Source organism: Bidens hawaiensis, unplaced genomic scaffold (genome assembly GCF_021521415.1).
Source record: "Bidens hawaiensis isolate Kalapana, Puna unplaced genomic scaffold, B.hawaiensis_p1.1 tig00003752_1, whole genome shotgun sequence".
NCBI classification, from domain to species: domain Eukaryota; kingdom Viridiplantae; phylum Streptophyta; class Magnoliopsida; order Asterales; family Asteraceae; genus Bidens; species Bidens hawaiensis.
The window spans coordinates 1,164,508-1,236,596 of record NW_027491215.1 but is presented as its reverse complement, the minus strand read 5'-3'; the positions used below and the strand labels follow the sequence as shown (position 1 = coordinate 1,236,596).

The 72,089-nt window shown below is 35.5% G+C and overlaps 2 protein-coding genes and 1 non-coding gene across 3 annotated transcripts; 1 reads left to right on the top strand and 2 right to left on the bottom strand.

Annotated features, from left to right (window-relative positions):
- Positions 1-35,810: 35,810 nt before the first annotated feature.
- Positions 35,811-35,917, bottom strand: LOC143624291 (small nucleolar RNA R71). Its single transcript, XR_013152084.1, has one exon. It is a non-coding gene; the product is annotated as a small nucleolar RNA R71 (small nucleolar RNA).
- A 1,260-nt stretch (positions 35,918-37,177) lies between these two features.
- On the top strand, positions 37,178-40,293 carry LOC143624262 (uncharacterized). The gene is made up of 2 exons (XM_077094975.1): positions 37,178-37,903; positions 39,931-40,293. Exons 1-2 carry the CDS (start codon positions 37,178-37,180, stop codon positions 40,291-40,293), a joined length of 1,089 nt encoding a protein of 362 aa, XP_076951090.1.
- A 22,978-nt stretch (positions 40,294-63,271) lies between these two features.
- LOC143624274 (uncharacterized) lies at positions 63,272-64,444 on the bottom strand. Its single transcript, XM_077094984.1, has 3 exons — positions 64,124-64,444; positions 63,607-63,755; positions 63,272-63,518 (listed from the first exon to the last, which is right to left on the bottom strand). Exons 1-3 carry the CDS (start codon positions 64,422-64,424, stop codon positions 63,396-63,398), a joined length of 573 nt encoding a protein of 190 aa, XP_076951099.1. The 5' UTR covers positions 64,425-64,444; the 3' UTR covers positions 63,272-63,395.
- Positions 64,445-72,089: the final 7,645 nt, after the last annotated feature.

Genomic DNA, 72,089 nt, shown 5'->3' with positions numbered 1-72,089 from the left:
GAAAGCTGAAGGGATCTTCATTCACCAAAATAAGTATGTGCAGGACATCTTGAACAAGTTCAACTGTCATGAGTACAAAAATGCCTCAACTCCAATAGACACCAAGGAAAAGATGATTGCAGATGAAAAGGGGGGCCTGTAGATGAACATGAATATAGAGCCAAAATTGGATCTCTGATGTATCTGACTGCTACAAGACCAGATATCATGTTTGATGTATGTGTGTGTGTGTGCAAGATTCCAGTCAAGTCCAAAAGTCTCCCACATGAATGTTGTTAAAAGAATATTCGGATATTTGAAGGGAAGACCAGATTTGGGAATTTGGTATCTAAAGAATCAATCATTTGATCTAATTGCCTACACAGACAGTGATTATGATGGCTGCAACATGAGTAGAAAGTCAACCTCTAGAGGATGTCAATTCTTGGGAGAAAGGCTAGTGTCATGGCAATGCAAGAAGCAAACAACTGTCTCAATCTCTACTGCAGAAGCTGAATATGTTGCTGCATCTGCCTGCTGTGCACAAGTTCTATGGATTCAGAACCAGATGCTGGACTATGGTTTGAATTTTCTGAACAACCCTATTCTTATTGACAATACTGCTGCATATTTTACTGTTAAAAATCTAGTTAAACACTCAAAGACTAAGCATATTGAAATCAGACATCACTTCATTAGAGATTATAATGAAAAAGGTTTAATTGAAATGAAGAGAGTTGACACAAGTGACAACTTGGCTGACCTATTCACCAAGCCACTTGACAAAACCAGATTCAACTTTCTTTTGAAAGCTCTGGGTATGATCAACTCAGATGAAGTCTGATTGAGGATATGTGCTTAGTGTGTGTCTCAGTATGCTAATTGATTATTTTTTTATTGAGATAACATACTTTGAATGTTGAATGAATATGTTGGATGAATATGCCTGAGTATGATACTGAATATGTTGACTGTTATGTACTTTGACTGATTATGTGTGCAAAGAATGACATAAGTAATTTGATTAATATGTTTGCATGTTTATCAGTTAATGTGTATTTGTGATGTTAAGATAAGTAGTCTTGTTATGAATTATCTGCCAAAATGCTTATCTGACATAACTGCTTAATTGGTTGAATATGTACTTTATCTGATCTTCTGATGTTATTAAGATAGGATAGACATTGAATGTTAGTACTGTCTGCTTGTCTTGATGATGTTATGTTTGATTAAGTTTTGATTATGTGCTGCAACTGTTTATGTCATTATATGTTTTATGACAAAATTAAGTGATAAAATGAATTTTCTAATGAATTTTGCATAAATACTCTATTTTGATTCAAAACATGAGCATGTTGTTAATGGTGTAGAGATATGATAAGATTATTCAGTTCAAGCCTTAAAGAAGCTTAAAAGAAGGATTTTTCAATAAAAGTCTCAGGTAGTTATCTTTGCTGAAAATTATGTCATTGCCTAGTTGGAAGGACGTACACCTGTGTATGTTTGGTCCTGCAATCTGAAAAGATTAAAAGGATAGCCATTAACCAGAAAACTGAAAGCATTTGGGGTAATTATAACTGGTTTTCTATTCCTTCACTTAAAACTATGTCAATTGCTCTGACTTTGAAAGGACATATACTCACAATGTATGTTTGGTCCTGTTAACCACCTGTGGTCAAACAGAATAGCCATTTACCTGACAATTAAGAGACATTGGGGTGATTGAATATTAAACTGAATATTTTGGGAAATGATAGTACATTGACTACTTAGCCAATCATATGGATTTATTAGGCTAAAAGGACTCTTAGTATAGTCATTGACATGTATGGTTGCTTTCTCATGATATGTAAAATCTAAGGTGATATAAACATAAAGAAAATGCTAAGATTTATGTGGAGTTACATTGCTGTCTATGCATGTTCCTAGATAAATCTTTTCAAATGATAGGCAGAAAAGTGATTATCCAGTCATACACAAGCCTGTTGGTCTTTGGTTACCCAAAATGAAACATATTTTAAAAGGAATGACAAAGAACTGATGTGATCTACTTTAATTTCAAATATTTAGTCAATCAACAGTTGATATATGTTCACAAATTTTTATTAGGGAAATACAAACATGAGGGTTAATTACAGAACTACAAGGGTGGAGGCAATCATATAAGTCCTTTAAACATCCTGAATGAAAGGCCTGTAAGTCCGACTTGCGTGGCATGTAAGTCCAATGTTCAACCTCACATATGTTTGTAGATTTGAAAAGAAATATCTTATAAATTTTCAAAAATATGTTCTGTCATTAAAAGTTTTTAACCAAAATCAAGGGGTCAAAGTCAAATTGAGTTGATCTGGAGAAAGCCAAATAAGCCTTGAGGATAGATAAGGAACATCAGAAAACAATATGTGTTATCCATTAAATTTTCTGCAACTTAATTGAAACTTAATCATATCACCAAAGAAATGAAAATCATGTTAAGTCTAGACCTGCTGTTGACCTGTCTTTGAAGTCATAATAATGCTGAGAATGAAGTATTGAGAAAGCTACTTAGTCAATATGATCTCATTCCTGAGATCTTTTCAGTTTACAAAAGAAATTATTTTGAATTGAAACATAACTGAAATTTGATCTCTAAATGCACCATTTGCTCTTAAACTATGATCTGAAATGAAACACAAACATATAAATGTCTCTGATAAGTGGTTTAAGTCAAACAGTGTTGCATTTTGCCTTTAACGGGTTGAATATGTAAGTTCGGGTAAGGTTTGATGTTTTCAAATCTTTCCGGGCACAAAAACAGTTGAATATGGTTGAATATGTATTTTCGGGTAAGGTTTAATGTTTTGTAACTTTTCCGATTACACTTAGATACTTTTATCTAAGTTTACAATTTTCGGGCATGCTTTGAAGTTTTTGATACTTTTCGAGTAGAGTTACCATTTTAGTCACTTTCCGGGCAAGCCTGATTGCTTATGATTGAATACGTATTTTTGGGTAAGGTTTGATGCTTTATAACCTTTCCGGGCACACTTAGGTACTTTTATCTAAGTTTGTCTTTTTCGGGTATGATTTGATAATTTGAATTTTCTCGGGTAGAATATCCTGTTTAGTTTAGTTCCCAAGCATACCTGATGTGTGAATATGTTAATCCTAGGAAGCTTAGTGCTAACATAGGATTGTCGGGCAAGCTCTTAGGTGTTTTAGACTATAGTACACTTAGGTGTTTTATATTTAATTTCATTTCGGGCATGCTATGTATTACTTGTGATTATGATTGCTTTGAAATTACAAGTGTTTTCGAGCAGAATTTGTCTTCCGGGCACACTTTATATTCCGGGTACACTATTGTTCCCTCAATATACTTGGTAATTTCAAAATTTGACTTTCCGAGTACACTGTCTGCTAGATATTATTTCGGGTACACTTTGTATTCTAGGAAGATTATTCGGGTATACTTTGTATAAGAGGGTTTTTCGGGCATACTAACATTATGAAGATTACTCGGGCACACTATGTTTTCAAGTATGCTTGATTGAATATGCTTTTATTATGATTGATTGAATATGATTCTAATTTTTGATATGGTTTATACTAGATTAAGATTTTAATTTAAATTTGAGAAATTTATATGGGCATCTTAATTGATTCCTAGCAAGAATGTTTATTTGATATTTTATACTTGATTAATTGTCTTATGATTAAGTTCTCAAGAAATCTGGTATTTCGGGTAAGCTTTCTTCATAGTTTCTTGACTTTAAATTACATAGCTTAATCAAACAAGGTTTGTGACTAAAAGGGATCGGGTAAACCTTATAAAATTAAAAGAAAATGTTGTCAAGAAAGGTTTAATATTATTCGGGTAAGCTTTGTATAAGTGGAAATATACCGAGTAGACTTTGCAAAGGATTACTTTTCCGAGCAAAGTTTGCTAAGCCTAAAATGATAAAGAGTTATATGTTTTAAAATTATTTTTAATAAATATCAAGTGGATAATGTTACTGTTTGACAGCTAATAACTCTCAAAACGACAAAAAGTATTTAAACCCCACTTTCAAAAGGTATATAAGAGGGAGTTAGGCAAAATTTTCAACATTATATTTCCCTCTCTCTCTTTCCACTGCAACTGCTTACTCGTAAAGAAACCCAAACCGACCTATCGCATTCATTCTTAATCCAAACCCTAATTTGAATCAACCCTCTAATTCCAACTCGGTAAGCATTAATAATGTGTTTTCCGACCACGATTAGACTACATTGGACTTTGATTATGTATTTGATTACTAATATTTTGTTTATGTGTTTAGGTTATAAACTTGTCGAAGAACAGGTTCTTGATGATTTTTCTCTCTTTCTTCTTCATTTTTATACCTTGAAATTACTTAAAGTACTGAACTTTATGACTAATTTCACTTTGAATGTGTTTGATTGTGTTGTTAAGACATGGAAGAAGAAGAACAACCCAAGTACTTCTTTGAAAAGAAGCATAACATGTGTGCACTATTAAAAGTCACACCTGACAACGAGCCGGAGGCGAGAATGATTACATGGATGGCTCGATCGAATATCAGCTTTGCTTTCACTGAATGTCCTGTCATCTACAGAAATCATTCACTGGATTTCTGGAGATCTGCAGAACTTGTTGAAGATATCAATGGAAAGATAATTGAAGCAACTATTGCAAGACAATAAATACACATAACTGAAAGGATGATAAGAAGATGCTTGTGGTTGAATGATGGTGACCATAATCCAATAAACTTCAATACGGCACACCTGATGAAAATATTTGAAGAAACGATGGGTTATCAGGGAACAGTCCATGATGGACAATTTCAAAAGGGAATGTTCCCTATGTTGTATAGATTTCTCATTCACCATGTGATACGGGGATTTGCTCCACGAAAAGGTTCATGGACTCTGATGAGTCGTGATCTAGCAAATGCCACTGTGGGGATTATATATGATTTGTCATTCAATTTCTCAAAAATGATTTTTGATGGATTGGTATCAAACTTGAAGAAGGCTGAGGTAGATAGATTTCTGCAGTACCCAAGGTTCCTACAGATAATCTTCAACCGTGAATTGCAAAATCTACCCACTATTGGCATTACACACATACTGCAGAATCCTGACACTTTCAAAAGAATCAGAAATCCGGGTGTGGCAAATAGATTTGACTCAAACATTCTGTTTTAGATCTTGTCATGGTTGTTGGACCATGACATGAATGTGATGCCAGTGCCTGAGTTGAGCTCAGAGGAGGAAGGAGGGATAGATAATGATGAGGATGATGATAATGGTTCTGATGATGGAGATGATAATGTTGATGATGGAGATGGAGGAGGAGTAGGAGTAGCTATGAATGTTGATGCACCTGATCAGAGGGAGCAACTTGAAGATCAAGAACAACCTATTCCAACACCACCACAATCACCACCAAACATTGACCAACCCATTATACCATCACCACCACAAACTCCACCACATCAAACCACTCAATCCCCACTACAAACCCTAACCATAAGCCAACCTGAAACATCAACACATGTATCACCAACAACACAAAGACCACCAACATCTAGCCCAATTCACTCAGATCCATTCATCCCAAGCCCACCTCATACACAATCATCACCATTATCTACATTTCAAACACACACCACAAATCCAGAACAGCCTGACTATGAGCACTTTTCTACATCACCACCTACAACACCACCCACTGACACTGACCTGTTGACCCTGTTAAAAGAGAATGCTGAACTGAAGAAAAGGAATCAGGAGGTAACAGAAGAGAATTTGATGTTGATAGAGAAGTTGGTACAAGCAAAATTGAAAATTCAAGCCCTGGAGCAGGAGGTTGAGAAGACCTCAGCTGCCCCAAAACAGGGGGAGAATGTTAGTATACCAACTATCTCTGGTGTAGATGTTGAAACTGAAACTGTAACAGTTGTAGAGACTGCAAACAGTTTGAAGTTGATTATGATTGATTATGATGATGGAGAGGAGAGTAGTGAGGAGAGGAGGATTGAGGATGAGGAGTATGAAGGTGATAGATCAGATGTGGAAGAACAAGACTATGATTATAATGATGAAATTGCATATGTGGAAAGGCATGAAGAAAATGTTGAGACAGAGGATAGGATTGAAAAGACAAATGTTGAGGAGAATGTAGTTGTTACTGATATAGCTACTGATGTCTTAATGAACACTCAAACTGGAGTAGAGACTGAAGTAATGAAAGAAGGGAATATTGCTACTGAGGAGCCTATCACTCAAATTGAACAAACAGAAAGCTCCAAGAGGGTAGAGTATGACCTGAATTAGATGCACTTGAGAAGGAGATTTATGACTATAGACAATCTGATGATGAGGAGGAAGTAGTGCCTAAAAGGATGGATAAAGGCAAAGAAAAAGTCACAGAAGAAGAGCCTGTTAAGGCCTATCCAGAAAAGGATGTGTTGTTTACAGAAGATGCTGAAGCTGTTGTTGCTGCTTTAAGGGAACAAGAAAATATTTTAAGAGAAACAAGGGACAGAGAGATACTGGCCCAAACCATGGATCCTGTAGAGTTGGCAGAGCAGGAAAACTTGATCAACCAAGCCAAGTTTGCAAAAGAAATTATTGAAGAAGTGGCTGATCAAGAGGTGATTGAAGCCTTGATTAAGTTAAAAGAGCAAGAGGAAGCTGACAATTCCTTTGCTATGGTGGTTAGCATGTTTCAAACTCAAAGTCAACAAGAAACAAAGTCAAATGAGACTGCTGAACCAGAAAATCTGAATACTGATATGATGATTGAAGAGGAAATTGGTGAGTCCATTGCCTCAATGGCTGCAAAGAAATGGGCTCAACAGATTAAAGATGACATTAGACAAAATCCTAATGAATGGGAGTATGTGGATGATCCCATGTATGGAAAGAAGTACTCAAGAAAAAGGGATAGACCAGAAGAATTTATGCCAGCTGAAGGTACTAAGTCTGCAAACAAAGGAAGATGGGATGACAAGAACAAGTATTTTGTTGAGACTCCTGATGATGAGGCAAGTCCAATCAGATCAATACCTTTGCAAACCCTAAGACCTGAAGAATTTATGCAAGGTGTTCCAAATGTTCCTAATGTGCCCAATAGAACTTAACCAAATACAGAGCATCCACCCTCTGATGAACCCAAGCTTGATGCTGTAAATGACTTAAGTGAAGAGGAGGATGAATCTGAGGATTCAGATGATGATGATAATCCTGATGATGATCAAGGAAAGAGTGCCAAGACTGCAAATGTTGAGACTCCACAAGTAGTAATGACTGATGATAAGAGAGTAAACATTGAGCAGAGTTTGTTGAATGCTAAAAAGAACAATCCTTTGATTAAGAAGCTAAGGGCACTTTGTGTGAACTTTGAAAGTGTGGCTCATATGAATTAAAGTGAGTTGAATCAGAGACTTGAAGAAGAGAATAAAAAGATCAAAAGAATCCTGCAACAAAAGAATAGAGATGCTCAGACACACAGAGAATATCTTAGAAGGCATGGATATTCTGAAAAAGATTTGACCCATTTCAATCATGATAAACTACAAGATCTGTATAACAGTGAAAGAGAAAAAGTGATTGAAAAATGTGTAAGAGAAAATGAGAAACTTGAAAAGATTGAAGAATTGAATAAAAAGTATGGAGGAATGTGTGGTTATTTGCTGGAAAAAGGTTTGAAGCCTGAAATGGTTGAGAACCTATCCAGAGAATCAGTGTTGGATCAGTACAATAAACTGAAAAGAAAGGAAAAATTGAAGAGGGTCCAAACTGTGAACTCTACTAAGCAAACTGAAACTTCTGTTGAGCCTCCAATAAAGAGAAGAAAGATAATGACTCTGAGGGAGAAACAGAAGATTCAGAGTGAAAAGGAAATGACAAAGGAAGTACCTGTTGATGAAACCCCAACTCCTCAAGAAGATAAGCATGATCCTGAAGATGAACTAATTGTCCCTTGGGAGAATGAAGAAATGATAAATATTCTAAGGGGGATAATGATAAACCAAAGGGGAATGGATGAAGCCTCTTTTGATGCATTAGAAAAGGAAGATTTGAGAAATCTTTTCTACATTCAGAAGGCTGATTGGGAGAAAGCTCTAAGGGAAGGAGAAAACCCTAGAAGCTTTGTTGATGGAAAATTTGTACCTGCTGGTCTGTCAAACAGACCTGGTATGGCAAAAATGTTGCTCAATCTTAAAGAACAAGCTGGACAAGATGTAGTTGAACTAGCTAACCTTCCACCTAAGATGGTAGAGGCAATCTACATCAAAACCTTCAATATGGGGCCAAGAAAACCCATGAAGTCTATTCCATTTAGGCCTCCAATCTCAAGAAGACATCCACAAGGTGGAAGAGGTGAAGGTGGAAGAGGTGAATCAAGTAGGTCTGCACTACAAAGAACATCAAGACCACAATCAGATGTGAATCTTCCTAGAGAACTCTACTATGATTCTGTATCTGAATGCTTGAGAGTGATTATGGAAAGCAGAAAGCTAAGAGAGATAGTTGTGAGAAGTGACTTTTATGATTATACTCAAGAACAACTAGAAAGAATGGCCACACTTGACCTGTATAGAGACAGAACAAGATGGCAGGTAGGCAAATGAATGATCTCTCAAAGTTTTTGAAGAAAGAAGCTGAGCAGGGATTCCGGTTCTTAAAAGAAAAGAGAAGTTGGAGAATGATTCAACTTCACAGATCGAAAAGGTCAGAGAAGTTGATAAAAATGGACCAAGCTGAACTGTACTACCAAATGAATGTCAGAGACAGGAATCCAGTGTCAAACCTGAATGCATGCTTAAGCCTTAGAAGAAGAATGACAAGCCCCAACTACACAGTACAAAGAAATGGCATCATTACTGAAGTTGAATACAAAGAAAATGCTGACCATTACTTGCTGAAAAACTCTGATGGAAAAGTACTGGGGATAATCAAGAAGGATGAAGACTTGAATTGCTTGCATAATGAAGATCTAATGGAAATAAGGGACTTAGTCATACCTGAAGGTCATACTCATTACAGAGCCCTTGATATCTTTAAAATGAGATCTGCATCAGTGATAACAAACAGAAGACAAGCTGCCTACAATGAAAGAAGAAGACAAGATTCATAGAGTAGGATTTGATTTGTAATGTCGTTTGACAGCTTTTGAATATGTAACTGTTTATGTAATTTGATTATGTAACTTTGACTTTAATTTGATGTGTATTTTAATCCTGTGTAATTAACTATAGATGTGTTTTGGGTCAGCTGAGGTGTTCCAATCTAGCGGGAGATTGTTGAGTCAAGAAATTGACCTAAGGGGGAGATTGTTAAGTCAAAGACTTTTTCTATGGAACATATGGAAGATTGGAATCTTCTCAACCTCCTCAAAATTTGCTAAGTATGGATTCAGGTACACCTTAGACTTTCGAGCAAGCTTTTACTTAGCCGGGTACGATATTTTGTCTATCGGGCAGGGTTATCTTCTTTAAGTCTTCTTTAGTGGAAATCCAGGCAGGGTTTGCAAATTAGTGTATTACCGGGCAAGGTTCACTAGTTTATGCAAGTCCGGGCATGGTGCACTGTATCAAGCAGGTTTGTTCTTCATATCCAAGTAAAGTTCACTTCCGAGTAAGCTTTAGGCTAACCAAGCTCATGAAGCCAAGTAATTGGAAGACCGGGCAAGGTATTCATTAATAAGTATGGTCCAGGTAGGCTTGATCATTTAATGATATATCTCAAGTATGATCGGGCAAGGTTCAACTCAAGCAAGGAACGGTGCTACCAAGCACACTTTGCTAATAAGCTATTTTCTAGCAAAGGGTTGAAGGGACCATTGAAGAACAAGGTTGCTCGTAAGGGTTTGTCGGGCAAAGTCTGACAAAGTCAAGAAGATTGAAGTCTACCCGGTGAGTATTTTACTAGGTAAAATACTCTTCAAGTAAAGTCTACCCGGAAACTAATCTCGGGCACACTTCTATGTTACCAAGTTATGAAGGATGGCAGAGCATACTCGGAAAGACAAGATTGATGCAAAGCCTACTCGGAAGACTTGTTTTACACTTAGGATTATTTCTGAATATGTAACTTGAATATCTCTTATCATTTAGGGTTTCTAGAAGGAATGACAGCTGTCATAAGGTGGCAGGCCTATAAATAGAATGTTTTAGGGCACGCCGCCTAAGGCAGACAGACACATTAATTAAGAAAGAATATTGTGTGTGACGGCTGTCTTAGTATAGTATGGATAAAACCTTCCTTCAAGATACCCTAAATCGATTATCCACTTTGTATGATTTATATTATATAAATAGAAATCTTTTGAGTAAATCTTGTTTGTGTTGGTTACCTTTGAATACTGATTAAGCAACCATATGTTTGTTATTAATTCTGCCTTTAACAAACGGTAATCTTTCTAAATATAGCAACACGTCATCAACTCCCTTGTCGACACGTCTATTTGTGTGAGTTATGGCATGATTTGAGTAAGATCCAGCTTAAATCGGGGACCTGACAATTAATAACCAAACTTCAAATTTTGCTCGAATTGAAGTCCCTGAAGAAGAGAATGCTGTTGAGGGACAAGTAAAGGAACTTCAATTTGCTTTCATGGTCTTCACTTCTTCCAACTCATCTGAGGTAAGTTATCCATTATGTTCTCAAGCTTTGTTAATAAAGTAGATATTTACAAATCCTATAATAGTAACCTGCTTAGAGAAATGGAAGGAATAAAATCTGAAAATTTTACTCTCAAGAAGAATGAGAAAGCTTTCAGAGATAATATTTAGGTACAGAAAAAGGATTTTTCTAAACTTCAGTCTGATTTTAGCATAATATGTTGTCACCACCTTGATGCCAAACAGAAAATTGTTGAGCTAACTGTTGAACTGGAAGCCTCTAAGTTAGAGATTGTAAATTTAATTAATAAATTTGAAAGAACTGAACTAGACTATAAAAAATTCAAAGGCTCTAGTACTGTTGTTAGCTCCATGATCGAGAATCAACTATGGTGGAAAGAAAACGCTGGTGAGGAGATAGGGTACAATGTTATACCCCCTCCATACAACGAGAATTACACTAGTCTTCCTCTTACCAATGAGCAGGAAGAAAGGGTAAAAACCATGAAATATGGTAATAACTATGAGAATGTAAAAAATGCTCCTGGTTCAGTAAAAGCTACTGATTCAACCTCAAGGGTGAATGATACTAATGCGTTTACTTCACGTGCAGATGAAGTAATTGTCGAGGATTGGATTGATGATAATGATTATTTGTCTGTTTTGAATAATAAAGACTAATTCTAATATTTCTTTAAATTTACCTGCTTTGAATTCTGTTACTTCAAATGTTTGTGTGAGCTCTGTTTTTAAGAGCAAAGACAATTGTGTGGTTGATTCCTTTAAAACATTGAAATCTGGTAATGTGTCTTTGAATAAATTTGATAATAATAAGAATTCTCATAAATATATATCACCTAAGTTTGTTAAAGAAGGAAGTTCAAGTGATCAAAATTGTGATAAACGAAGCAATAAGTCAAGTGGTAAACACCAAGTAAGGCAAACTAGCTCACACAACAGGTCCAGACAAGGAGTTGACCACAATGAATTTCACATAAAACGTCAAACATGTTTTAATTTTGCACTCCCGGTTATATTGCTAGAAATTGTCCACACCATCCATATGTCCCATATTATGGATACTATCAGAGGTATATGCCTCAAAATACCTATCAAAGAGAATCAAGGTATTATAAGGCAAATCCCTCTGACGGTGACTGGAAGAGAAACAAAGTTGGTGGGTTTAGTCCTCATCAGACCGAGTCTAACACATTTTGGAAAAGTGATAGAAACTGTGCTTCGGTCTCAAGAACCAACTTGGTTTATGGAACGAAACAAGTTAGGAATACAAAATCAACTATGTCTCCCACTCGCAAACCAGCGACTAAGCCACCCATTCATATAAAATACAGTAATTCTTCTAAAACTATATATGAACGGTGGCCTAAATCTCCGATGATCAAGCCATCAAATTCTATATTAGATAACCAAGAACACATATCATGGTAACCCGTGACAAGTTTAGATGAATTAGGTTCACCCAGAGTTACTATGGACTAGGTACCAAAAACTAACTGATCTCGCATATAATGCAGGAACAGCTATAGAGGAATATCATCAGACCTTGGTACGTTGATAGTGGTTTTTCCAGACACATGACAAGAGATATCTCCCAACTACACGACATTCAAATCTTCAACGGTGGGTATGTTTCCTTTGCGGGAGGAGTAAAAGGGAAGATTACGCAGAAGGTTACTGTAAGTAATGGTGTTTAATTTTGAAAATGTTAATTTTGTTCCTGAGTTGAAACACAGTCTGCTGAGTGTCTTGTAGATTGTGATAAAGGATTTTCAACGCATTTTACAAACAAAGAGTGTTTGATCTTAAAACCTGGTATCATCATACCAGATGATTGTGTTCGTTTGATCATCGAGAAAAGATAATGCTTATGTGATCGAAATGAACAAAAATGTTCCTGATGAAATAACTTGTCTGTTTTCAAAAGTGTCAGAACACAATGCCATGTTTTGGCATCGTCATCTTGGTCATGCGAACATTAAAAATCTAAGCCGTCTTACTAAAAATGACTTGGTGCGTGTTTACCTGTCAAAGATTTTTTTACTATTGAAAAATGTGTGGCTTGTGCCTTGGGTAAAAAAATCGTAAATCTCACAAGCCAAAACTGGTTAACACCATTTCATCATTTTTCAATTACTGCATATGGATATGTTAGGTCATGTTCATGTTTTGAGTCTTTCTCGTAGCTCTTATTGTCTTGTTATTACTGATGACTACTCACGTTTCACTTGAGTTTTTTTCTTGTCGAATAAGAGTGAAGCGGCAGAATTGATTAAACGCTTTGTGGTGCTTATGGAGAATCAGCTCAACTTGAAGCTGAAGGGTATTCGCTGTGAAAATGGCACAAAATTCAAGAATTCAACACTGAATTACTTTTGTGCCGAAAAGGGGGTGTTTCGACAGTATAGTTCAGCTCGGGCATCGCAACAAAATGGTGTTGCTGAAAGGAGGAACAAAACTCTTATTGAGGCGGCAAGAACTATGTTGTGTGATTCAAAGCTGTTTTTGTTCTTCTGGGCTGAGGCTGTTAACACGGTTTGCTATATTCAAAATCGAGTGGTGATCAACAAGGCACAGATGAAGAGTCCCAATGAGATTGTCTATGGTCACAAGCCTACAGTTGTGCATTTTCGGGCTTTTGGTTGTCCATGTACTCTGCTGAATCTTGAATCGACTCCAAAGTTTGGAGCCAAGGTTGATGATTGTTACTTTGTTGGAAATGATGGTCGTACCGCCTACAGAGTCTTCAACAAGTCAACTAAGCATATGATGTGCGTTGGCTAGAAGAAAATGAGACTAATGCTCGCGTCGGTCCTAACTGGTTATTCGATTATAATTAAATTTTTAAGCCTTTTAATGTATTTCCAGTTGTCGATAGAGAAATTTCGGATGCCGATGTCTCAAATTTTGTTGATGAGGAAGAAGATTTATCTGCTAACACTCACATTTCTCCGATGTTGGGTATACCACTCAACCGTTGTCAGACAATCAACAAGAGGAAGTTACCGAAATTGTGTCTCCATCTTCAACAGCACCATCTGTCGATGTTTCATCAGTTGAGGGGGGAGAGTCCGATTCGTCAAATCTTCAAAAGCACTCTATTCCCAGATGTCATACCTAATGAATACATTGGCAGTACCTCGTACTCACACAGTACGGCGACATCTGGATGGAAGAACCCTCTTACTAAAATCCTTGAAGATCCATCAAACTTACCTTCCACTATTTCGGTTCCGGGGCATTCAATTCCGACGAGATTTAAATGATACCATCCAATTGAAAATGTTATAGGTCCTCCGAAAACAAGCGTGTTCACCAGAAGTCAGACCAGACACATCAATAGCTGTTTGTTTTCCTATTTCATCTCTCATATAGAACCTAAGTCAGTGGAAATGGCACTGTAGGAACCAAGCTGGATGGATGCTATGCATGAGGAATTAAATCAGTTTGATAAGCTCAAAGTTTGGAGACTGGACGAGCTACCAGTTGGAAAGAAAGCGTTAGATACAAGATGGGTTTTCCGCAACAAGCAAGATGACATGGGGGTTATTGTTCGAAACAAAGCATGGCTTTTCGTTTGTGATTTTTGTCAGGTTGAAGAATTAGACTACACTAAAGTGTAAGATCCCGTGGCTCGACTTAAGACCATTCGGATTTTTTTGGCATATGCCTCCTACATGGGATTCACAGTTTATCAGATGGATGTGAAGATAGCGTTGTTGTATGGATAAGTCAAGGTGGAGATTTTCGTGGATCAGCCACCTGGGTTTGCTGACTTAAAGAATCCAACTCATTTTCACAAGTTAGATAAAACATTGTATGGTCTTTATCAAGCACCTCGAGCGTGGTATGCAACTTTGACGGCTCATCTTCTGGGACATGGTTACAAGAGAGGAACCATTGATCAGACTCTGTTCCTTAAAACTGTGGGGAAAGATTTGATCCTGGTTCAGATATATGTGGATGACATCATCTTCGGGTCTACCAGTACTGCACTGTGTTTTGAATTTGAAGAAGTCATGAAAAAAAGATTTGAAATGAGTTCATTGGGGGATATGACAACGTTTCTGGGATTATAGGTTCATCAGAGTTCGACGGGAATCTTGTTGCATCAAGGAAAGTACATTGAAGACATGCTTGCAAAGTTCGAATTTCAAGATTCTAAAAGCGCAGCAACTCCCATGGCGAAAATACCTCTTCTTTCTTCTGGTCATGAAGATAATCCCATAGATCAAACACACTATCGGTCAATGATCGGATCCCTGATGTATCTCACCGTCTGTCGCCCTGACATCATGTTTGTTGTCTATCAATGCGCACATTTCCAGGCTAATCCTAAACACTCTCATTTAATTGTTGTTAAACGTATTTTTTGATATCTGAAAGGGCAACCGAAGCTAGGTCTTTGGTATCCCAAGAACTCAGATTTTGACTTATATGCCTTTGCTGATAGCAATTATGATGGAGATGATATTGACAGGAAACCTACATCTGCTGGTTGTCAATTCTTGGGTGATCGACTCATTTCATGGCAGTGCAAGAAACAACAAACAGTGCCAACGTCCACTACCGAGGTTGAATATGTTGTTGCGTCAGCTTGCTGCTCACAGGTTATCTGGATGCAGCATCAATTGCTGGATTATGGTTTGGAATTTCTTAACACCACAATTTTTTGTGATAATGATGTTGCTATTTCTATTGTTAAAAATCATGTTCAGTATTCAAAAACCAAGCACATTGACATTAAAATTCATATTATTCATGATTGTTACGACCGTAAATTGATTCATCTTGAGCAAGTTCACACTGATAATAATGTGTGGACATATTTATAAAATCGATCGGAACAACCAGATTTAATGTGCTTGTGGGGATTCTTAAAATGCTTCGTTTCGATGGTTGAGTCTTTTTGAGGTTAAATTTGTACATATATTTTTTCATAAAATTTTTGTTGTACAAATTTTGGGGGAGAAAATTAAAAAATTCAAAAGGAGTGTGTGTGTGTGTTTTATTAAAAAAATATCTCTCTTTGTACACTCTCGCTTAAAATTATGTCGGTTGCTCAAGTTTGAAGGACATATACTTGTATATGTTTGGTCATGTCATCTACTTGTAGACATACAGATAACCATTCACCTAAATACTGAAAGAAACTGGGGCGATTGTGGTGTGCTTTTTATTTTAATTCTTTCGCTTAAAATTATATCGGTCACTCTAAGCTTTAGGGACATGTATTTCTATATATGTTCGGTCCTGTTATCCACTTGTGGACATACGAGATAGTCATTTACCTAAAAACAAAGAGTGACTGGGGCGACTGAGTTCTAAATTGTCTTATGTAATTCAGTGAGAAGTGATATGATTATTCAGTTAAGAGTTTTTTTACAAGCTTTAAATATTTTCAAATGAAAATTGATCCAACCTTTGGAAAATGATAGTAAACTTGATTATGTGTGCCTAACGTGTGAAGGTACTAGGCTTAAAAGACTTTAGAACAGTCATTGACTTGCATGGTAGCTTTCCATGATACGTAAAAGTTGAAGTGATATGAACTAAATATGTTAAACTTACTGTGGAGAGTCATTTTGAAGAAATGTGCATGTCTCCATATATATCTCTTTAAACGATAGACTGAAAAGTAATTATCCAGTCATGCACGAGTCCGTCAGTGTCTCTCAAAAAATATCATGTCTTTGTTCTTGTTAAAAAAAAAAAAAATGCAGTTTGAGTAGTACATATAATATTGAGTTACTAAATTCTGTTTTTCAAAAGCTTAAAGGGTCAAAATAGAACTACAAGGGTGGGTCATTCAAAAAAGTCCTAAACACTCTAAATGTAAGGCATGTAAGTCTGGATGGCTTGTAAGTCCAACTTTCAACCTTAAAGCTTAAAATTTTTGGTTATCTATAAAAATCTTTTGATCAAGCACTAGGGGGTTGGAGTCAAATTGGGGTGATCTGGGAAAAAAATACACTCTGAAAAGAGATAGGAGGCACCACAGATCCATGAGTGATGTACATCTAAGATTTATGCCTAATTGAACCTAATTCGTATCAGTGATGCAATGAAAATCATGCTAAGTTCATTATACCTGCTATCAACCTGTCTCTTTATGTCATAATAATGCTGAACATGAATCATTGTGAAAGCATCTTAATCAATATGATTTCATGTCCAGATATTTTCTTAAGAGGTTGCGTTTTTATCGAAACTGAAATCTGATCCCAAAATTTTGTTAAATTACAAGAAGACCGAGTGATTAAATAATTTTGTTTTTAATCATTATTTATTTTTATTTTATTTTTACTTCTAATTACTCTTGTCGAAACGAATGCCGTGAGAGATCATTTTATTTTTATTTTGAATCATGCTATGATTGGGCTTTGAAATTGTTTCCAGCCCGTGTGGCCCCTTTTCTAAAGGTTGGTATAGATTTAATCTAGTTCAATAAGTTTTTTTCTGCCCATCAGGGTTTTCGGCCCAAAATCTTTAAAGTTTTAGATATAAAAGATTTGTGTGTGTATTATTGGTCTCATTATTTTGATTTCAATTCTGCAAATATCCAAAGACGAAAACCCTTGGCATTCTGAACGTTCAACTCTTTCAACTCTTATTGTTCAAGTTTGTTTTGTGTTCAACGTTAATTAACAGGTAAATGAAAGTTTGATAAAGGGTTCTTGGCTCTTTATGAATGATAACTAGACATTTTTGAAAGATTGTAGGTAATCACGTTGTGACCTTTGATTAGAGTAGAGATTATGTCCGTGAGTTGTAGACTTAACATGTCGTGAGTGATTAGAATTGCAAGTTTCATCATCAATGGTGGTTTGGCATTGTGGAGAAGATGACCCAGATTTCGAGGAGAACCCCAAAGGGTTTTCCTAGCCGAGATCTAAGTATCTAGGGTTCTCGGGACGTTTGACCGAAACATGTGGTCAAACAAAGAACTCTTGAGTACATTTGAAATTTCAAGGGATCTCGGTTGACTTGTTGACTGAGAACCTATACTGAGTAACCGAGAACTCTAGTTCTCGGTGGATTTAGACTTTGTTGGAAAGAGAACACAGCCCATGGACCGAAAATCTATTATTTTGACAGAAAACACAATCTTGGACCTAAAACTTACTTAAATTGACATTAATTTACATTAAATGATCAATATTATATAAAATGACACTCTTGGTCCCTGTTCGTTAGTCCATTTGATATTTTCTGTTATTATATTCAGTGAATGTTAAGTTAAGTGAATGTTCTATGAACTTGACTTGTTTGTTGCAGTCATGGCTGATCAAGCACCATTGAAGTTTGTAGATACTCACAATATTGCTGGATGCTTATATGATCCACCCTGTGTACACAAAGAATTCAAGTCTATGATTATGGGGCTCAACACGTGCAGGATTTCTCAAGCTATACGAGAAACTCCTGTTATCTGCAGAAAGATGGTAACAGAGTTCTGGAACAATGCCACTATTTATCAACGGGGTGCCGGGGGAGTTGTAGCAATTGACTCTAAGATTCAAAAGAGGCCTGTCATTATTTTAGAGGCTATCCTTGAAGTTTTATTGTTCGGCGATCAACCCGACTGTCCAACTGAGTATCCCGTTGATCTTGTTGCTGAAGTTGCACTAAGATTGGGTTATGAAGGATCTTACCCTTGAGCTATCAAGAAACTTTTTCATCCTTACTAGAGGTTCTTAATTCACACGTTTTTCACGTGTGTCTCGGGACGAAAGGGGGGGTCAGACGATATTAGCCACATCCAGATGTCGGTTGTGGTGGCTCTGATCCTGGACTGGAATTACAATTACTCAAAGTTCGTGTTCGATGAGATGATGAGCAACTTCAAAAGGAAGAAGAAGGAGATGTCTATGATGTACCCGAGGTTTCTACAGATGATTTTTTACTCACACTACCCTGATAATGTCAAATCTGTTGAAACGCTCGATCTTAAAGCCATGGATCCCAACACTTTTAGGCTAAAGAAGCAATCTCGAAAGGGAGCAAAAGTCGTTTACAAAGTCCTTCATGAACTTGTCAAGTTCAGGAAGTTTGCTGGAACTGAGGCTACTCCCACTGGTGCCAGTTCCTCGATTTCTAACGAGCATGTGAGACCTACTCAAAGGCTCACTAGTTCATATGAAACCATTTCAGATAACGATGAACTAGAAGGTTCAACATGGAGATTGAACAACAAGAAGAACAGGTAATACCTACTGCTGATCAGTTGAAAGACTTCGAGATATTTAAAGATCATCTCCAGTCGAATGCATTGAAACCTCCTCAATTAGTCACTGCGACTCAAGACGAAGATCTTCCTGAAGAACCAGCCACCGATCTCATTCCACGAAAACAAAGAAAGAAAGATCCGAGACCGGGTGTGCTGCTTCCTGAAACTACACTAACGAACCAACAACAAGAACACAATTCGGAACCTACTGAGACTCATGTTGATACAAGTCCATCTGCTGATGAACCTCAGACTCAGGAACATATCTTTGATGATATTGTCCATGAGTTCGAGTTTGAAGCTAATCTTCAATCTGCTGACGAGCCATCGGGATCGTCCAAACCGATTGGTCAATCAAGTTCTAGTGCTGCTAATAAGATTGCTCACATTCTTTCTATGCAAGATAAATATTTGCAAGATAAGGGCAAGGGGATCACCCTTGATGTTGTACCCGTTGATGTGCAGGCCTTACAACGACGAGTCTTTGAACTTGAACAATACTCGTTGTGAAGGATGTACGCATCCAAGAACTTGAAGCTAGCAACTCGGATAAAAATCTGATGATCAATGAGCTTCAAGCCAACATGGGTGGTCTCACCGCTATGTATCCGGAGCTCCAACAAAAGCTTATTTAAAATTTTAGAGATGAATTCAAAAGCGGTAAGGAAGTTACTGCGAAGACACCTGCTGATAGTCAGGGTGGTAGTTCCAGTACGCGTCCTGCTTCCTACATTGACGCATCTGATGCACTGAACAATACATTGCTGCCCCTACAAGAACAGCTAAAAAATCTAAATGGCTTCAAAAGAAGATTCTCATCATGAAGAATTCGAATCAAAACGTGGAATCTTCCGATCACCTAGATAAGTTTATTGTTGAATTCAAGAAGGGTTTCTCAGGAAAATATGGTGATCGTTCTGGTGTCATGTCTTAAGGTTTTGACGTTAATAAAGCCATGTGGTGGGTGAAACGAAGGTCTAGGAATACCGAGTATAACAGGAAAATGAAGGACTTTGGATTTTGGACGAGGGTAGATCTCAGCGACCTTATCAATGCTTCGTTTCAAACCCCAACAATGACAAGAGGGCCATAGACTTCTGGAATTTCTTGAGGAGTCAAGTTGATCAAGGATTCCCGAACATTACTACCGCTGAGTCATTCTTTAAGAAAACAAAAGGGGTTCAACATCCGAAGACGGGAAAGACGATCAACGTAATGTGGCCTGCAACCAAGAAAGCAACTCACATTCCCTTGTCTACTAAAATTCCAGAAGGGTCGTTATATGAGATGACGTTCTGAACGTATGACTAGGAAACGGCTACGGTCGTCATCCGTCTACGAAAGGGAAAATATAGATTTGTCGACCCACGTGACCTGCTGAAGTTCGGTGAGAAAGACATCAAGACTCTTAGCAATTTCAGATTATGGTTGAACCATTGTTGGAGCTTGCTGCTAAAGAGAATACAAGGATGGTAGGGTCGATAATCAGAACAGGTCTATGGGCTGGTGCATACAAGGAAGCAGACGCGAATATTCTTGAACATGATTAAAGATGAAGATACGAACCAAGGGGGAGATTGTTGGGCTAGTTATAGTTTGGTTTGTACTTTGTTTTGGGCTTGTATGTAAACCGAGATTTCTTGGATCATGCTGGGCTTTTGTTTTGTGTTGGTCAAGGGTGTAGTGCCTATATATACAATGTATTTAGGTTATTGGGGGTTGGCCATTCATAGCATAGGTGAACGAGATATTGTGTAATATTGTGCTTAAGCACTAGACGTAATAATGCGTGTGTTTTGAAGCATTCTGCTCGTGTTATCCGTATGTTTATTTGTTTAACATTGAATCATCTCTTATTAATTTCCGCATAACAACGAGATAGTTTTATATCACATTGAAAGATCCGTATAAAGGACTTACAAACTTGTCTAACTAGCAACAAAAATAATCGGTATTGTTAAAGTTATTGCAAGTTACTAAGTAATTGTGAATTCTAAACAATAGTAAAAAGGAATATGTTTAAGTATAAAGTATCCGTCGCCGGAACATCAATCAACAAACGAATTGGATCACGGTAAATCTTAATCAAGATGACTAAAGTGTAGGTGTTAATACAATTTAAGGACGTTGCGATTTTGTTACTTTGCGTTGCTAAATTAAGGTACGGTTTCTGGTTTCTTTCACTCATAGTATTAATTATATTCTGTTACTTCGTAGTATGGTTTCCGTTCTCGTTTACTTATAGTATTGACTCTATTCTGTTACTTTGTAGTACGGATTTTCGTTACGCGTCAGTTATATTTTGAGTTTCGGTTATTTTATATAATATATTTTTTTAGTAAGCAATAGATTATTTACTTTTTACTCTTTATTGCATGTTCCGATTTTAAATATATTTAGTTATACGCTTTTAGCTTTAGTACTCTGTTACCCGAGCATTTTCTGACTTGTCGTTGGGGCGTTAACGGCATGAAACTTGTCGTGAAAGTGAGTAATTAAAGTTCACGGCGTCTCAAACTAGTACTTGTGTGGTACTAGGGCCACATAGGGGCGTATGGATCGATCCTAGTTTTGTTCTGATTTCTAAATTTTGATTTCTGGGGGATGGAATAATGAGTGTATACCACACGTACCATCTCATTAGTGCATGGATTAGCTAACTGTGTATCCCTCTGTTTCTGGCTCTGGGTGCATCTGTGTACACGACTTATTTTGTGGATATATCAGTGTTGTGTAATTTGATATATGTTTCTACATTTGTTTCTGTATATGTTTATTATTATGGTTTTGTATCCGATTATGTTATTTAGTATATTGGGTTATATCAGCATATGTATTAATATTATATTAAGAATATGTATCCATTTCTGTTAGTTCAGTTATGGTTCTAGTGTCAATTCTATTTCTTTTGCTTTTTCGTAAGTTCGTCTTTACATGTACTATTGTTTTATCCGTTACTGGACATTTTTTGTCTCAGCCGTGTTTTCTTTGTCTGTGTTTTTCTTATTTGTTCACAGGTAATCTGGGAAATTAGGGAAAACAGTTATGAGAGTAAAATGAAGTTCGGGAATAAATACTTTTATTTATTTTGTTTATTTCAGAATTATACAAAAAATTGACTTAGGAATTTCTTTTGGTTGCTTTTAACTCGTTGGCTATTCTTGGATTCTATTTCTTTCTTTTAAATGGATTGTGTTTGGTTTATGATATCTGTAATGGTAACACGTCAGCCTGTTCCGGGTTGGAGTGTTACATGCCTTTTCCTTAACTATGCTAACTAGTGGTATAATCAATAATTGCATAATGTGTTATAACACGTCCGACAATTAAAACATCCAAATAATATCACAAGTTGATTAAAAGCATTATGTGAAATATTCGGTTTTTTCCTCTTCCTCTATCCTATATATAGCTACATAATATATTTGAACCCAACTCTAATAACAATAAAGCATGTGTTGATTACAAATACAACATATAGAGTTCGTAACCAAGCAAAAATAAATTAATTGCTTCATAAATATTGAAACAACTTTTTTTTCAGCCCCTAACACGAAAGTCAACAAAGCCTAATAACTATAGACCAACGTTTCTTTAATACCCCGAATGCTCTTTCGATGTTCTTTCTGGCTGACTCGTGTTTTTCTTTGTAATATTTTCGTTTATCATCAGTCGGGCAAGTAAAGCTATGAACCAACGTGGCCAATCCGGATAAATGTCGTCGACTAAATAATATCCGTATTCATAGTTGACATCATACGTGGAAAATGAGGTGTCGGGTCCAACTCCATTTATAAGACGGTCAAAAAGAGGAGACGCATTTATCACAGCTATATCATTGTTTGCACCGGGCATCCCAAAAAAACACATGCCATATTCAAAGATCAAATGATACAACAACCTCAAGGATAATTGTTGGTCCATCATGATCACCCCGATGATATTGATCTTGCCAAGCAACTGGGCAGGCTTCCTAATCCCAATGTGTGCAATCAAGACTACCAAGCATCCTAGGAAAACAGTGTCTCTGTTCATGCACCTTGTATATTTTTTGTATATCGGTTTGAGTCGGCTTCCTCAAATATTTTTTATGATATAGTTGAGGAATACCTAATATTAAATTTTTAAGGTCAGTTTATTAATTTTGCATTTAAAATGAGAGGATTTATGAATACATATTAAAAATGATAATAATACTCACATTCGCAGAACGTGTAAAGGGCTTCACGAGCCATTGTCTCCGACATTTGTAAATACCCTTCCATGGTGTACGCGAGTTAACGGATCGCCGCCGTGCATTTTTGCAATGAAGAAAAACCCGGTCTACCTCTCGCGTCATCCCGTTGTTGAAAAAAGCATAATCGCGTTCTAAATCACCAACAATTCGTAAAAAAAAGTTGGCGACTCATCCGAAAACGCTGCCGGAATCGTTCCGAATCAAAATTTGCATCCGGCGAAAATTAATCTTGCATCAACCGTTCATGAGCACCTACACGATCCCGTTATCGATGAGGCGTCTTGTTCGCGGTTGTGAGCTTTCGCAATGCTCGACTAAGACTCAGGCAGCATCTAGAATAGCACTAAATATCACCTCATCCCCTGAATCCGAGTCTAAAATAACGTCGGGATCGCGGTAGAAGTCGGGTGTCGAAGATGATTCAGAAGACATTTTTTTGGAGAAAATTATATAAATTTGTAGATATTGAGTTTGAAGATGTGTGGGATATGTTTAAGTTTGTAGAGATTCAGTGAATGATATATATATATATATATATATATATATATATATATATGTATGTATATATATACACGTATATATATATGTATGTATATATATACACGTATATATATACATATATATATATACATAGTGTAAGGATCCTAAGAGAACCCTTTGCAAATTGAAAACTTTGAGAACCATTTTGGACCACTAAAAACACCTTTAAAAAATCATAAAACAAAAAATAACAAAAACTTTAAAAAAGTAAAAAACCAAAATTCTTATATTTCATTCCGGTTTCATTAAAAAAAATACAAAAAAAAAACGTCGTATTATACACATATGTATAATTTTATATAATCTTTAGTTACGTAATATACATATATGTACAGTATCATTTATTTTAAATTATACACATGTGTACAAAAACAACATGTAAATATACACATATGTATATATTATACATATGTGTATATAATTTAGCTAAACCGAGTTTTTTTTTATGAAACCGGGATGATAAAATAAGAATTTTGGTTTTTATATTTTTTTGATTTTTGTGTTTTTTTTATTTTATGATTTTTTTTATTTTTAAGTTTTTTATGGTCCAAATGGTTCTCATAGTTCTCAATTTTAAAAAGGTTCTCTCATGATCTGATCCTATATACATACATATATATATATATATATAATCTTTTTTTGTAAGACCGTTTAAGTGGAGGAGGCCCACCAAAAATCACCACCGCACCAGCCGTTCGAACCATGGGCACCCTCGGCGCCCAACACCAAGGTCGTCTCTTGATGGTGTTCCGTGCCCAAAGGCGCTCCGCCATTCCCTCCTTAGTGCCCCATAGCGAGGGATCTAATGGGCTCCAACTCAATCATTTAGTGGATAAAATTACTAGATCGGCCCATATGTGTTCAGGTAGTCTTTTAATTACCCATTTTACTTGCAAAGTTGCAATCACATATTTTATTCTAACTCACTAACAATTAGTTGCAAATAATCTTCTCTAAATTTCTTCGCATTTGATCTTCAATCTCCTATATTTTTTTTTATTTTTTTTAATTTGATCCTTTAAACCCTGTTTACATTGTTAAACTACGTGATATCAAGATGACATTGAAGCAGTATTTTTGTAATAATATTGGTACATTTAATAAATAATTAATATGTAATAATATGTACATAAAATGCACCGTCCAAATTATGTATACGCAAATTCATGTGGATACTTGACCCAAATCTAACGCTATTTTCACTAGAGGTGTGAAAAAAAATCCGGTTAACCGACCGGACCTGAAAATCGAGCCGAATCCAAACCGGTTTGGAACCGAACCGTAGGTCCAAAACCGATTGAAACCATATACCCAAATTTAAGTATATCCGAAGATCTTGAGATGCAAAAACCGGTTTAGAATCGATTCAACACAAACCGGTTAATCGAACCAATAACCTATTAAGAAAACGGTTTAAACCTGAACCGAACTGGTTCCAACCCGAACCAGTTTAGGGTTTGACACTCGTTTGTGCTCTTTATTCTTTAATATAAAAATAAACATATGAAGGGACAAGACAGAAGTGTAGGGTATGTCAGAAGACTGTATACTTTGTGGGTGAACTCACTGTAGATCACAGTGCATGTTTCAGATGCCAACATTGCAAGGGTACACTTCAAAGTTTCATCTTTTGTTAAGTTTTATTTTTCTTTTTAAGTTAAAAGTATCATATTTCTTCAATGATAATTTCTTGATCCTGCCACATATATGTTCACTTATGTTGTTTTCTTGATCTGTGTCGTGAACTAGTGAAGTCTTTTTTAATATGCATGATCTGGGTTTTGCTTAGCTATTGACTGTGAGCACTCAATCATATGTTTTTTGTTTCAAATTTATCATTTTTTGGTGGGTGATGAACAGTTTCTTAATGTAACATCTAGAGTGCCTATAGTTTGGTGATTTTGTTGTTGAATTGGATGATTGGCTCATATATTTAGAGAAATCTTGGTGGATCCATGTGGGTGGATGTTGGTTTTCTTGGATCTTGTAATCAAGTGAACTGTTTATGTGATCCATATGACTCATATCCCACTCTATAAACAAGGCCTGCTGGTCTGACAATATAGTATAAATATAAAATAAAATAAAATAAAATGTTATTTTGATCCATCATTGAGAAGATAAAACTGGTATGGTGGTAATATTAATAAGAAAGCATGGATCTTTCAGTCATTCATAAGCCATTCTGACCCATGGGCTTTCAATTAGAGGCGTTGTTCTATTGATTGCTTTAAGAGTCACCCTTGTTTTTGACTCTGTGTAGACTTGAAAAGAATATAAGCCATCTAATTTTTTAATATTGTGATCAGTGACGGTATATCCTTCGGTTATAAATGGTTGCAAACCAAACTAATGTACATAGAATATATAAGAGTTAATGGCCATTTTCGTTCATGTGGTTTGCTGTTTTCGCCACTTCAGTCCAAAGTTTGAAATTTTGTCAATTTCGTCCTCACGGTTTTAAAAATTGGTCAATTACATCCCACCGTCTAACGACATCCAAATATGTCGTTAGTTTCAGGGGTATTTTCGTCTATTACACATTTTAATAATTAAAACTTAATTTATATATATTCCTTATACATATATATATATATATAAAACCTAAAATAATATAAACTCTCTCTCTCTCTCAACCGGAAGTTCGGCAGCCACCACCAACCCACAACCACTTATGACCACCGCTTATGATCACCGCATCCTATCAGCCCCACCGCGTGTTACCAAACACGTTTCTATTTGTTGGGCTATATAACCACGAATCTGGCATACAGTGTACGCTCTGTAAGCTAATAACCGTTTTCCCTCCCTCGATCTCAAAAATCCCCCACCAGAACCACCATGGCTGAATTCCAACCGTCTCCGGCAACGGCAGTCACGGCCGCTGAAACTAACGCACCGGATGTGAATCCGCAGGTTCAGGTGGTTTCTCCGGAGATCCTAGATGCTCCAATGGCTCCGGCGGACGGTCTAATGCAACCGGCGGTTGATATTACTATGGATCTGAGCATGTTGTTGGCTGAGATAATGAGAGTGGAGCCTTGGTAACACGCGGTGGGGCTGATAGGATGCGGTGGTCATAGGCGGTGGTTGTGGGTTGGTGGTGGCTGCCGGACTTCCGGTTGAGAGAGAGAGAGAGTTTATATTATTTTAGATTATATATATATATATATGTATAAGAAATATATATAAATTAAGTTTTAATTATCAAAATGTGTAATAGATGAAAATACCACTGAAACTAACGACATATTTGGATGTCGTTAGACAGTGGAACGTAATTGGCCAATTTTTAAAACCGTGAGGACGAAATTGACAAAATTTCAAACTTTGAACTGAAAAATGAAAACAGCAAACCATAGGAACGAAAATGACCATTAACTCGATATATAATATCAAATTATTGTTATACACCCAACTCACCGAGAAACTCAAAATCTGCAAGGTCATTTCATGCTGTCAATCTAACTTCAACTTTTGTTTTGGAGTTATGTCAGCCACTTGAAGTAAAGCTTCACATGTGTTTAAAACTTGGAATCTTAACAATTTCAAGTCAACTATCCATTTGTTTACAACAAAGCATGAAGCTCAATTTTTATTTTATAATCACAACCAATGCTTAGTTCAGTTATTTATTATTAATAAACATATATACAAGGAAGTGATCAAGTATAAACTACGAGATACTTAAAAGCTTGTGAAAACCACTAAGATCGCCATTCGCCAAAGGGCTTGTAGTCTAGTATTTGTTGGACTTAACCGGGTTTGTTCACATCTTAAATGAACCGCATTGGGTTGCTAGTGCAAAAGAAACTTGTGCAACTGTGCTGGAGTTTTGATGATTCTGGTGTTTCATCTGGTTTAGGCTTAGTTATTTAGGTTATGTTTATCTAGTGTGGGTCATGATTATTTGTCTTTAGTTTATTATTCCTAGTTGTTAGGAACTAAAGTTTAATTAGCATCGGATCTTGTCTAGTATAAATAGGGGGTTAATCTTTAATTTTCAGTTTGATTATGATAAAAGGGTCGATCAAAGGGTTTTGATGCAAATCGTTTTTCATTTTGTGTTTCTGGGCCATTAGCATAGTGGTTGGAGTGTATTTATAGAGGATGTTTGAATTACCCATTCGGGAAAAAAACATGAAAATAATCATGTTTTGGTTGTCATATATATCCCGTTTGAAAAGCGAAATGTGTTTTGGTTGACTTGTTTAATTAAACAGATGATCATATTTGGGTTGACTTTTTTGACGCATTAATTACATACATGGGTTAAACGGACTGTGTTCGGGTTACATGCTTTAAGTGTGAGCAAGTTAGGGTTGATGTTTTGACACGAAATTATAATGTGGGTCACTTTTAGGTTAAACAATTCATGCAGACATTATTATCACCCTTTGTGTTTAAAAATACACTTTAAGGTCTTTCGACCCACTTGACTTGTTTTAAGGTAGATGATAACCCAAATTGACCAATCTATATATAAATAGGTCGAAACTGACCCCTCTAAAATGCACTATTATATTTCACCATGTTTCTTGCAGCTGAGTATCTATAGCTCCTCTGAGGGAGTGATTTTGCAACCACCTTTTTTTTATCAACTGTTTTAAATGACTGGAAATTTGAATCAAGTAGCAATGCATTATTACGATTAAAAGGGTTATATTAATTAATAATTATAAGATGTAACTGTTTTTAAATAAAACAATTTAGAAGGTTGCAATCATGTAGGAAGATTTTGGATCATTTGACTTGCTTTCTTTATCACTAGTTACTTTTAACATATGTTATAATAAAAATGCAACATGAATTGGGGACTTCACAAAAAAGGTTTGGCGTGCAATCTTCATAAAATAATGATCTTGAGAAAGAAGAGTTGGGGACTCTAATCATAGATATTTGTTTGCAGGTCGGTGTTGATGGAACCGCTTACCATAGAACCTCATTCAAGTGCTTTCATGGAGGATGTGTGATAAGTCCATCAAACTATCAAGCAGCTTCTCTTAAGCATTTTAGCAATCAGTCAATCACCTTGTGGGTCAAGTATTGTGCTAGTCTTTTAATTTAAAATTCAGCAATCTTATAAATTACCTGAAAATATTCATATGTTTTTACAATAAAAGAAAATGACAAAAAATCCCTAAAATTGGGGGCGTCAAAGTTAAAGTTAGAGCTTCATACGAGGAATCGGGTTCGATGGTCTGCCATAATGATACGTGTCAATGTCCGGATAAGCAATGTTCCACGTAGCTACCATGAAGCCATGCACCCACATTCCACGTTACATGTAGTTTCCTACTTTTATTCAACATTTTCTTTTTACTTGATAGGTAGTTATCATTAGTGGGCTAGTAGTTAAAGGTTTTACAATTTCGTGTAAGCCTATAAAGGCATGTCCTTGTTTAATATTCGGAGAAGAAAATATATTCTTGTTCTTTTTATTATTTCTTTGGAGCTTGATCCACTCAACGAATTAATTATCTTGGGAGATTGGTCATCTCGAATAGGTCCCTATCACATAACATCCAATCTGTTACGCCACTTTCGTCCATACTTTGCAGACAAGTAACTCCAAATATAAAATTAATAATTCTTGAATATAACACTCGATGTCATAATACATTTCTATTATGCTAGTTTAAAACCGAATTTCACCCACTATCAGTTAACATCAAGTCACATCGTAAATATTCAAGTAAATTACAGATTTTGTCCTTTAGGTTTACTTTAAATTGCAGGTTTTGTTCTTTAACTTAAGTATTACTCCCTCCTTCTCATTATAAGTGTCCAGACTTGAAAAACACAAAGTTTAAGGTGAATTGAATTATTACTTTTTTTTCTTACCAAATGACAATAATATCCTTGAAAAATAGGTCCATCAATATTGTTTATTAATGTTAGTTGTGTGTGTTTGGTAAACTTGGAAAATGACTAATAAATTTTGAAAATAGACACTTGTAATGGGGCAAATAAAAAAGGAAATGTGGACACTTATAATGGGACTGATGGAGTATAAAGAAGGTCCTTTATTTGAAAAATTGTAACACGTTAGGTCCTTTTCAATAACTGTCGTGAACTTCTTTTGTGTGTGTGTTTGTGTGTGTGTTAATGGGATATGAAATGACCGAACTTCTCCATGCCCTTATGTTTATACAAATCCTCACCTCAAACAAGCACTTATCCTTTCTTGTCATCACCAGTTGCCTGACCTCTACCAAATATCACCACTGGTAGCATCGGCACGTCCACCTCTAAACCTTTGTTGTTTTAAGTACGAAATTTGCAGAGATGGGTTGCAACTCCAATCAATTTCACACCGGAAATCACTTTTTTGTTGCTCCTCCATCGTTGATGCCACTTAAGTGCTTGATTAACACACCTACGATATAATCATTGACATAATTTATTCACTGAGTTGAACCGTAAACACATAACTAAGGGGCCTGGTTTTAGTTTCTTAGTGTATAAAGGTAGTTTATGTATGAATGTGTTGGTTGGTTTATGAGGTAAATAACCCAACTATGTTTTAAGTTCTTCAATTGCCATCTTGCAATTCTTTCATGAATTAATAGAAAGGGTTTAGAGAGATGAGTGAGAGATGCAACTAGAATAGAGGATTTTTTTAAAAATTATTTTATTTAAAGGTATAACAGTAAAAGTAGATTTATTTATATTTATTATTAGGGGTTGTCAGGTCATTTCACACCTCATTAACAAAAAGTTTACACCGGTTAATGAAATAGACCTAATGTGTTACAACTTTTTAAATAAAAGACATTCTTTGTTATTAGTTATGTAAAAGACAAAACCTGCAATTTCAGGTACATCTAAAGGATGCTTCTCGATGTAATGTTCATCGATCCAATCTCGGAGAGCGAATTGTTTTTGTTCTTAATTCATTCTTTGATCTTGTTTCTTTGGTGTGTAATGGAGAGATTCGAGTTCCAACTTTTAACAAATTCAAAATGGAGAAAGAAGAGGCTTAAGAGAAAATTAACATATGAGTTTAATGGTAAAAATTAAAGACACCTAAAATGAACTCATATAACCATTAACTTTTCACGTAGAAAATTGTTTTAGGCTATTTCTGGTCATCTCTATTTTTACATTAAGTTCCTTTTAAGTTGCTAGCCATTGGGATGGACGTAAAAAAAAAAGAAAACATAAGAATGATGTTTGGTCAATGCTTCTACTTTTTGTCTACAATCTGGCTCAAATGTTTGCTTTTGTTTAGCCTGCTCCATGTTTGGTACTTGAATATGTTTGCAAGCATGCATCCATGCATGTGTTCATCCTCCAACAACGCAAACCCACAATTATACTTATGCTTAATTATTGAATATGCTGCTAACGGTGCATGGGAATTTGAGTTTGAATTAATGTTAGTCTTCAAGATCTCATGATTAGTAAATTAAGTTAAAAAAGAAAAGTTTCTTGCTGTTTCCGACTCTCTAAATGGTAAATTAATGTATCTAGAGAACTTAGTAACGATGCATAATCCTTTCAAACTTGCAAATGAACGCTTTTGTATATAATAGTTATTTTCGACATGTTCGGATAAAAATTTTAGAATTCAAAATAAATATATTAGTAATTGAATCCAACATTCTATGTTATCATGTGATGGTAAAAGAATCTACAATAACACATTTACATACGAAAAGAATCAAAATAGAAAAGTTTAGAAAGTTTATATTCCAATACTTAAATGGGAACTTTTGGACCATCAAGTGGACCAAAATGGTAAAGTCACAATCTGACCGATCACGATCTTTCCTTATGTTGTTTGTATGTGTCATGACTCCTTTGTGATTAAATTCGGTATTAGATCACTACATACGCGGGTGGCCATAAAATACTTTGTGTACATAAATATGACATGTTGCGTCACTTAGGTATAACGGTCATAACCTTATACATGTTGCCTTATTTGCCAGTAACACGAAATTTACCTTAACAATATATAATAAAGGAGAAATCTACATCTTTAGCATTATGACATTATTTTGACTGCGCTACATATAGGCTCCATAGCATAGGTAAAATTATCGTTTTAAATGAAACTAAGTCACTTTTTCCTAGACAAGTGAAGATAAATTATGTAACATGAAGCATAAACTCAATAATGTTTTTAAGAGCATTCACGGCATCATTTCTCGAGGTTTTGAAGAGGTGACACTGCAGCAAACAACATCACAAACTCTACCATTGTGGAGTCAAGTTTGCCTCAAGAAGTTTTTTGCCGCAAACTTGTAACAAATGGATGATGTGGCTATTGGAGATATTTTATTTATCATCATAATATATTATATTTAGTTTCTATGTATTGTTTGATTTCCCTTGATTTATGCGTAGACCTTCCTGTATCTATTAGAATGTTAATTTTCTCTTGTATTTGATAACACACAATAGAAAATTTAATAAAAAAAATCCTCTTTAATTTTTTCATGGTATCAGAGCAGGGTCGTATACCACTCAACCAAAACCCAAAAACCCTAAAATTCTCTTCTCACTAAACCGTGTACCATGGCCGACGGCGAAGAACATTGTGATTTCTGCAATAGAGACGACGGTCACAATCGCAGTGGATGTTTCAAGATTATTGGATATCCAGAATGGTGGCCATGAAAAGCAAAGGAGGAGAAAATCAGACCGAAGGTAGCCTTCGGTGAAACCGGTTAGTTAAAAGACGGACCAATCACAATCGAGGGTCTAAACAACAACCAGTACAATAAATTCTTGAATTTTTTTAGAAACTGATGTAACACAAAGTGTACACCTTTTAGCATCAAATTATCCTCTTATTTTGGTAAAACTCCATACAAATTCGTTGTATTTAGTACCTATTTGAGTTATTTATGAATTTGCAGATCCGGGAGCCCGCCCGATGAAGAAACAACGAAAAGTTGGCGCTTTTCGGACAAAAATCAAGAATCTGCCAAAAGTGCATGATCATGATAAGAAAGTGCATGACCGTGCTGAGAAGTGCATGACCATGCTGAGAAAATGCACCATCATGCATTTTATGGGTATGATTGCGCACCTTTATTGGAACCCGAGCACATTTGCTACCGTGCCAAAAGTGATACTTCACCATCATGCACTTTTAGTACATCACCGTGCACTTCCGAGGAGACGAACCCGTGCACTATCCGATGCCGAGAACAAGACAAATCAAATTTGAAAGTGCACTAGCTAGTGCCGGTAATACAGGACCATGCACTTTTTGTGCGTGACCGTGCACTTTTTTTGAAGCCTGCAATTCTGAGCGGTAGAAAGTGAAAGTTTGACTTACCAAATCGGTGCACGACCATCCACTTTCTGTGCATGACCGTGCACTTTCCAGAAGCTTATAAACACTTATTTTCTCTTCATTTTGGTGTGTGGAGCCTTGGTGATTCTCTCTCAACTCTTGAAATTATTTTATGTGTTCTGTGAGAGTTTGAAGTCTTCTAGCATCCTCAAGATCCATCATTTCATTCTTCAATCCTTGCTTGATCTTAGTTTGCATTCCTTTGTTCCTGAACATTTTTCGTAAGCTTATTTCTAGTTTGATTGTTGTTGCATTAAGCCTTATGGGCTAATTACTTTTGCTATCTAGACAATGTTAAACTCTTATAAATGTGATATATTATCTATGCATGATTTTGGTAAAATGTTTTTCTTTCAAGAATATGGTTGAATTTATAAGTTGATATTGATGGTGTTCATGCTTGTTATAGTTACCTAATCTTGTTAGTTTTGCAAATTTTTAGGCATTTATGTTGGAAGACTATGTTCTAGATGTTTTTTTGTAAACTTTGAATGTTCATATTTTCTTTTTTTACATTGCTAAGTTAGGAATGACTAGTAAAAATTAAATTGGTTATAATATTATTGATAAGTATGAAACCCTACTCTTAATATTGGAAAATTTATGAGTGTTGTTATGATTCTTGACTTGGTGATGACTTGCTAGTTAAAGTTTCATAAGTTGATATTAATTTCATGAATTTGGCTACTTTAGTGTACTCTTAGGTAGTTAGAATGTTGTTCATGCTAGCTTTCCTTTGATTATGAGACTTTGTTGTTTTGACAAACAAGTTAGTCTATTTTTTTCTCTTAAATGAAAACCCATCATGATGATTATATGCTAGTATTAGGTTGCTTTATTGAAATCCAGTATGTATGTTTAGATTCATGATGTTTTGCCATATTATTGCTATTTTGTCATGTTAGTAGAGTGGATTCATGTTTAGGTAGTTTGTTGGATTGATTGATTTCTTGCTTATATACTTTCTTTATATTCATCGTATGCTAGTTTAATTAATTAAAACTCAACTTAAGATTTACTTATTCGGTTGGTCACTTACAAAGATTTAGTACTAGAAAGATTCTGTGTCCATGGATTGATACTCGGTTCTTACTGACACTTTATTACAAACAATAGGTACACTTGCCTTTCGTGTGTGGTTATAGGTGAAAACCTATTTTAAAACCCGATTTGTGTGGAACTTTTACTTAAATTTTTAGATATATATATTCACACACGTCGTTTTTGGCGCCGTTGTCGGGGATACGGTGATTTTTAAGGAACAATCCGAGTCTTTGATTATCTTTGTTGATATTTTTGATCAATGTTATTTTATTTTATTTCATTTTTATTCATCTTATTTTTTATTTTAATTTAGTTTCTAGTTAGTTTCCGTGTCTTGGTTCATTTTCCGTTCCGCGTTCTTCCGGGTGATGAATGTTCACCATGCCCGGTCCCAAGCTTGTTTCACCTCTTTCTAAGCCCGAGCGACATCTTCAAGAAGGTTTGAATAGGATATCACGCGAGGTTTTCGAGGTTAATTAAAACAAAGAAGTGGAGGATACCGACCCCCCCCCCTTGAGGTAGAAGAAGAAGAGATGGCGGACCCGAACGATCAAGGTCACATGGAAGACTTTGCCACACCAAAACTTGAAAGTTATGGCAGCAACGTCATGCAGCCCGAGATTGAAGTGAGTTTCAAGATCAAGTCGAGCATCATTCATATTGTCGAAAATTCTGTTTCTTTTCATGGTCTCCAAAACGAGGACCCTCATGCTCACGTTTCACATTTCCTTCGATTGTGTGCGACATTCAAATTTAATAATTGTTCTGATGATGCCATGAGACTTAGATGTTGTTTGTCTTTTCATAGGTAAAATGTCTGCAGTGTGTGGACCATATCTGCAAATATCTATAGCAGAAGAGGTGGACCAAACCTTTGCAGTCTAGAACAAGAAGGCTGTTTGTTTTTTAACGTCTGTAGACTGCTAAAATAAACTAAAATTTAAATAAAAAAAACTAATAAAATCCAACAAAATTAGCAAAAAAACTTTAACATTTAACAAAAAACTATAAACTTTATTCAACAACAAACTAATAACAATATTCATCAAACCTAAACTTTCTACAAGCATTTTTCAACTACAAACTAATAACAACAATTCATCAAACCTAAACTTTTTACAAACTAATAACAATCTAACAAAATTAACAAAAAACTTTAACAATTAACAAAAAACTACAAAATTTTTTTAACAACAAACTAGTACTAACATAACAATTACAATAATTGTGAAGAAATATGTTTAGATGGTAATAACATAACCATTACAATTATGTAACATAACAATTACAATTAATATGGTAATAACATAACCATATAAAGGTAGATGGTAGATAGCATGGTGGTGGCGGTAGCAGGTATGGTGGCGGTAGCAGGTATGGTGGCGGCGGCGCAGGGTATGGTGGTAGCGACACTTGGTATGGTGGTGGAGGCAGCTGGTATGGTGGTGGAGATGGCTGGGTTTGATAGAGGAGAGTAGAGGAGATTAGGGTTCGAGATAGAAGTCTGATGAATATGTGTTAGAAGAGGCAAAAAGTGGTTGGACCATGTCTGCACCAGGAAGTGGGCGCGCAGACATTTTTTTAATGAAACGTCTTTGGAAAAACAAACACCCTGCAAAGGCAATGTCTGCGCGTGGTCTGCACGGCGTAGACAGAAGAGGCCAGGAAGCTCTTTTGGGAAAAACCAAACACCACCTTAGACTTTTTCCATTCTCACTTCGCGGGTCTGCTCTGGAGTGGTTAGAGGCACTCCCTCCCAGTTCCATCACCACTTGGAATCAATTAGTTGAGCAGTTTCTTCTTTAATATTTTCCACCCGATAAAACTGCAAAATTCTGCGCAAACATCACTGGTTTTCGTGTTGTTGATGATGAGTCACTTCATGCTGCATGGGAGAGGTTCAAGGGCTTGTTGAGAAAATTCCCTCATCACAGTTTGAGTCACGGGCTTCAGCGTCGTACATTCTTTGAAGATTTATCCGGGGCACAAAAGCAGGCTGTTGATCAAGTTGCGGGAGGAGATTTTGGTAGGTGTACCCCAAATGAAGCGCCTGATATCTTGGAGAAAGCCGCTAAGAAGAGTTTCGCGTATCATCTGCCTCGTAGTATTCCTTCCTGTAAGGGTGTTCGTCACGTTGATTCAAGCACCCTTGTCTCCACCCAGTTAGAATCTCTTACTAAAAGATTTGACCAAATGCAATCCGATCTTGTCAAATGTAGTTCTCCTTGTGGGGTGTGTGACGGAAAACACTAGACCATTCAGTGCCAGCAGGCCATGGTGGTGGAGGATGTTGACTTTATGGGTCGCCAAAACAATGCCTACGGCAACACCTAGAACCCAGGATGGAGAAACCACCCCAATTCAGCTGGAAAGACAGTGGTAGCAATCAAAATCATATGTCACCGGGTTTTGACAGAAAGCCAAATTATCAAAGTCAAACCCAAAATCAATCTTACCAGCAAAAGCCTCAATTTCAGGGTTCCGGCATTGGTAATATGTCAGGTGGGGGGGGGGGCTAGTGTTGAAAGCCTTTTATCCAAACTTTTAGCTAAGACCGAGACCTCAAACAAATTGGCTGAGCAAAGGAACCTAAAAATTGATGAGACTCTCCAAAGGCACGATCTTGAGTTGACGAATCAGAAAGCGTCCATGCAAACCATCAAAAATCAAGTTGGACAGATTGCTCAACTCCTCCCTGAGAGACAGCTGGGTAGCCTTCCTAGTAACACCGAAAGGAATCCAAATGCTGAGGCTAAGGCTATTACCCTGAGGAGTGGTAGAACTACCATTCCTGTTGATGCATCGGTTTCCACACCAGAACCGATTGCTGATGAGATCGAGACTAAGACTCCTTGTGACAGTTCACTCGAGGCTATACCCAACAAGTACCGCACAACCCAGTGAGGCAGTCAGGTCTTATGTTCCTCCCATTCCATACCCAGGCCGTTTGAAAAAACAGAAGATGGAAGAGTAGTATGGGAAATTCTTAGAGCTTTTTAAGCAGTTAAACATTAATCTTCTGTTCCTTGATGCCTTGAAAGAAATGCCAAACTATGCTAATTTCTTGAAAGAGGTCCTGTAGAATAAGAAGAAATTGGAGGAGCTTTCTTGTGTTACTTTGAATGAGGAGTGTTACGCGGTCCTTCAGAATATCTGCCCAAAAAACGACCGATCCGGGCAGTTTCACCATTTCTTGTATGATCGGTAGTTTGTCGGTTAGTAATGCTTTAACCGACCTAGGTGCTAGCATAAACTTGATGCCTTATTCCGTGTTTTCCAAACTAGACCTAAGTGAGCCTAAGCCTACTCGCATGAGCATCCAACTTTCCGAACATTATGTGAAATATCCTCACGGTATAGTTGAGAATATGCTGGTGAAAATAGACAAATTCGTGTTTCCTTTCGATTTTGTGATCTTAGACATGGATGAGGATAAAAAAGTACCACTTGTCCTAGTTCGTCCTTTCCTAGCCACTGCTGTAGCTCTCATTGATGTCTTCACTGGCAGACTCACTCTTAGAGTTGGATATGAGGAGTTGACCATTGATTTTGTGAAATCCATGCGACACCCACATGATCATGATGACGTGCTCTACATTGATACCACTGATTCTTTGGATACTCATTTGATTAGTGGAGATGGTTCTGATCTTGTCATTGAGCCTCTACTTGAGGAGTTGGTCTATGGTGTAGATCACGAGCCTCCTGATTGTTTGGAGAAAATTGAGGATGTTGATCGCGTTGCCGAGCCTAAGGCAAAACCTCTTGAGGATCTTAGAACGACTGTCGGGAAAAATGTTCTATTGTTTTCTCGATGGCTTCTCGGGATATTTTCAAATTTCCATCTCTCTTTAGGATCAGGAGAAGACGACATTCACGTCCCTATGGCACATTCGCCTACCGACGGATACTCTTTGGATTGTGTAATGCCCCAGCCACGTTTCAGAGGTGTATGGTGGCGATTTTTCTATGATCGAGGACTCCATGGAGGTTTTCATGTATGATTTTTCAGTTATTGGGAGTTCTTTTGATCATTGTTTGAGAATTTGGAGAGAATGTTGGCCAGGTGTGAAGAGGCCAACCTTGTTCTTAATTAGGAGAAATGCCACTTCATGGTGAAAAAGGGCATTGTGTTAGGGCATAAAATTTCACAGGCGGGACTTGAGGTCGATCAAGCCAAAATTGATACCATTTCTAAGCTTCTGCCACCAAATTCGGTGAAGTCTATTAGGAGTTTTCTTGGTCATGCGGGTTTTATCGGCGATTCATAAAGGACTTTTCCCAAATCGCCCGCCCGATGACCAAGCTCCTCGAGACGAATGCGCCGTTCGTTTTCTCCTACGAGTGCATTCGTGCATTTGAGTTTTTGAAGGTGAAATTAGTGAACATGGTAGCCCCCGACTGGACTATTCCTTTTAAGTTGATGTGTGTAGTTCTATTAAGAGGAACCTCGACGTTGTTAAGCGAGTGTTTGGTTTTGTCGGTCCAAACTTGTTATAAGATCAAGTTATATCCAACATACCAAGTGTTTTGAGAAGGCAACTAGAATTATTTTATAATATAGTTTTAGAGAAAATATGAGATTCGATGGTCCAAACACACTAGTGTGCCTTAAGCGAGTGAACTCGGTTTAGTTCGGTCTTGGTTCGATCCTTGACTCGGAATAAGACCGAGGATGGTTACCACATACCCAATACGATAGATATTTATTAAAATAACTTAGAAATGATAATACTCAAGTTTAATTACAACATGTTAAACTTAAAGTGTCTAAACAAGAGTTCGGTTTCGGTTCGGTCCTTGACTCAGATTGAAACCGAGAATGGTTGATATCCAATACCATAGAACTCATTAAAATAAACTTAAAAATAATAATACTCAAATCTTTCATACAATATGTTAACAATAAAGTATTAAACAAAAGTTCGGTTTTGGTTCGGCTCTTTACTCGGTATCAAACCGAAAATGGTGGCCACATACCCAATACCATTGAACTATTAAAAAAATGATTTGAAAACTAAAATAAGTAAGGACTAAACAATATTAATAAGCATAAACAAAATTAAGCATAACTTAAAGTATTTATCAAGGACTATATTAGTCCTCCATGTAGCCTTGCCATGTAGCACGACACTTCAACCGACCGTGACCAGATAAGTGAAAGCCGAAGGAAACAATAGGTGTATATTATATATATATGTTGCAACATCAAGCTTTAAGTAACAAGAAATAGTTAGAAAACAAGGATTAGTATTAGTTTGACCTTGAAGAGTCAAACTATAAGAACTTGAATAATGGATACTTGGATCTTAGATTGAGAGAGAATTTGGAGAAGAAAGAGCAACTAAAATGGTGCATGGGACAATGCTTTTATAGTGGTAAAAGTATGGTTTATTCATATGGGGTAAAATTGCATGTGAATGGTTAAAATGGTCAAACAAGCTTTTGATAATTGACAATAATAGTCCCTAAAGTTTGTTTTAGGTCATTTTTCATCATAAAGAGGTGTTTTTCATCACAAATGTTACACTTTTGGCCAACCATCTTTCGTGATGCTCATGACATGGTGCAGTCTTGTGATGCTTGCCACAGGGCAAGCAAAATCTCATCACGAAACGAGATGCCTCAGCGACCGATTCAGGTTTGCGGGGTTTTTGATATGTGGGGCATCGATTTCATGGGACATTTCACGACTTCTTTCAGCCACCATTATATCCTAGTAGCCATTAACTATGTTTCAAAGTGGGCCGAGGAACAAGACTTACCCACTAATGAAGCTAGGTCGGTGGTGAAATTCTTGAAGAAGTTGTTTTCTAGCTTTGGTACCCCCAAAGCATTGATCAGTGACCGTGGGACTCATTTCTGTAATGCCCAGTTGGAAAAGGCGTTTTCCCGATATGGTGTTCATCATCGCTTCTCTACACCATATCACCCACAAACGAGTGGGTAGGTCGTGGTCACCAATCGAGGAATCAAAAGAATCCTTGAAAAGACGGTTACTCAGAACCGTAAGGATTGGTCTGAGAAGCTGGATGACGCATTATGGGCTTTCCGTACCGCCTACAAAACACCGATTGATATGACACCATTTAAATTGGTGTACTGGAAAGCGTGTCATCTCCCTGTTGAGCTCGAGCATAAAGCCTATTGGGCTTTGAAAAGTGCTAATCTTGATCTTGCATGTGTGGGCAAAAACAGGTTTAGTCAGATTCATGAGCTTAAGGAATTGAGAGGCCAAGCTTATGAAAACTCGAGAATTTACAAGGAGAGGACTAAAAAGCTCCATGGCACTCGCTTGAAGGACCACAAATAATTCCAAGTGGGCGATTGTGTTTTGCTTTACAATTCTCGCCTTCCTTTATTCCCGGGGAAATTGAAATTCCGATGGTCCGGCCCCTTTAGTGTGAGGCAAATATTCGACTACGGTACCGTTAAGATCGGCCATGAGGATGGACGCATTTTCAAGGTGAATGGTCACTGTTTGAAACACTATTTGGGTGAGCCGGTCGAGGTTTCATTGGAGGTTCTCACACTCCATACCATGAAATAAGTGTGGGGAGTGTGAGTCTAGCTATTGACTCCTTCAAAATTTAGAATGTTTAGGAATTTTGGTTTTTTTGCGTGTTTTGTGTTTCTTATGTTTATATTTATTTGTGTAGTACTTTATTAGTGTGTAGACTTTATCTCATGGATTGTATTGTGGATTTGGTACTTTTGTTATGTTATGGATTTGAGATTTGTTGTGTTTATTGAGCATGTTAGGGGTATATTTTGGTTTGTTTTGTTTTGGTTTGGTTGCTTTACCAGGTTATTGGACGCTCACGGTCGCGTTGGCAGGTCTTTGGATTATATATTGCCGAGTCTTGGGAGTCACCTTCCGGCATCTTTCTATATTTCAGGGGAGTTTTTCTGTTCTCTCTTTTGCACTTACTTATATATTTTTTTTGTTGTACAACGAGGGCGTAGTACAACTCAAGCGTGGGGAGGGAATTTGAACTCTGTTTGTCTAAAATTAAATTGTTTTGCAAAACTCTTAAATAAATTTTTTGTAACAAATAAAAACCATTAAGAAATTTATAATTCAAACTTTAATTGCATTGTCATGAAGCACAAATCGACATTCAAGCAGAAAATTTTTAAAGAGACATACCTTTAAACATGACAAACAAAAAGATTCAAATTCTTACTTTGCAAAAATTACTATTCCGCCTGTTTCTGTGAGTTAGACTCGTCAGTTGTTTTTGCTCATGTTTTTTGCGGGAAATTGAGTGAGTCGGGTGATTATTGCAAAGTAGAACTTATTTTTAGCATGCATTTCAAACCATATACACATGCATAGTATAAACCATTTGAGGAATTTATGATAGACCCATGTCTAGCCATTTTTCACTTATATTTCCCTTACCCACATTATTCCCCTAGTAGCCCATGTTTAGTCTTTTCCCGTGTTTTTCTTTTCCACCTTATCTTTATCGCCCACTTAGCCATAAAGCCTTTTATTTTTTTACCTATTTTTGGTTAGAAATTTGGTTCGGCTAAGTTAGCTTATTTATTTTTCATTTCATTTTTCTATGTATCTTATCACTTGGGAATATTAGAAGCACAATGCTATCTCCAAAAGTGTTTTATTAGTTTGTATTCATTTGTATAATCTTTGGTAAAAAAAAAAAGAAGAAGAAGCTAAACAAAATGTTACAAGAAAACAAGAGGAGAATAAGAAATTTGGTTCATCCCATATTGATGAAGTTTGATTTCAAAGAGCAATTTTTGGTTCGCTAGCTCTCGGTTCGTTTAGACCACTTGGTTTAGTTAGTTTTTATTTATAGCTAGCTTAGTTCCGGATTTTCTAGCCTTTTAGCTACTTTTCCCAAAAATTCCTCACCCTAACCCTAAACCAAATTACAACCCTCAAGTACTCGTGTTTTATGTTATGTATGTGTCAGTTAAATTTTAGCCTTAAACAAGCCTATGCTTTGTTTGGTCGCCATCTTAGCATCGAGTATTCTCAACATAAATTACATGTATGATCACTAAATATAGCCGAGTGTACGTGTGAACATTGTGAGGTTTGCAAGGTGGGAATGTGATGGAACAAATGTAATGTTCTTTCGACTATGTCTTCATTTTTAATAGGCTTGTTTGGAAACATCAATAGTTCTAGCTTGTAAATATTTTAAAAACTTTGAATGATTATTGCTTGTGTGTTATTCTTGTTTTTCTGGAGTTTGTTTCATTTGCTTGAGGACAAGCAAATTCAAGTGTGGGGATGTTTGATGTAACACAAAGTGTACACCTTTTAGCATCAAATTATCCTCTTATTTTCGTAAAACTCCATGCAAATTCGTTGTATATAGTACTTATTTGAGTTATTTATGAATTTGCAGATCCGGGCACCCGCCTGACGAAAAGATGTCGCCTTTCGTACAAAAATCAAGAATATGCCAAAAGTGCATGACCAAGCTAAGAAAGTGCATGACCATCCTGAGCAAGTGCTTGACCATGCTGAGAAAGTGCATGACCATGCTGAGCTAATGCACCATCATGCACTTTATGGGTATGGTGGTGCACTTTTATTGGAACCCGTGCACATCTTCTACCGTGCCAAAAGTGATATTGCACCATCATGCACTTTTAGTGCACCAATGTGCACTTCCTAGGAGACGAGCTCGTGCACTGTCCGATGCCGAGAACAAGACAAATCAAATTTGAAAGTGCACTAGCTAGTGCCGGTAATGCACGACCATGCACTTTTTGTGCTTGACTGTGCACTTTTTCGGTACCTGCAATTCTGAGTGGTAGAAAGTGAAAGTTTGACTTACCAAATCGGTGCATGACCATGCCCTTTTTGTGTGTGACCGTGCACTTTTTCCAAAAGCTTATAGACACTCTTTTTCGCTTCATTTTGGTGTATAAAGCCTTTGTGATTCTTTCTCAACTCTTGAAAATTTATTTATGTTTTCCTTGAGACTTTGAAGGCTTCCACCATTCTCAAGATCCATCATTCCATTCTTTAATCCTTGTTTGATCTTAGTTTGCATTCCTTTGTTCTGGAACATGTTTTGTATGCTTATTTCTAGTTTGATTGTAATTGTATTAAGCCTTATGGGCTAATTACTTTTGCTATCTTGACAATGTTGAAACTCTTATTAATGTGATATATTATCTATGCATGATTTTGGTAAAATGGTTTTCTTTCAAGAATATGGTTGAATTAATAAGTTGATATTGATGGTGTTCATGCTTGTTATAGTTACATAATCTTGTTAGTTTTACAATTGTTTAGGCATTCATGTTGGAATACTATGTTCTAAATGTTTGTTTGTAAATTTTGAATGTTCATATTTCTTTGTTTACATTGCTAAGTTAGGAATGACTATAAAAAATTAACTTGGTTATAATATTATTGATAAGTATGAAACCCTACACTTAATATTGGAAAATTTATGAGTGTTGTTATGATTCTTGACTTGGTGTTGACTTGCTAGTTAAAGTTTCATAAGTTGATATTAATTTCATGAATTTGGCTACTTCAGTGTAATCTTAGGAGGTTAGAATATTGTTCATGCTAGCTTTCCTTTTATTATGAGACTTTGTTGTTTTGACAAACAACTTAGTCTATGTTTATCTCTTGATTGAACACCCATCATAATGATTATTTGCTAGTATTAGGTTGCTTTATTGAAATCTAGTATTTATGTTTAGATTCATGATGTTTTACTATAGCATTGCTATTTTGTCATGTTAGTAGAGTGGATTCATGTCTAGTTAGTTTGTTGGATTGATTGATTTCTTGCTTATATAGTTGCTTTGTGTTCATCGTATGCTAGTTTAGTTCATTTAAATTCAACTTAGGATTTACTTGTTCGTTTGGTCATTTACAATGATTTAGTACTAGAAAGTTTCCGTGTCCATGGATTGATACTCAGTTCTTACCGACACTTTATTACAAACGATAGGTTCACCTGCCTTTCATGTGTGGATTAGTTGTAGGTGAAAATCTAATTTAAAACCCGATTTGTGTGGAAATTTTACTTAAATTTATATATACATATATATATATATATATATATATATATATATATATATATATTCACACACGTCATAAACGCTCAACCCATTGCCAACATGGCAGAAAAAGTGAACGAGTTGATCGCTGACTCGGATTGTACCGACCACATTGTGTACGATCTTGGTTTATTTCAAGGAAATGTTAAAACTTCACAGGAATTACCAGTCGTTGTACCGAATGGACACTTGATTCCTATTAAAGGGAGAGGTGTGTATTGCCCAATGGAACTAAGTTACAGGAAATTTTATATGTTCTAGATTTTTCATACAATTTGCTTTCCGTAAGCATAATTACTAAAAGTCAAAATTGTTCAGTAGCCTTTTCCCGGACTTCTTCGTTATTCGGGATTTGAACTCGAGGAGATTCATTGGGATGGGTAAGTGCAAGGGAGGACTTCATCACATGAAGATGGAAGAAAATAAAAGGAAGGCAATGGCGGTTAGTGGTGAAGTTTGGCATCAACGGTTAGGAAACCCATCACATAGTAAAATTTCATGCCTTGATTTTCTCTCATCAAACTTGAACAACGTTCATTGTGATTCTTGTTTAAAAGCTAAGTTTACAAGATTGCCCTTTCCAGATAGTTATATTAAATCAAAGGAATGTTTTGATCTTTTGCATTGCGAGATCTGGGAAAATATCGAAGGCTTTCCTTGACTCGTGCAAATTATTTTTTAACTATAGTTGATGACTATAGCAGATCGGTTTGGGTATTTTTGTTAAAATTCAAATATGAGGCAAGCGATTGCTTGATCGGTTTTTGTAAAATGATTAAAACTAAATTCAACATGAATGTAAAGAAAGTGAGATGCGACAATGGGGGATAATTCACGTCGTACCGTATGATGAATTTCTACACTGAACATGGTATGTTGCTTGAAACTACATGCCCACACACCCCACAACAGAATGGGGTGGTGGAACGGAAGCACAGGCATCTCCTTGAAACAGCCATAACCTTAAGATTCGAAGCCAAGTTTCCAACAATATTTTGGGGAGAATGTGATGTGTTATAACAGCCGCATATATTATCAATAGATTGCCCTCGAAGACTATTGGTAATAAAACTCCTTATGAGATGATATACGATCAAAAGCCAAACTATGGAGAAATGAGAGTTTTTGGTTGCTTGGCTTACTACCAAAGAGTTGAAACGAAGGGCGATAAGTTCGAAGTAAGGGGAGACCGGGTATTTTCGTGGGTTAACCAGGAGGCAGTAAAGGGTACAAGATATTAGATGTGAAAAACAACAAGATCATTGTATCACGTGAGATAAAATTCATTGAAAGTGACTCTCATATGAGAAGTTGAAGACAAGTTATGAAAGTGAACCAGAAATATTCAATAGAATACCGAATATTTGTGATGATCTCATTCAAGAGGGGTTAGTTGAAAATGAAGAAAACACCAGTGAAGGAAGCGTCGAACAAAACAACAAAAATCAAAACGTGCACGAGAATACCATAGTTGAAAATGAAGAAAACACCAGTGAAGGATGCGTTGAACAAAACAATAAAAATCAAGACGTGCATGAGAATACCCCTCTCATGCAAACTGATGGGGACATCATGTCAAGTGAGCCTGATGACGAACAGGTCGAAGAGACAATTGAAGTTGATATCGACGTTGAAACAAGCAACAATCCTCCTGAAAATCCGTCTCCTATCGACGCTGGTAACGAACAACCTACAAGAGAATCTATAAATAGAAATCGTCCAGACTATCTAAAAGATTACATTGTTGAAATTCCACCTTCCTTGCAGCAAAGCTTGCCTGTCACCGAGCAATCCTCCTTGACGGTACACCCGATTTCTAATTTTGTCACTTATAAAAATTTTACTAAAACTCACAAAGCTTTCCTAGCAACCATCAGTCTAACCAATGATCCAAAGACCTTTTCACAAGCTAAACATGATGAAAATTGGAGAGAGGCTATGAAGAAGGAAGTGCGAGCTCTTGAAGTAAATGACACTTGGACTCTTGAAAAACTTCCAAAAGGAAAATGCGTAATCGACTCGAAATGGGCGTACAAAGTAAAGTACAAACCAGATGGGAAGATTGATAGGTACAAAACAAGGTTGGTGGAAAAAGGTTTCACTCAAATGGAGGGTGTTGATTATCATAATACGTTTGCACCAGTTGCAAAATTGGTAACTGTGCGTACAGTTTTAGCGGTCACAACCAAAAGAAAGTGGGTTATTATTCAACTTAATGTAAACAACGCCTTCCTACATGGTGAATTGGATGAAGAGGTCTACATGAGAATCCAACAAGGGTTTGAAAGGGGGAAGGAAGGGAAGGTATGTCGTCTCACAATCTCTCTATATGGACTAAAGCAGGCTTCCAGAAATTGGTACCAAAAATTCACCTCATCTCTTGGTGAGATCGTTTTTAATCAATCAAAGGCAGATCATTCCATGTTCATCTACAAGACATGCGAATCCTTCATCATTGCCTTATATATGTCAATGATGTGGTACTCACGGGGAATGACATGAGAAAGATTGAAGAAATGAAAGAATTCCTAAACAAGAGGTTCAGCATCAATGATCTGGGAACCTTGAAATATTTTGTGGGAATAGAAGTTACTCGAACCAAGAAAGGATTGGTACTAAATAAAAGAAAGTATATTATGGATATCCTTGAAGATTCAAGTATGATGGGATGTCGACCAAGTGCCTTTCCAATGGAGTAAGACAACAAACTGGCCAAGAGTGAAGAGGAAGCAAAGGTTGATGCTAGTAAGTATAGGAGGCTTGTTGGAAAATTATTGTATTTACAAGCTACTAGACCAGGCATTACATATTATGTTAATTTCTTGAGCCAGTTTGTTGCTGACCCTCGTCAAGTTCACACGGATGCGACTACAAGGGTGATACAATATTTGAAAGGGACTGTTGGGCAAGGGATCCTTCTTCCTAGTGAGGGTGGTCTGAACTTGGTGGCATACACGGATTCAGATTGGTTAGGATGTCCTGACATGAGAAGATCAATAAGCGGCTATTTTTTGTTGTCCGGAGGAGCTCCCATTTCATGGAAGTTTAGAAAACAATCGGTGGTATCCCGCTCTTCCGCAGAGGCAAAATACTGAGCAATGGCAACGACTGTCAATGAATTTTTTGGCTTCGATGCCTTCTGAAGGACCTAAATTGTGAACAAAAAAGAACCACACAACTATTTTGTGATAATTTAGATGTGAAACATATTGCTAAAAACTCGGTTTACCACAAGCGAACAAAACACGTGGAGATGGACTGTTATTTCGTTCGTGAAAGAGTTGATTCCAAGGAAATAGAACCAGTACACGTAAATTCCAAACAACAAATTGCAGATCTTTTTACAAAGGCTTTGGGATCTTGGCAGCTGCAACTTTTACTCGACAAGTTGGGCATTAGTAACCTTCATGCTCCAACTTGAGAGGGAGAATTGGAGATATTTTATTTATCATCGAATTATATTATATTTAGTTTCCATGTATTGTTTAATTTCCCTTGATTTATGCGTGGACCTTCCTATATTTATTAGGAGGTTTTCTCTTGTATTTGATAACACACAATAGAGTTTAATAAAAAAATCCCCTTTAATATAATTTCAGTGGCAACCTCCCTCACATCCACACATACATATATATTATATATATACACATGTTTAATATTATTTATTGGGTTTGTGAAGGTTTGTTGTTGTGGAAAAATGTTGGATTTTTAAGAAAAGTTTGGAATGTAATGTGGCTATGATGTGATAGTTTGTGTTAGTTTGTTGTTATAGATGCTTTAATATAGAGTCAGAATCTATTGTACGAGTGTATGTAGCATATTGCTTGAATGATTTTCTTTTCTGTTTTAGAAAAAAATATTACGCATTGAAAGGAATTGCATGCCTATACTTTTAAGTAAAGTTGTCTTGTTACGTTTTGCACGAATATTTGTTTCGCATAATAGTATATGTAAAATAGGAAAAAGGCAAAAAATAATGCAACTAAATTAACTAAAAAGGTTGTCGAGTTGTCCAGAAATCTAGATGCCTTTTCTAGGTTAACGTTAGGGTTGTCCATTCATGACACGACTCGAAACCCGAAACGAACCAACACGAAAAATATAGGTTTTGGGTCAAATGAAACGACCGGTTTTCTTAAACAAGTAAACCCGACTCGTCTAAAAAACGGGTCAATCCGAACCCGACCCGTTAAAAAGTGGGTTGACATATTCACCTGTTTAAGAATTTAGAGAAGTTAATATTTTGATTTTAGAAATAAGAAGTAGGGGCGGACCTAGCTTGTAACTAGGGATAGCCTACGCTACCCCTCAACTTTCTTCGGTAGTGCAAATTTATTAATCTATTGGCCGGTTTTTGTTGTTCGTTACCCCTGGAAAAATATAATGTTACCCCTATTTGAATAAAGTCTAACCAAATTAAAAACTAAAATCAGCTAAAGCCCATCAAAATTAAAGTCCAAACCAAATAAAACCATTGTCCGTTGTCTTTGATGTTGGACGTTTAGTTTAGGCCGGACATCAATATTCAACAAAACAAAGTTCCATTAAACCGTTGCTTGCAACCTACACTTCCTTGTCCATATTTGCCCTCCTCTGGTCACTCGACCTCCACCATGATGCTCCCTCAGTCCCTCTTCTATGGATTAACTTCTACTTATTCAATTTACGTGTTCTTCTACTTTTATCTAAAATTGTAATTGTTAATTTGTTTATATAAATTGTTAATTTGGAATTGTTTATGGGCGACTGAATATTTAAATGATTGATTATGGTTTATTAGATAGTTGGATAATATAAATTTAAAATTAGAATTGATTAGGAATTTAGGTTTATGTCTAAATTGAAATTAATTAGAGATTTAGCGTTTATGTGTAGATTGAAGTTGATTATGGGTTTATGATTTAAATTTTGTTTCTTCTAAAATTAGGGAACTTGGAAGATGAAACAGAAAAATCTTAGTACCAATCTTTTTAAACAAAAATTCTAAGAAAACAATGATATCGGTTGATGGTTGGTTAATTTGTATATGCTTTAGTTCGTTTATTTATTAGTTTTAACTTTTTATTTTGTGAACTTCGATAATTCATACGTGTTTATTGCATTTCAGGTCATAGATGTTAAAGCAGTTGATTTGGACCTGTTGAGGCAGGGGATGAAGACCCGGGACGTCCAGCACGCGAAACAAGAAAGCAAAATGCATCTGCTGGTGACATGGCACATGGTGATATGTGATAGGAAGGTATGAACACCCATCGCGTATCGCAATGGGTATTAATATGATGTTGACTTTTGGTCCATCACGTATAAGATCCCATCGCGTATCGCGATGGGTGACACAGATGTGATTTTTAGGTTTTTATATCATTTTCATCAGAGACGAGCCTATCTTCGATTATCTTGAACCTGGAAATTTCCAGAGCACACAGAGGGCGATTCCATCATACAGAGGCCAAGTACATGTTATATTTCATCATTATTGACGATTTCATGACGTCGAGGCTCGGCTAATCTCTCCGATCCATTCTCGAGATGTAGAGTTTGTATTTATTTCAGTTTTAATTATAACCATAAACATACTATTTGTAATTATCTTTGATTGATCTATGAGTATTGATATTTAGTATTGATGTGCATTCAATTGGTTTAGGTTTACGTTGATCAGAACGATCAGTTTGTCGGTTGCTATGGTAATTTCTCATATGGTTGTTTAACTAGATTGAATACAATGACGCACACAATTTCCCTTAGTTGAGTCACACTGGCAGAAACCGTTTGATAACCAGCGCCTTGTGTTAGCGATTGTTGGTGCCTAAGGTTTAACTCGTTAACCAGTCTTTAGTCAGTCTGTGATAATTAATCTGTTAGGTTGCATGAGAAACTGTTTAATTACATTCTTGAACCCCAGGGATGAGTCTTCTTTGTTAATTGCTTGAATTCGTTAATTGCTTGAATTCGTTAATTTTCTTAATCATTATTATAACCAACTTATTTGCTTGTGTGATCAGATGTAAAACTTACTACTTCATAATACTGAAACTTGTTTACACGATGACATACTCCTTGGGTTCGATGCCCTACTTACCCTAGCTTGCTTAGGTGATTAGGAACTTATTATAAGTGTTTTTTACTAGATAGCGACATTCTAGCATCAAAATGGCGCCATTGCCGGGGAGTTAGTGCGCTTAATGTTTTTCGTGTTATTTGATTTTTGTCTTTATTTTAGTTTAGTTTAGTTTTAATTTTAGTTTTTAGTTTAATTTTTATTTTTCCATTTTACGCGGGGTGTGTTGTTTGTGCAGGTAACAGGTTTATGCACACCCAAAACTCGGGCAGACAGGCACCGCTTGTTTTTGAGCCCGAAATTGAAAGATTAGCTCGATAGAACAGAGTTCAGAACAAAAATTCAGAAATGGAGGGTCAAACCCAGAATGACAACCTAAACCAAGACCCAAACCAACTCCCATAAAACAATGCTTTTCACCCAGACAACAATAACCAACCCAACAATAGCTAACTTCCACCATTAAATACCAACCAGCAAAACAACCCGAATAACTCAGCTCGTTTTTCTAGAACCCAAAACCGAAACCAGGATGCCGATCGAGCCGAACCATCAGTACCACATAACACTCTGAGATGCAGAGTTCGTATCAATCTTGAAGATGATCGCCCCAGTATGAATTCAGAAGATGAAGAAGATGGGGAAGAACAGGATGCGGGTCAAGGTTTTGAGGGTAATGAAGAGGTGAATTGGCGAAGGAAGAATAAGGGTTTTGAGATGGAAAATGAGGGTGAAGAAAATTGGGATGAAGTAGTGGAAGAACCGATAAATCAGAGACAGGGTGATGCGGTTAACAGAAATGGGAGAAGGAACATTATAGGTCGAAACAGAGTTAACTGGGCAGAACAGGTTGAAAGAGGTCAGGGTATTCAGGTGAACAGAGGAGGTTTGCTGAATCCCAGGGTGCGAATGAGAAATTTTGTAGCCCCGGTTCAGGGTGTTAACAGTCAATTCAGACAGGCTATTTCAGACTAGCATCCCCGATTGTTCCACATGAGCGAGTGCTGGGACAGCAGACTTCTATGTCCCGGCCATCTTATATTAACATTGTACCACACTTTCACGGTATGGCTACTGAAGACCCGTATTCTCATTTGTCTGATTTTTCGGCTATTTGCGGGTCGATGGTGATGGTACGTTTGATCAGGATGAGGTTCGGTTGCGGTTATTCCCGTTTTCCCTAAAATATAAAGCAAAACACTGGTTTAACTCGCTACCAATGCACAATATTGGGAATTGGGCCAAGATGCAGCAGGTGTTCTTGAACGAGTATTATCCGCAATCGAAGACAAACGAGGCCGGAATGAAAATTCGTCACTTTTCACAGTTATCGGGCGAATTATTTCACGAGGCATTCACCCGATTCAAAGAAATGATCAGAAAATGTCCACATCACCAGATTGAATTGTGGAAATTGGTGAGGTTTTTTGTTGATAGGTTGGCATACGAGGACAGAAAACACTTGAAAGCCTCGCTGATGTGTGTGTGAGATATATATATATATATATATATATATATATATATATATATATATATTAAAGTTTTTTCACACTTTGTCGGGTTTTAAAAAATGGGTTTTCACTTAAACTTGATAAAACACACACAAATGGCTAATGTACCAATCGTGTAAGTAATATAGTCGCGGTAAGAACCGAGTATCAATCCGTGGACACGTAAATTCCAATATTAAATCTTTGCATTTTAAGATAACCGTAAGAAATATCTTAAAAGTTTTTGTTTTTTTAGAAATAATTTTTAATGTGACTTATAACAATAATACAAAACAAGCAAAAATATGATAATGGAACGATTCAAGATTTAAAAGCTATCACCTTAACTTTAGAATCCACTTGACTTCTTATGATGGTAAATTCAAATATATGATAAATTCACTCTTTTAATTTATTTATGGAAAAGAGTAGTCACTAGTTATAGATAACTATTCCTTTGATTTTTTTTGAAAACTAGTATGAATTATACAAACTAATCACCTCAAATCATAATTGTAAGTGAACCTTTATGTTGAAATTTAAAGATATAGATTATCATTCAATTACGAAACTCAAATCTAACAACCGTTCGGAAAGATCACATGAAAAACACCTAATCCACCTATGGTTGATTAAAATAGACAAACTTCAAGTATTCCTTTAATTAATGAATTTTCAACTCAAGTATACTACCAAAATAGTTGTGTTAACAAAATACTTATAATATTACTTAACCAGAATATCAATTCATAACAAATGTTCAATCTTTTCAAATCTAAACATGAGGATATGTGTTTAACCAATTTTTATGTTAATATTAAAGAATTATTTTAACTATTTCTAGATTAAAAGTTATAAAGTTGCAAGTACAACATTTATAAATAAATGATAAAATCAACAGTCTTTCAACATAACAAGATATACCATTTATAATTCTTGTATATTAATTTCAATTGTTTAAACACAATATTTCATCAAAGGATAACCAAGAATTAGTCATTATTTCAACATAAAATTACCATATATTATTTCAAACCATCAAAAGTTATCAAGTTCCATCATAAGTTAAGGTGATATGAAGAGTTTAGCTCATGATAATAATGAAATATACATCAAAATGAAAGAACATAGCATTCATAATTAACTTTAAGATAATCTAACCCAAGAACCAAGCTAGATGATTATGTGAATGCTAGAACTCCTTCTTGATGTTGTATGGATCTTCAAGAGCTTCTTCTTGCCTTCAATCTTCTGGAATTATGGTGATAAGGGAGTGTTTTTGTGTATGTAATTCGGTGTGTTTAGAAGAGAACACAAAAAGCCAATTTATAGGCAAACTGCTGCAAGAGGCATAGGGCATGCCAAATTCGGCACAGCCCATGTTGGTCCCCAAATCTCTAATTGAATATCTTTGTACTTGAAGCATGTGCACACATTTGACCATCGGGTGTGCCAATTCAAGCATGGGTTGTGTGAACCCTTGTGGCCGACGACAGTCCTTTTTGCTTCCATCATGTTAGGCATCGGGCTGTTCCAAAGTAGGCACATGGATGTGCTTGACCTTGCTAGATGACAAATTGTACTTTTCTATTTGTTATAGTAGACATCAGGTTGTGCCTGAATGAGCACGTGGATGTGCCTGACTATGCATTGGGCTGTGTCTTCCTGGGCATGGGGCATGCTTAGCGCTGGAAGTGCATTTCATCGCCATTTCTTCTAGAAAATTGCCCGCTTCTCTTTTATTAGCTCGTTTATCCCTGGAAATTCAAATTAAACAAGTTAAGTGTCATTTCTTAACTAAAATTCCCAAGAAATACCATAGATTGGAGCGTATTTGATGTATAAAAGATGTTTAATTTTATGTACATCACTCGTGTAATGGTCAACTTTTGAACCAACCCGAGGAAGATGATTGGGATTTTTTGGAATTCATGTGTGAAGACTCTAAAGCAGAGGCAGCAACAGAAAGACGAAGACACGATACTTCTCCCAGATCAGTAAGTCAGTCACGAGTGAATATAAAATAATTGTTGAGTTAGAACGTGAACCGGGCGGGTTCCGAAAGGGTAAACAGAAAGAGGTTGGTAAAGTTGGAGTGAAATTCCCGGTATGTGAAGAGTGTGGTGAGCTCGGGCATAAGTCAGAAAATTGCCCCGAGTTTTATGATGACAAGGAGGATGAGCCCGAGGAGGTTAACTATGCTTACGGGGATTCCAAGGGCTAAGGGTTTAATTCAAACACTTATCACCCAAGCTTGAGGAATCACCTGAACTTTCGTTATGGGAACGCGTCTACACAATAGAACCCGAACTTTTAGGGATCGATCCAGAACAGATCGCAGGGAAATTACTGCCACGACGGTTATTAGCAGGGTTCGTATAATCAGAATTAGGGGTATAACAGAGACGGTAACCGAGGTGGAAACTCATCGGGTAGTCAGAACCAGCAGAAAGGGTCCTCGGGAAATGCGGATGAGTCGGTGCACTCAAAGTTGGATGCATTGATGAAGGTTATGACATACCATAAGGCTGAAATGAAGCAACAGTTCGAGTTACGGAATAAATCGTCAGAGGCAATGTTAAAGCAGATTGGTCAGCTCGCAGCAGATATGGCAAGATTGCAGAAGAATGCGGGTCAACTCCCGAGTGACACTACGGTCAACCCGAACCACTACAGCTCGAGTTCGAAAAAGCACGTTAACCAGGTAAGTATTTTAAGAAATGGGAAAAAGTATGATAACAAAGTTGGGGTTCCACCACCATTGGTTAAGGGGGTGGTGGAAGAAATTGATGAAAATCTCGTCAGTGATGACGAGCCGGAACCAGTAAAATTAACTGAATCTAATAAAAGTGAAACGAATACTAATAAACCGGTCCGAGAGATAACACAAACAACCCCTAAGGAGAAGGTGAAAACCGTCCCCTATCCCGATGCTTTGTTGGCGCCATCTATAGCGAAGATGGGATCAAAAAGGGGCCCGCAACAAGAAGAAATGTGGGAAACATTTAAACAAGTTAAAATTAATATACCCCTTTTAGATGCCATAAAACATATTCCCGCCTATGCTAAGTACTTGAAAGAGTTGTGCACACAAAAAAGGAGTCATAAGATTCCCAAACAGATCGATTATACTGATACTGTGAGTGTAATTCTTTCGGGTTCCCTTCCACCCAAGCTACAAGATCCGGGAATGCCCATTATACCCATTCAAGTGGGTGATTTCAATTACACGTTACAATGTTCATAATTTCAATGTTTTTGTTCATTATTTTTATTGCCTCGTTTATTTCGTTTACAACATCGTTTACTTGGTTAGACATGAAGATTTCATGTTTTCGCGTTATCCTTGACCTCAATGGTATAACAATATGTTTTGAAATATTTTTACCCTTTTAATTCATTGTGTTTTTTTATTTTCAACGTTACATATGAGAATTTTATTTATTTATTTAACTAATGTTTATGTCTTAAAAGCCACATAATAGGGCAAATTATGTGGACCATCCGACCATAAAGGTAACTATGGGTCGACACGTAATTATCAAGTTCTCGCATGGAAAATATAATAAGTCCGGTTGTGTGAAATAACTCGGATTTTGGAATGATTTTGGGGAACGGGACAAATACAATATGATAAGGGTATTGTAGATACGCCGCTGGTACATCCTATATATATGTGTCATTGTCATATTTTCTATTTATGGCGTTCTTTTGGGTCATTCAAAGATCGATGTTATTTTATTTTAATGTATAAAATTGTTAAAACTTCTAACAACTCTGTATATTAGTTGTTTTCTTTTAAATAATTATTTTTATTTTAATTTCGGGGCGAAATTTTCAAAAGTTGTAAGTCCTGTAACATTCGTTACTTTACAAACCCGAAAATCTGACCCGTTTTAAATTTTCGGTTTTATTTATGAATATATGGATAAATATAAATATATTTCAAGTTTTATTTTATGTATTTCCATTATGTTCATCAACCGACTTTACTTTGATGTTTCGATATATTCATATTATTCGTTTATTATTTATACACTATTCACGATAATTTAAATTACATTTCATTCGTTCTCTATTGATTTTGCTCAAACAACGAAATGCCGAGTCCTTACTTAAACGAGCCCAAACTATCCGGGTGTAATTCGAAAGTTATTCAAGAAAATAATCTTTTCTTTTATATATAAAACATTTTAAAGTTAAAGGTTTATATTGTAAATATATTTTATATTTAATTTTTAAGGTTAGTTTAAAGTTCAGGGGCTACTTGTGTAAATTGTGTTTATAATAATAATAATAATAATAATAATAATAATAATAATAATAATAATAAAATGCAGCAACAACAGCCCATCATCCCCGATTTTCCCGTGCCTTTCCGGCGACTTCGTATACCAACTTTTAACGCGTTTTCGGATTTAATATTTGATCCAACGCGTTTCTCCACTAACTAATATCAATAATTAAGATAATTAACCAATTATAACAGCCTTAAATCACGGATTTGAATCCGGGTAAATCGTCGGAAATTTTTAAATTTTAATAATGATCCATTAAACGTAATACGACCAAATTGAGCCTAAGAATAGGACCCTAGGCTTCGTCTAAACTCGCTCACACCCTCGTCTCTATCTAATACACCCTTTAAAACCTCTATTCGTTCCGGCGAAACCCGTTTTCCGGCGAGTTCCGTTCGTCATCAATCCGACACCATACGAGGTAATAATTATATAGTTTTGATTCGTTTTTAGCCAATTAACAAAACTCCTAACATAAATTAATCAAACATGAAATAATTTGAGAGTACTGAATCTAGGGTTTCATGAAGAAGATGATTAATCTGGGTAATAGCATATAATAAATTGTTTTCGTATTATTACCAAGTTAACAATCTGATCTAGTGGGTGAGTCACTTTGGTTTGGCCACAAGAACCTGGGTTCGAATCCGGGTCTTAGCAGTTTTTGTTTCCATTTTTTTAAAGCTTTTTATATTATGTTAAAAATCAAATAAAATTTATTAAAAATTGTAAAAAATTAAATAAAAATCTTTTAAAGTTAACTAATAATTGTTTCAACTCTTTTTTAGCATTTGCATTCAAAAACTAAACTTTTAAAAACCCGACTTTCTTTTTCGTTAAGTTTACCATTAGAAACCCAATTAATATTATATGAAAAACTATTAATTCGTTAAACTTTATAATACGCTAACATAATTATTTTCAAGCTAAAACTCTGTTAAAGATCCATAATTCATAATCGTTGTAAATTTCAAACTCGTCAAGTCTTGTTTAAACTCGTAAAGCATATTATATATATATATATACTTTCGTTCGTAAACTTTAAACTTTGTTAATATATTCGTTGTTCAAAATAAAATATACCGTTAACATCAAAATTTCATAAACGTTATAATTATCAAACTCAGTATTAATCTCGTAATTTAAATTTAAACTGATATTAAATTAATAATTCGTTAAAATTCGTTAACGTATAAAATAATATTATAATATCCAACTCCATAATAAAATGTACATTCAACACTTTAAAATCCCAAAAACCGGAGTTATCTACTTTTTTTATAAGTCGTTAGTTAATATTTTATTTTGTACTTTTAATTTTAGTTCGTGAAGTTCAATTGCTTCGGCTTCTTTTACGCGCTTTCAGTTTTATTTTAATTTGTCTTCAACTTCAAGATGATTTTCTCACACCCCCTTTTTACTTTTTTATTACTTTTGGGGGTAGCATATATATCATATCCAAGTTACAATTTTTTTTATTCGTTATTTAAAAACTACAATTCGTTACATAGACTTGCGTGTTTATTTGCTTACTTTGCTCAAAGATTTCATGCTCATGATTTCCTCATTAAGTATGATTATACGCTCCCCTACGCACTCAGGACCTCGATGTTATGAGTGGAATAGGGACCCCCGATCTGAGTACGTTGGTTGTTACCAACAGAAAAGACACTTACTTGTGCTATTATCCGAGTACATTGGTGCAGAATCCCAACTGTAAAGGACCTTACTTGCTCATTTACACTTGTTCATGGAATTGTAGATTTTTATGTATTTATATCAAAACTTGTGTGAACTCACCAACTATTCATTTAGTTGGCATTATTTCATATATATGCTACAGGTATCTTATTTAGAGGATGCTGCCGTGACAAAGACATTAGTACTTAGGATATTCAACTTAAATGGACAAATTCCTTAAATGTGCGTTTCTTTGTATTTCGTTTACTTCCAAACTTGAGTACTTATTATTTAAATAAATTAATGATAATATTGTCACTTAATATAGTCACATGTGTTTTGAGCCTGTACATCACACTCGGGCGTATTCCGCTTTAGCCGGGGTGTTACATAAATCGCTAATTGGAACCACTCCTTATAGACTTGTGTATGGAAAGGATTGTCATTTACCGGTAGAGATTGCACAAGGAGCATATTGGGCTACTAAACAGGTTAACATCGATTATGATGATGCAGGTAGGGCAAGGAAGTTAGCTATGTGTGAAATTGAATAGTTGAGGGACGAGGCATATGATTGTTCTTCCGCTTACACGACAAAGATGAAAAAAGTTATGATACTAATATCCGTTGAAGAATTTTGAAGTTGGACAAAAGGTTTGGTTATACAACACGATGATGAAACTTTTCCCGGGTAAGTTGAAAAGTAAGTGGACGGGCACGTATTCGGTTGTGAGAGTTGGAAACCATGGTCAATATGAGAGTGAGGATTTTGATGACCATGTGAGACAAGTGGTGACTGGCTATAGATGAAGTGATATTTGGAAATGAAGGATATTCATGAGATGGACCAGGAATCAGTGAGTTTTATTGTTACCTCACCGTGTTTATGAAGACAATTGAGTTTGAGGCACTGTCTAGCTGTAGACATGAAATTCAGCGCTTACGGAAGGCAACCCAGGGTTTTAAGTGTCTGTCCAGTTTATTTTCATTTTTTTGAGTCTTGTATTAATTGTCGTCTTGAGTTTTGTGCAACAAACATCAAGTGTGGGGAAACTTGTTTGAAGAGTTGGAAGTTCATGAAGTTCGGTAAGAGTTTGGTCAATTACACGTCTTTCCAGGTAAGAAAAGTATGTTTGAGTTCGGAAACGTGTTCAGGTGATTTCGAGATGCCGAAAAGTGGTCGGGTCAGAAAATGTCCGGACCCATTTTAGTGCAAAACTTTCTGTTAACAAAGCGCATCGTGATACGCGATGGGCTTAGCAACAACTCCATCGCGTATCGCGACGGAGGGTGGTGTACCCAACATGGCTGACGTCATCGCTATACGCGATGACGTCCCTTCACACCCCATCGCATACCGCGATGGGGTCAAGCCCTAATTGATGTCCATTTGGGTGGCGATACGCTATCCAAATGTGTTTGACCCATCGCGTATCGCGATGGGTCATAAAATATCCGGAAAAAAAATTAATTGACCGTTCTTCTTCTTCATTCTTTCTTCTTCTTCTGTTTCTCACCATCGCCGACCACCACACTACCACTAATCACCACCACTACCACCGCCACTAAACACCATCCACCACCATCATCGTAACCAAACACCACCACCACTACATCATCACCTCCACCATGTGTCATCCATCACCACCACAACACTCCGTGCGCCACCGCCGCTCACCCACTTCACCACCGCCCTACTCACCACCACTCGTCACCACTGTAACCCACCACCATACAGTTTCGTGTCTTTTGGTCGGGTAATTTGAAATTTATTTGGTTGTCGTCCAACACTAAATTAAAAGGCATTATTGTATGAAGTATAGAAAGTGTAAAAATTTCGGTTATTGTATGAATTACGGTAAAAAAAAATTTTGTTATTTTATGAAATATGGTAAAAAAAATTGTTTACATAGTATGAAATACGGTAAAAAAAAATTTTGAACGTTACCCTGAGATTTTGGTCTATATCCGCCACTAATAAGAAGTGTTAAATTTTAAAGTTAAATACTTTGATTTATTATTTTTCATATATCTATTTCTAAAAGTTAAAATAATTACTTTTAAAATATTTTTATCCAATTTTCACTTTCAATATTTTATTTTATTAGTTCAGACCGTCTATTTTTTTTATTATTTTCATTTGTTTGTTCTTATCTTGAGCAAAACATGTGAACCTAAGTTTATTAATTGGAAATTAAAGATGTATACACAAAAACAATTAGATATATCACAATTTGTGATTCACAAATTTTTAAAATGTTTTGTATGCATAAGAGTAATCGATTATTTAGGTTATTATTAAGTAACTAGGAATTACTCATATTCGTAAGTGAACGCAAAAAAAAGATTGACCCGAAATACGACCCGAACACGACCTGAAACGAATTTAAATGGGTTGACATGACACGACATTGTCGTGAATAAATATATGGGTTGGGTTAGGGCTGAAGAATCTCAACCCGCCAACCCGAAACATATCAACTCGTCAACCCGCCAACCCGACACAACTAACACCCCTAGTTAATGTTATATGTCAAAAGTTAAAATAATTGTTCCAATATGATATTTGAAACTTTTATATACAAAATGTTAACTTAGGGGGTGTTTGTCACTGTTTGGGATTCCTTATTGTACCTCCTTATAATTTTTCATTAAGTACTAAGTTACAAATATTGACTTTTCTCTTTCTCATTAAAAACAATCCTAAACACCTTATTCTTTTTTAAAAAGTTAATAAGTTATAAGTTAATGAAAATAAACAATCCTAAACACTCACTTATTAGGATTATGATTTATAAGAAACCTTTTTTTTTAACATCCATCAAAATCAATATGAAAAATTAACATCTCGTCTTAAAATACTTACTCAAGTATAATGATGTTAAAATAACGTTTATATAGTGTTTTTTTTATCAAAATAGGGTGGATGGAAAAATTATTTACCAATATAGGTGATTTGAAAAGTATTTACCATAATAGATTAAAGTTACATTTTTCTTACTCTAATCCTATCAAATACATTTATTTTATAAGACCATGTGTACTGCTAGCGTTGTGGCTAGCGTTTTGGGTGAAAACGCGGGGTACACCGCCCCCCCTGCGTTATGATAATTGTTTTTTTTGGTGCGTTGTATACAAAACGCGCATGGTGGCACAGAAATCAAAAAAACTAGCCGTTGGAGCCGTTAGATTTAAATATATATATATATATATATATATATTAATTATATTTATACTATATAAACAAACCAAACTCATTTTTTTAACACACTCCTTCTACTTCTATACCAATTTATATCTTTTACACAAATATTTCTACCAAAATGTTTCCAAACAACAACCAAAATATTCTCGGTTTCGGCCAATATGCCCGTCAAGGCAACCGAACCAATCTACCGCCCCGACGCCAACCGTACTCGTCCCGCAAATGTATGACCCGCAAATGGCCGCGTACATTGCACGGCGCCACGTGGAAGTTTAATGTAATTTTTAATTTAGTTTAATGTATTTTTTATTTGAAAGTTTAATGTAATTTTTAATTTTATGTTAATTTATTTAAATGATTTAGTATTTAAAAAAAAAATTAAATTAATAATGATTGGGCGCCACGTGGCGCATAACCCCTGGTAGTGGAGAGTTATGACTACAGCCTGTTTTTGTACACAACCATAACTCTGACTGGGCGCCACGTGACGCATAACCCCTGGTAGTGGAGCTTTATGACTACACATGGTCTAATAAACACTAAACATGTCAAATACATTAGACTTATAAATATAAGATTAAGTGGTTAGTATATAAAATTTCTTTTTTTTTCTTGTTCTTAATTTTGGTCATATCTTAACAATTTAAAAAATAGCCGTAAGTGTTTAAAATGTTTTTTTTAAACTATGAACTTTTTAAATTAACTTATTTAAAAAGCATATTAAAATAAATTATTTATATACTTTTCTTATACATAGGTTTAGTTATATGTATTTTTACATGTAGATGTTATATTATTTTCTAATATATATTAAAAGAAAGGCCGGTATAAATAATATAGGTTTTTTCTTACTGTTTAGGTGTAAATTTTGTTGAAAACATAGTTTATTTTGAAACGTAAGTTATACGAGTTTCGGTACCGCACATGTACCTTCACGAATGATTGAACCGGTTCCGACCGAACAATGTCGGTACGTGTATCGTATTATCGAGACCGGTATCGACACTCATTTTTATTCTTCGATCGATGTACTGATATCTTTTTGGGCATATTACGATTTTTTTTTGTGAGTTTTTCTAGATTCTTTATTTTACTTATTTAGAAAAATGAACAAATTTTTCATTAAAGAAAAATATGCTTAAGACAACTGATTTATATAAAATAAAGCCCAAATTTTAAATTTTTGCTAAATTATTTTTTTTTAAGTCCTAATAAAAAATGTTTCTTAGTGCGACGATATTCCTAGACTAAAGAAAACATTTAAATAAGAACTTATTTAAAAATGATCTAAAAACAATTATTTATAATCATAAATAACAAATAATTAATATTTATATGTTAAATAATACATCGTTAAAATGACGAGCAAGAAAAGGAGAATTTATTTAATTTAAAATGGTTTTTCTAAAAAGAAAGTTTATTTTTTAAATTTCTAATTAAGAAATAAGTTTTTTTAGTAAATATTTGTATTCAATAGGTTTAGAGTGAGAAAAAAGTAACTTTAACATATTTTGATAAATACTTTTTAAATCACCTATATTGATAAATAAATTTTCCATCCATCCTATTTTGATAAAAAAAACTCGAGAGAAATGTAATTTTAACCTATTTTGATAAATACTTTTCAAATTACCTATATTGGTAAATATTTTTTCCACTCACCCTATTTTGATAAAAAAAAAACTCCGTTTATATAACCTGAACAGCTGTTTTTAACTCACATTATCATTATTAAATGTGCCGGTATCAGTGTTGGGTTTGCTAATAGTTTATTGGCATTTAATATTGATATAATAGATGCAATAAAATATGCTATAATAGTATTAAGTCTTGAGTGTATAAGTAGATTATTGAACATTTAATATTGTGGTGTTGATATAAAACAAACATATAAAAGTCTAGTTCGTACATATTTGTAATGGAATTGTACTTTTGAGCAGATTAAGTGAATAATCAATAATTGCTTTCCTAATTTTCTTAAAAGAACCTTAAAATGTAACATAGCTTATATTTTAAAATTTTATAAATAAATACAACATTATTTTTTTTCCCAAACTATAGATACAACATTATTTACTATTTTAAATTAATTTATTATTTAGAAAAAAAAAAAGACTAGTCCTCACCACAAGTTTTTCATCTATATAAAATAATTAATTAAATTAAAAAAAGTGTCTTAAAAGCAGTTAAGAAAAACTCATTTAAAACCAACAAAGATTAAAATAGCTAATAAGCTTTAACTTAACTTATATGAAAGAAAAAGTGAAGATTTTGACCGGATGATCTTAAATTTGAATATAGTTTTTTTTCAGTTTTATCGTCGTGGGTCTTTTGGATGGCGTTTTCCAAACAATAGAAGACCGTGGGCTTGGAATACCCAAAGTTGCGTGCATTACAGACGTATGAGGTTGTCTTTTGCGTTAAGTTATCTCGGATAAACGTGCATTATTCGTTGGTCGTTACAAATAAAAACTAAAAAAAACGTCAACATCTTCTTTCCAAGAAACTGTAATAATTAATTATGATAATCCTAAAGGATTCATACAAAAACTGAAACCATTACTAAAAATTCATCATAAGGGTCAATATTAACAGTGCCATTTGATTATTGTTAAGCTAGCTTGATGTTTCTGAGATACTGTTTAACGATGGGTGCCATCCTCTAGGCCTCATTGCAGCCGCCGATGAGTTCGCCGGAGCCGGAGACGCCGTCCTTGGGTTATTCTCCGATTTCTTCATCTGCGTATAAATCAAGTCCATTATTAGTACAAAGTTTATTGAATATGAGACGTAAACATAGGATTAATGATTTTATTTAGATTCTAACCTGGTGGTGTGTTCTTTCCGAATGATGATTAGATCTTACAGTTACAGCCGCCGGTACAGCTCTTCCGGCCAGTTCTTCAGTAGATACCGGTTTCTTCATATAATCACTAATTTTTCCGTTCTTCTTCGCCATTAAACCTTTCATTACCTCTGTAAATTATTTAAAATATTTTAATTAATTGAAATGATGGAGAACAATATCAAGGGAAAATCAACATAATGAAAATTAAAGGCTTAAACTTTATATATATTTTTTAAAATAAAAATACCATTTGAGAAAAAATAACCATAAGTTTAGTTTTATAAAAAATACTTTTTATTATTTTTGCTTTTTTCCATAATAAATTGTTTAAGCCAAAGAAGCATAAGTTTTGTTTTATGAAAATATTATTTCACTTATTTTGTAAAAGAAATTGTTTAAGCCGAACAAACACATAGTTTATTAAAAAGATAGAAAGACTAGTATGTTAAATTCACACAAAAATGATTAAAATAACTAATTTTGAATAAAAAGACACCTTGGGTGGTGATGAGCCGATAGATATGACCGACGCTAAGACTCTCAGTAGGTCGGAGAAGTTTGATCCGAGTAACACGGAGAGGCTGGGCGTTGGTGCTAACACCACCAGTACCGGAGTTATTCTGTTTCGCCGGAGTCCGGGAAGAATATAAGGTGGTAGTAAGGAGGAGAGCCACATAGTTACCGGGATTAAGCTTCATCACCTCGGCGGCGGAGATGGCGGCATACAACCGCTCAGCTTTACCGTTTGGGTGTTGTATCACTAGACTTGCATTATCAATAGCTTGGCAGTTGCCCATGATGGTGTTGTGGTGAAGGTGGGAGAGTAGTGCCACCTTGGAGTGAATATATATAGAGGAAATAAAATGAAGGCGACAGCTCCTAAGAGGACCACATGGCATCAATGATGATTTCTAAATATTAACTTAACTTTAACTGTAGCATTGACTCCGAGTTTACTTCGCCGACGGTCATATCATAATATTATGTCACAAGGGAGGGTTTTCATTTATTTATCTATTATTAACATTTTTAATTCTTTTATGCATATATATTATGTTTGTGTGTGACGTTTTTGTAATTGTAATTGAACTATACCTACCGGTTGGATTGGTTGACCTTTTAAATAATATGAAAATTTAAATTTATGTCTTTTGTTCAAAAATCACCGAAGCAGTAGTTGAGCAAATTTGTTAAATGAGATAGTGTGTTTTTCAGTAACAAGGTACATGAATACTATAAAAGTAAATGTAAACGCAACGATATAGCGAGGAAAAGTATAGGATTTCGATAAGGATCTTTGAAAAAAGCCTCGAAAGGGGAAAGTTATCCTCTGTCTCAATTTATTAATATGAAAATGGTGGTTACAGCTCGAGAACCGATTGAGAACGAAAGCTAAGTACTAGCGTGAGAATTGTGAGTGCAGAGTGTGTCCTACAACGTTCTCAATAGCCTTGTTTATATAGAAAATGAAAATAACAAGTCCTACAAATTCGAGATCCCTAGCCGCCATGACCGTTTGAAGACGTATTCTCCAATCCCACGTGTATTTTAACTTGGTCATCTGTTCTTTCAGGTATAATAAGTCAGCTAGCCGCTCTAGATATTATACTTCTGTCCAACCTGCAAGCACAACGAAAATATAACAAGTATAGTTGATCAGTTCAGAATCATGCAGCCAGCTGTCCAAGTTATTAGGATAATCTTCATGATCATGTTAAAGATAAAATAACCCCAAACAATATGTATCATTCAAACAAAATACGGAAAATAAGTTTTGTGGATTAGTTTGATATTTTAATAAAATAGTAAAACTTAAATAAATAAAAATGTGAGGCATATATGGCATGAAACAATTGGATTGGTTCCATGTGTGGTTTCGGTCCAATTAATAAGGCCTGTAGGAGCGGCTTTTTCATCTTGGAGTAGGAATTTAATCTTGCTTCGTCTCCAATTGAGATGGGGCGGTGTTCCCAGTTCATCTCATCCCAAATTTCCCTCCACCCTGAAATTTGTTCCCCAATACTTTTATTTCTTCTTTGACATCAGGTTGGCTATCATGATCGGGGTTGGTTTTCACCGTGCCCAAACCACGTACCGGGGATGGTGCTTTTGATGGGGCCAAACACGTATGCTCTCCACCCCGTGCAACCTAATTAATATTGATAGCTCAAAATCACTTAACTTTTATATTATTTACTAGTTTTTATCCCCCGTATTACGGGGTTGTTTTATATTGTTTGTTCTAATATTTATTTATTTTTTAATTTATATTTTTTTATTGTATGAAAGTTAATAATATACTTATGGTTTGATGATAAATTGTTTCACAGATAAATGAGATGTTATAACTCAGTTTAAAAACTATATGGTTTTGATGAGACCCAATACCCGTTTATTTTTTTTACTATGAAATTGGTTTTTTAATTATAAATAATATTTATGAAAGTTAATAATATACTTATGGTTTGATGAGACCCAAGACCCGTTTATTTTTTTTACTATCAAATTGGTTTTTTAATTTAAATAATACATATATCTTTTTTTAAAATAAATAAGATATTATTTTTTATTATATCCTATTTTATAGGATTTTTACATAAATAATTTGGTGAGAATATTTTTTAGTTTAATGAGATGTTATAACTCGTTTAAGGAATATCTGGGTTTGGTAAGACTCATACCCATGATTCGGGTCAAATGCATGAGAAGCCTCTATTTAAAAATCAAACAAATCTGGTGACTCCAAAAAAAGAGGGAGCGACCACATCGCGACACGTAGGATTTTTATGTCTTCGTTTATATAGATTATTGCATAGAATACATCTATCTTTTTTATCGTCTTTCAAAAATGATAAATTTATCATTGCTACAATTGACCAATTAGACTACGTTTTTTTTAACAGCAACTTTCAATAAAAACACAACTAGCAAGACGCTAGAGGCCAAAACAACATACAAGACTAAAATGAAAAGTTATACCAATTTTTCTAAGACAAAGATTTGAAAGAAGACCTATTTTTAATCCATAGAAAAGCTAATGACTTGATCATCTCCAACACTTCAGGGGGCTTGTATGACTTTTCGTTAAATATAGCTTCGTTACTTGCCTTCCAGATGCACCAACAAGTCGTTAAAATAATTCCGAACAAGACTTTTCTCTTTTATTAGAAACAGGTGTCTAAAGATGTAGAGTGAGTCAATCTCAAACATAAAATGCATAAATTGGGGGTATACGACACCATGCACTTATCGCATTCCAAACCGAGGTTGAAAGAGAACATGAAATAAGGAGGTGGCCGGATGTTTCAAAGCCCTCGCCGCACAAGCTGCAAGAACTCGGACTTACATGAATAGAACGGGCCAAAAGAGCTTCACTAGTCGCCAACCTATCCATTTCCGCCTTCCACGCAAATATATTTACTTTCTTTGACACCCAATTATTCCAAGACATAACGAAAGAAGCTAAGGACCCGTATGAGTTAAACAATACTTTCTTCATAGAGGCTACCGTAAACCTTCCGGATGGGTCTGCACTCCAAAGCCAATCATCCTTATTATGTCCCAACTTCACTTGCAACAGAAGGTTACACAGGTCTGCAAATTCAGCAGCCTCCAAGTGAGTCAGATTTCTCCTCTTCCAATTCCAAACCCACACGTGTTGCTGCCCATCGAAGCACTCCGCGACTAACTTGTTTTTACGTTTCTCATTAACAAGTTTGGAAAGTGGTCTTTGAGAGGTTGGCACGATATCCAAACGTCTAACCAGAATCGAATACTCTCCCCATTTCCAATTTTACCCTTTAACAAGTTTGACATCTTCAAATTTGAAAATGCGAGATGATTCTCCAAAGTTGCTATCGAGTGCCAAACGCCAGTTAAACGTTTAGAGTATGAATTTTGATTAATTCTTGAGCCTACACATGTTGTATTTCAACGAGAGTATGTGCACATTAAAAAGGGGTGATGGTTAAACATGGGCCAAGTGTAATTGTACAATGTGACAAATATGCTTGTTAATATGTTATATAGGACCTAACATATGTTGCAGTTGTACAAATACTTGCTTTGTTGAAACAAGCCAAATTATAGTTTTAGTTGCTTAGCTTAAAATTGACCCTCTTATCAAATACTACATTTATATGCGACAAGCTAGACACCCATTTCAAGTTAATATCATTGGACAAATTATTTGGGAAATTGATGTTGGAATCCTTTTTTTTATTTTATTATTTTGAAAGGTTGTGACAAGAGTGTTGTTGAGGTTGTTTGGTTGGCTCTTAATAATTTCATTAAAAGGTTATCTCTGAATCGCTAGGAGATATGATGTGTTAGGTTCACTTAAAAACACCTCTTAATGGTTGGAGTTAATTAATGGTTTTGCATTATATTACCAAACAACCCCATAATCTATAAAGGCATAATAGCTTAATGGAATGTAAGGCTACAATGGAGTGCTGTTTCTCTCATCGTATGTTACGTATTACATTGATCTTTAAAATGTTTCTAGTTTAATTTTTTGAAACTTTTTACAGTGTTTTAAAATAATTATGGTTTAACTATATGTTAATCGGGGTTATTTGGTGACCTCTGTGCCCATAAGTGCTAAATCAGTAAGACGTATGAATTGTTGAGAGTCTCTGATTCAGTCAGTGCTGAGCACGTCAATGTGATGTTTTATAAGTAAAATGTTTGAACGGTTAACAGACTCTAAGGTTGGCCGATGTACACCCCTCACACCAGTGAAGGGTCAAGCGTGGAAGCATCATCACGGAAGGGTCTTGGTGGAACACCACCCCGTTCATACCCCCTCCCCCCTCACGTGTGACGGGGTGTGTATGACTGCTCTCACGCTGGTCACGCGGCAAGATACAATTTCTTTTTATTTTATATTATTTTCTATTATTTTCTTGTTTGTTTCCCCAGTTGGAAGCAGACGGTGACTGTTGACATATTATAGGTTGAAGATGAAGTTAAAAAGAGTATTTTATATTTGTTTTTTTATACTTTTTTAATATTTAATAATAGTGATATTAATATAATAAAAATATTGAAACGTTAAATTATTAATAGTCAGTATTAAATTAAAATGTTAAATAAATAAATTGTATTAAATTAAAAATAAAAATAGAAAATGGAGAACGAAGGAGAATGGTGTATATCCTTGGTTGAAGGAAAATGTTGAATGACGAGGGAAAACTGACATGTCGTAGACGTGACGAATGAAAAGAACGGTATTGAGAGGTGTATACCCCTTAACCTAAGCTAGCCCCTTAATATTTTCAAGGTTTCCTTATCGATAAATCACCAACTCCATTGGTAATAGAGTTCCAATATTTAAATTTGACAGAATTACATAAATAGTCCTTTATGTTTGCACCAAATTTCCGTCTTGATCCTTTATCTTTAAAAGTAACATAATTTGTACTTTACGTTTTCAAATGTTACACCATTTGTCCTTTGGCCCTAACTCAGTTAGTATTTCTCGTTAACTCAGGTCACATGCTTTGCACATGAGGGCATATTGGTCTTTTTACTTTTTTTAATTTTAATAAATAATTTAAAAAACTTAATATGTTATATAAATACAATATAGATATATATGATACTCTCTCTCTCTCACACACACACACAGTTGACTCTCTCTTTCTCTTAGATCTACTCTCTCCGATCTCCGACGACAACAATAAAAACTCACCACCACAGATCTGATGGCCAGCAAGAAGACCACCGCCTATTTACCCCCACTATCACTGGTTGATCTGAAATTGGGTCGAAACCCTAGTAATTTGGGGATTTAAAGTGTTGTAGAGGTTTGATTGATGAGGGATATGCCTTTTGAGGTTGTGAGAAAGTGGTCTGGTGGTTGTATGGGGTGGGGTGGGTTCTGGTACGGTGGTGGTGGCAGGTGGTGAAGGTTTGCCCTATAAAGGGAGAGAAAATGGTAGGTGTTTCGGTGGCTGTGGTGGTTCGCCGGAGAAGATGGTGGCGTATGAACGGAATATATATATATATATATATATATATATATATATATATATATATATATATTTATACATAAGTGAGGGATAATTTGAGAACTTGATGAGTTGCAAGAACTTTAAGAACTCAATATGGACCACACATTTACTTAAATGAGTATAGAACATGTGGCTGAGAATAAATCTGATTATAAAAAGAATCAGGAGAGAGAATAAAGATTTTTTATTATTACACAAGTTTAAATGTTATTTACACATGTGTAAAGTCGATTAGGTATGTAAAAAAATACTGTAATTTTTTCTACGTTACTTACACTTACGTATTACATACGTGTAAAAAAAATTAAAAAAAAATTGTTACATAATTTATTTCGAGTTTTAAAAACTCAAAGTGGTTCTCAGAAGAAATCAATCATATATATATATATATATATATATATATATATATATATATATATTAGGGAGAGGATAATGAGAGAACTCCATTTTATTGAGAGAACTAGAGAACTAATAATGAAATATTTTTAATTTATTTAAAAAAATATTTTTCAATTTTTTTTCTTTCATCCTTCTTATATGTTGTTATTCTTCAACACAAAAAAATATAAAAATAAAAAAAATAAAAATAAAATAAAAAAAATTAACGAGTAATGCATATATGCAATACACCGACTTTTTTATAATGCATATGTGCAATAGTGTGCATTTTGATATTTGAAATAGTGTTGAATAGCATATATATAATTGTTTGTATTGTATATTTGCAATAGTGTTATATTATATACAAAAATTAAAAAAAATCGATATAGTGCATATGTGCATTACTGTTGTATTACATATATGCAATAATGTATTTTGCATACAATTATTAGTGTTGTATTTGCATATATTCAATAGGGTGTATTAGATAATGTATTTGTGTTGTATTATATGCAATAAAACACTATTTTATATATAAAATACACATTAATGCACATACGCATTACATCGACGGTTTTTTTTTTAAATTTTTTTTAATTTTTTATTTTTTAGGAACAATATCATCTTATTAGAAAGAGGAAAGAAAAAAAATCACATAATAATTTTTTAAAAATAGTTAAAAATAATTCTTTATTAGTTCTCTGGTTCTCTCTAGTTCCCACCCCTATATATATATATATGTATATATATATATATATATGGGAGATTTCAATTAAGAACCCCTTTGAGTTTTAAGAACTCGAAAGAACTCAGTGTAACGATTTTTTTTCGAATTTTTTTTACACATGCGTAATATATGTAAGTTACATACACTTAAAAAAAATACAGAATTTTTTACGCACCGAGTCGACTTTTTACACATGTGTAACGGACGTTAAAGTTAGTGTAACCACTTACATATTTATTATCTCTTATATTTTGACTTTTTTGCTAGATTTAATCTCAACCACATATTCAAATCCATTTAATTAAATGTGTGGCATAGAATTGAGTTCTTAAGTTTTTAAAACTCAACAAGGTTCTCAAAATATCAGTCCCCTATATATATATATTGAAGGTTCCCAGCCGGATCTACACGGAAATATCTCGTTCTACGTAGGTGCGGAATCCCTACGTAAGACGATACGAGCGTAGAATTGATATACGTTAAACACAAGCAAACACACGTTACAATAAACAAAGAACACGTTGTATTGCAACTAATAACACGTGATCTGTCAATCACCGATTACACGTACTAAACAAACTTATTATAAACCTAGCCGCAGCTAAACATATATATCATACGACAACTTCGCCTAACATGTTAGGCGAAGTTGTCAGTAACTTCGCTTAAACCACAAGTTCGCCTATGATGAGCGAACTTGTGAAACACATTAATCAACTCATAACAAAACCAACTAACACTATTACAGACACTCGATACTGAACTACTGACATCATGTACCAACAGACTCCCCCTTGGCAGTAGCTTCATATCTCTATCTTCAAACACGTGTCTCGTGATCCCAAAAATCTTGTATCTTCCATCTTCAAGCATGAACGCCTTCTCGTACGCAAACTGAAACGACTCTTTGATATTTCTTTGCTTCTTCTTTCCAGGCAGGAATATAAAATATCTTTTTCTCATTTAGCACATGCAGATCAACTTGAGACAAATTCACTAAATGCATTGGATCATACACTCTCATCAGCTCCTGTTCATCTTCATCCTCCATCACCGCTTCAGCCGTCTCACTATCAACGTACCACCATTTCAGATCCTTGAGCACATCCTTGGGCATTTGTTTCATCGGCACTTCTTTTAGACACCGGATCGGCTTATACTTCATTATCATCCAAGGCTTCCCATCTGCTCTCATTCCTCTGTCTTTGTCTTCAGTGAGCTTTCCTTTCTGCGGTTTTAACAGCTCGAACTTTTTCTCCTTTATGCTTTCCTTCCAGACTATCTTCCCAATGATCCTAGCCATGTTATCATCACTCCTGTTTATCAACCCCAACCTG

Coding starts and splice junctions, on each gene's coding strand:
- LOC143624262 (XM_077094975.1), top strand. CDS start 37,178: ATGATCGGTAGTTTGTCGGTTAGTAATGCTTTAACCGACCTAGGTGCT. Junction 37,904..39,930: donor ACGGATACTCTTTGGATTGT/GTAATGCCCCAG, acceptor ACGAGTGGGTAG/GTCGTGGTCACCAATCGAGG.
- LOC143624274 (XM_077094984.1), bottom strand. CDS start 64,424: ATGGGCAACTGCCAAGCTATTGATAATGCAAGTCTAGTGATACAACAC. Junction 63,756..64,123: donor TCGGCTCATCACCACCCAAG/GTGTCTTTTTAT, acceptor AATAATTTACAG/AGGTAATGAAAGGTTTAATG. Junction 63,519..63,606: donor CGGAAAGAACACACCACCAG/GTTAGAATCTAA, acceptor ATTTATACGCAG/ATGAAGAAATCGGAGAATAA.